This window comes from Rutidosis leptorrhynchoides, chromosome 7 (assembly GCF_046630445.1).
Source record: "Rutidosis leptorrhynchoides isolate AG116_Rl617_1_P2 chromosome 7, CSIRO_AGI_Rlap_v1, whole genome shotgun sequence".
Taxonomy (NCBI): Eukaryota; Viridiplantae; Streptophyta; class Magnoliopsida; order Asterales; family Asteraceae; genus Rutidosis; species Rutidosis leptorrhynchoides.
The window spans coordinates 359,588,459-359,660,547 of record NC_092339.1 but is presented as its reverse complement, the minus strand read 5'-3'; positions in this window follow the sequence as shown (position 1 = coordinate 359,660,547).

Below are 72,089 nucleotides of genomic sequence, written 5' to 3'. Positions count from 1 at the left end.
TGTTAACGGAAGTACTATTGTAAACTATTATTTACGGTGATTGTTTATATGTAGAAATCATCAGATGTCGAAAACCTTTAATTTAAATATTCATATATGGTGTGCCTTTTCAAAAGAATGCAATGTTTACAAAACGTATCATATAGAGGTCAAATACCTCGCAATGAAATCAATGAATGACGTGTTCGTCCATATGGATTTGGAGCGATCGTTACACAAAGGCACCTTTCTCCGGTTCCGGAGAAAGAGCAAATGATCTTTTGGGACTTATACATTCCGATGGTGCGGTCATTTTAGAACTATGTCAAGAAATGGTGAAAGATACTTCATTACATTTACTGATGATTTTAGTAGATTTGGTTATGTTTACTTATTGAAACATAAACATGAGGCATATGAAACGTTCAAAGTGTTTCAAAATGAGGTTCAAAATCAGCTCGGCAAAACGATAAAGGTCCTTCGATCAGATCGAGGAGGTGAGTACTTGTATCAAGAGTTTGACGATCATCTAAAGAATTGTGGAATTATTTTACAACGCACTTGAAAGGACCCGTCCTAATCCATCTGGACGAAGTCACCAACAACTGATTCCATTGCGATGATCGACTCCAAATACTGTCTTTAAAATGAGCAAATGCACAGCGGAAGATTCTTTTATACCTGAGAATAAACATGCTTTAAAGTGTCAACCAAAAGGTTGGTGAGTTCATTAGTTTATCATAAATAATCATTTCATAAATTTAATAGACCACAAGATTTCATACTTCCATTTCTCATAAACATACGTCCCATGCATAGAGACAAAAATCATTCATATGGATTGAACACCTGGTAACCGACATTCACAATATACAATTAAGAATATCCCCATCATTCCGGGATCCTCCTTCGGACATGATATAAATTTCGAAGTACTAAAGCATCCGGTACTTTGGATGGGGCTTGTTGGGCCCGATAGATCTATCTTTAGAGTTCGCATCAATTAGGGTTTCTGTTCCCTAATTCTTAGATTACCAGACTTAATAAAAAGGGCATATTCAGTTTAATAATCCAACCATAGAATGTAGTTTCAAGTACTCGTGTCTATTTCGTAAAACATTTATAAAAATTGCGCATGTATTCTCAGTCCCAAAAATATAAAGAGTAAAAGGGAGCAAATGAAATTCACCTAATGTATTTTGTAGTAAAAATACATATGACTAAATTGAACAACTGAACAATGTAGGGTTGGCCTCGGATTCACGAACCTATATCATTTGTGTATTTATTAATACATATAATCGTAACCGAACAAATTTAGGTATTATTATAAATTGTTATTTTAGTAACTTATATGTTTCATTAATAACTAAATTAACTATTATTATGTTATATACTTTAGATAAATAATTAGTATTTATTATCTAGATTATAAATGTTGTTATGTGATACATATTAAATATATTCTTATATAGTTATTTATTTGATAAAGTAATATTGATAATAGTAAATAAAAATTTGTATCTTTTATGATAATAATAATAATAATAATAATTAGATTTAGTAATGATACTGATATTACTAGTTTTGATAATAATACTAATAATAATAATAACTATAATAATTTTTAATATTAATGATAATGGTTTTAATCCTAAGGATACTACTAATAATAACCTAATTGATAATACTAATAATATTACTTATAATAATAATAGTAATAATAATAATAATAATAATGATATTTAAAGACTACCTCAAAGGAAGGGTTTCCCAAAAAAAAATCAGCCCATGCCCGGACTCGAACCCGTGATCTCTCGTTCAACCACACAACACCCTAACCATCCCTTCTGTTTCTACTTTTCTGTTATAATTTGTAACCCGTATTTATTTAACCGATTATCCGTCTCGCCCCAATTTAATCATGGCCCAACATCTAATCAGTCCATTAATTGATTTAGTGACTTGGCCTTCATTTACACCGTTCAACAGATAGCTAGAGCCCAACACAAACGTACGGCCCCAAAACGAATAACAAAAACTCGATGGCCCAAAACAAAAATAGATATCCCGTATCATATTCAATTTACGAGTGGGGTCTTCATTACCCACTTGTGTCCACCATGTTTAATAAAGCTGGCCACTATAATAATAATTTATGTTTGCTTGTTCTCTTCTGCTCGAACATAAAAAGGGAAGAAATATATATATATATATATATATATATATATATATATATATATATATATATATATATATATATATATATATATATATATATATTTACAACGGTTATTAAATAATAGGAAAAGAAAATAGGTGAAGTGATTATTAACTAATAGAAGTAGTTGCAGCAGCCGCCGTTTGATTGAATATATAACAAGGAACAAACAGAAAGTTGCAGCTGTGAATAATGGTGTTTGTCGATAGTGGGTTTTGGTGGTTCTTAATGGTTTTCGAAGGTGGTTTTCTTCGTTGACAGGAAACAGAAGCAGCTGTTTATTCAACAGTTTGCAGTCCTGTGTTAATTGGACTAAAGTGGTGTTCTAGACCAAAGTAGAAATATAACGGTAACCAGAGGTGGAAAGACAGTAACATCGTAGCAGGTATATACGAAGTAGAAGAGAGGAGAAAAAAAAATTATACTGGAAGAGAGAGAGAAGAGAGAGAGTAGGGAGGTGGTGACGGCAGTAGCATCTAGATAGCATTTTATAGAGGTGTTTCATGTTGGCGATGGTTATGGGTTTAATGAAGATGGTGTTTGGTGACGGTTTAAAGGTTATGGTGGTGATCATATAAACAGTCGACGATGGTATTATATAAGATGGTGATTGTTCACATCATAAATAGAAATCGAATGTGGTGCTCGTGGGTTGATGTAGCCGGTGGTTGGTGATCATGAAAAGTAATTGAGAGTGGTGGTGGTGTTTAAATGGTGATGGTTATTCACGTAGATGGAAATGGTGATCGATGGTGATCAATGAACCGGAGGGTGTTAATGGTTTATGCAGGGATGTATATGTACATATATAGAAAGTAGATAGAGAAGAAAACAAAAACCAAAGGAGTTGGTGTGAGTGTGAGTGTGTGCTGTCAAATATCAACATCAATATAAATTAGTGCAATTGCAATGTATTCGGTTAATAAAAACAGAATGATAAATGTCAAAGGTTTAACATCCACTTGTAAGAAAATATATAAAGTATATGGGAAGATATGATATGTCTAGCAAGAGTTAAGAATATATATTCTCACTTGATCCCACTTGTTTAAAGAGAAAGAATTGTTTGTTGGTAAAAGGTGGTGGTAAGTAAGAAACAATTGATTGTAGACACTAACTAATCTGAACTGGATCACAAGTTGTCGATTTAGTTAGCTGCAAGTGTCCTACGAAAAATAGCAATACCATCGATGCCACCATGAAGAACCATTGTGTGATGTACGAGCACTAATTTGACATGATTGGAAGATTAGTATATTACTTATTATTAGTGTTAGTATTTAATATTAATCAATGGGATTATAAGTCGTGACCTCAATTTATATAGTGATGCTAAAGAGGAGAAGGTTTTGTTTGGTGGCATGGTTCTTTCCTGAATTAAAAAAAAATGAGTTTTAAAACTAAAGTGCATGGACCATGTCATGGTCGATATTAATGTTTACGCCACTTGCATTTAAATTATTCCAGTTGTTAAAGTTAGCTTTATGGGTTTTAACTTATTGAGATTAATGGACAAAAATTAATGTTACATTATATATTATACATATAAATATGAATACATTATTAATTTTTAAATTTTCTCACTAATTTACATGATAGTTCATTAATGTATTTATTTTATAATATACTTATTTACATATATGTATATGTATATATATATATACATTTCCATTTACGATCAAAGGTTCGTGAATCGTCGGAACTGGTCGAAGGTCAAATGCATTCATGAAAAATAGTTCCAACATTTTGAGACTCGGTTTAATAGACTTTGCTTATCGTGTCAGAGTCATTTACAAATTAAGTTTAAATTTGGTCGGAAATTCCCGGGTCGTCACAGCACTCCACCCGGAACACCACAACATAATAGTGTTTCTGAGAGGAGGAACCGAACCTTACTTGATATGGTTCGATCTATGATGAATCATACTACACTTCCTCCATCCTTCTGGACCTATGCCTTATTATCTGCTGCTCGCATATTAAATATGGTACCAACCAAAAAGGTGAATAAGACACCATACGAGTTATGGCATGGAAAAGTTCTAAATTTATCTTATTTGAAAGTTTGGGGTTGCGAAGCTCACGTTCGACAAGAAACTTCCAACAAACTTGATCCCAGATCTATCAAATGCATTTTTGTGGGATACCCAAAGGATTCTATGGGATATTATTTCTACAACCTACCGAGAACAAAGTGTTTGTTTCTAGACACGCTATTTTTCTAGAAAAAGAGTTTCTATTAAATAAAACAAGTGGGAGTAATATAGAACTTGAAGAAATTCAAGAATCACAAAATATCACACCTGAGGTTGGCACTAGCTATCAACAAACTATTGAAAAACCTGAACATTTGGTTGCTCAGAAACCTGAAGTAACATAAAACATTCGTAGATCTAGTAGACCTCGTCATAGTCCCGAAAGATATGATGAAATTTTCTTGGTGGATGAAAGTGAGCCCACTAACTACAAAGATGCTACATTAGATCCTGAATCTAAGAAATGGCATGAAGCTATGAATGACGAGATGCAGTCTATGTATGACAACGAAGTATGAGACTTAGTTGATCTACCTCCTGACAGCAAGGCTGTTGGGAGCAAATGGATTTTCAAGAAGAAAACCGATATGGACGAAAATGTACATACATTTAAGGCAAGACTAGTGGCGAAAGGTTTCACTCAAACTCATGGTATTGACTATGATGAAACTTTCTCTCCAGTATCCATGCTAAAATCAATTAGAATACTCATTGCCATAGCCGCATATTATGAATATGAGATATGGCAAATGGATGTCAAAACCGCATTCCTTAATGGACACTTAAGTGAAGATGTCTATATGGAACAACCAGAAGGTTTTGTAAATCCTAAGTATCCTAATAAAGTGTGTAAGCTTAAAAGAGCCATTTACGGATTAAAGCAAGCATCTAGAAGCTGGAATCTTTGTTTTGATGAGAAAATAAAAGAGTTTGATTTTATCAAAAATGAAGATGAGCCATGTGTTTACAAAAGGGCTAGTGGGAGCATAGTAGTATTTTTAATCTTATATGTAGATGATATACTACTTATTGGAAATGACATTCCAACTTTACAAAATGTAAAGTCTTGGCTTGGGAAGTGTTTTCAAATGAAAGACCTTGGCGATGCTACTTATATTCTAGGAATAAAAATTCATAGAGATAGATCAAAGAGACTAATTGGTTTGAGCCAAAGTGCATATATTGAAAAGATTCTAAAAAGATTCAAGATGCAAGATTCCAAACGCGAATTTCTGCCAATGTCACATGGTACAATATTGAGCAAGTCTCAAAGTCCTAGCACAAATGATGAGCTTAGACGAATGAATGGAACTCCATATGCTTCTACAATTGGATCCATTATGTATACCATGTTATGCACAAGACCAGACATATCGTATGCTTTGAGCATGATGAGTAGATACCAACAAAATCCAGGTGAAAGCCACTGGATGGCTGTCAAGAACATCCTAAAGTACTTAAGAAGGACTAAAGATATGTTCTTGATTTATGGTGGTGTGGAAGAAGATCTTACTGTAAAGTGCTACACAGATGCTAGATTCCAAACTGATAGAGATGATTCACGATCACAATCTGGATATGTCTTTATCTTGAATGGAGGAGCTATAACTTGGAAAAGTTCTAAGCAAATAGTAGTTGCACAACCTACTACAGAAGCTGAATACATTGCTGCATCGGAGGCAGCACAAGAGGCTGCGTGGATGAAAAAGTTCATTACTGATTTAGGGGTGATGCCAAGCATAGAAGACCTCATAGAAATATTTTGCGACAACAATGGTGCTATTGCTCAAGGAAAAGAACCTAGATCGCATCATAGCACCAAACATATCCTTAGGAGATTCCACTACATACGTCACATAGTGGAAAACGGAGATGTTTGTATTCGCAAAGTTCACACGGATCAAAACCTTGCTGATCCTTTTACAAAGGCTTTGGCATAATCAAAACACAAGGGTCATGCTCGGTGCATAGTGAAATGTCCCGTTCTTATTGATTAAAAACGTTCCATATTAATTGATTTTGTTGCGAGGTTTTGACCTCTATATGAGACGTTTTTCAAAGACTGCATTCATTTTTAAAACAAACCATAACCTTTATTTCATAAATAAAGGTTTAAAAAGCTTTACGTAGATTATCAAATAATGATAATCTAAAATATCCTGTTTACACACGACCATTACATAATGGTTTACAATACAAATATGTTACATCGAAATCAGTTTCTTGAATGCAGTTTTTACATAATATCATACAAACATGGACTCCAAATCTTGTCCTTATTTTAATATGCAACAGCGGAAGCTCTTAGTATTCACCTGAGAATAAACATGCTTTAAACGTCAACAAAAATGTTGGTGAGTTATAGGTTTAACCTATATATATCAAATCGTAACAATAGACCACAAGATTTCATATTTCAATACACATCCCATACATAGAGATAAAAATCATTCATATGGTGAACACCTAGTAACTGACATTAACAAGATGCATATATAAGAATATCCCCATCATTCCGGGACACCCTTCGGATATGATATAAATTTCGAAGTACTAAAGCATCTGGTACTTTGGATGGGGTTTGTTAGGCCCAATAGATCTATCTTTAGGATTCGCGTCAATTAGGGTGTCTGTTCCCTAATTCTTAGATTACCAGACTTAATAAAAAGGGGCATATTTGATTTCGATAATTCAACCATAGAATGTAGTTTCACGTACTTGTGTCTATTTTGTAAATCATTTATAAAGCCTGCATGTATTCTCATCCCAAAAATATTAGATTTTAAAAGTGGGACTATAACTCACTTTCACAGATTTTTACTTCGTCGGGAAGTAAGACTTAGCCACAGGTTGATTCACGAACCTATAACAATATATACATATATATCAAAGTATGTTCAAAATATATTTACAACACTTTTAATATATTTTGATGTTTTAAGTTTATTAAGTCATCTGTCCTCGTTAGTAACCTACAACTAGTTGTCCACAGTTAGATGTACAGAAATAAATCGATAAATATTATCTTGAATCAATCCACGACCCAGTGTATACGTATCTCAGTATTGATCACAACTCAAACTATATATATTTTGGAATCAACCTCAACCCTGTATAGCTAACTCCAACATTCACATATAGAGTGTCTATGGTTGTTCCGAATATATAGATGTGTCAACATGATAGGTCGAAACATTGTATACGTGTCTATGGTATCTCAAGATTACATAATATACAATACAAGTTGATTAAGTTATGGTTGGAATAGATTTGTTACCAATTTTCACGTAGCTAAAATGAGAAAAATTATCCAATCTTGTTTTACCCATAACTTCTTCATTTTAAATCCGTTTTGAGTGAATCAAATTGCTATGGTTTCATATTGAACTCTATTTTATGAATCTAAACAGAAAATGTATAGGTTTATATTCGGAAAAATAAGTTACAATTCGTTTTTGTAAAGGTAGTCATTTCAGTCGAAAGAACGACGTCTAGATGACCATTTTAGAAAACATACTTCCACTTTGAGTTTAACCATAATTTTTGGATATAGTTTCATGTTCATAATAAAAATCATTTTCCCAGAATAACAACTTTTAAATCAAAGTTTATCATAGTATTTAATTAACTAACCCAAAACAGCCCGCGGTGTTACTACGACGGCGTAAATCCAGTTTTACGGTGTTTTTTTTGTTTCCAGGTTTTAAATCATTAAGTTAGCATATCATATAGATATAGAACACGTGTTTAGTTGATTTTAAAAGTCAAGTTAGAAGGATTAACTTTTATTTGCGAACAAGTTTAGAATTAACTAAACTATGTTCTAGTGATTACAAGTTTAAACCTTCGAATAAGATAGCTTTATATGTATGAATCGAATGATGTTATGAACATCATTAATACCTCAAGTTCCTTGGATAAACCTACTGGAAATGAGAAAAATAGATCTAGCTTCAAAGGATCCTTGGATGGCTTGAAAGTTCTTGAAGCAGAATCATGACACGAAAACAATTTCAAGTAAGATTTCCACTCGAAATAAGATTGTTATAGTTATAGAAATTGAATTAAAGTTTGAATATGATTTTTACCTTGTATTAGAAAGATAACCTATTGTAAGTAACAAAGGTTTCTTGATCTTGGATGATTACTTGGAATGGATTTAGAAAACTTGGAAGTAAACTTGCAATCTTGGAAGTATTCTTGATTTTATGAAACTAGAACTTTTGGAATTTATGAAGAACACTTAGAACTTGAAGATAGAACTTGAGAGAGATCAATTAGATGAAGAAAATTGAAGAATGAAAGTGTTTGTAGGTGTTTTTGGTCGTTGGTGTATGGATTAGATATAAAGGATATGTAATTTTGTTTTCATGTAAATAAGTCATGAATGATTACTCATATATTTGTAATTTTATGAGATATTTCATGCTAGTTGCCAAATGATGGTTCCCACATGTTTTAGGTGACTCACATGGGCTGCTAAGAGCTGATCATTGGAGTGTATATACCAATAGTACATACATCTAAAAGCTGTGTATTGTACGAGTACGAATACGGGTGCATACGAGTAGAATTGTTGATGAAACTAAACGAGGATGTAATTGTAAGCATTTTTGTTAAGTAGAAGTATTTTGATAAGTGTCTTGAAGTCTTTCAAAAGTGTAGGAATACATATTAAAACACTACATGTATATACATTTTAACTGAGTCGTTAAGTCATCGTTAGTCGTTACATGTAAATGTTGTTTTGAAATCTTTAGGTTAATGATCTTGTTGAATGTTGTTAACCCATTGTTTATTATAACAAATGAGATGTTAAATTGTTATATGATCATGATATTATGATATATAATATATCTTAGTATGATATATATACAGTTAAATGTCGTTACAACGATAATCGTTACATATATGTCTCGTTTCGAAATCATTAAGTTAGTAGTCTTATTTTTACATATGTATTTCATTGTTAATACACTTAATAATATATTTACTTATCATTTAACATAATTAACCAAGTGTATCAATATCTTAATATGATTCATATGTACCTAGTAAGACGTTGTTTTAACGATAATCGTTATATATATCGTTTTCGAGTTTCTTAAATTAATAGTCTCATTTTTATGTATATAACTCATTGTTAAAATACCTAATGAGATACATACTTTTAATAAAATCATGTTAACTATATATATAACCATATATATGTCATCGTATAGTTTTTACAAGTTTTAACGTTCGTGAATCACCGGTCAACTTGGGTGGTCAATTGTCTATATGAAACATATTTCAATTAATCAAGTCTTAACAAGTTTGATTGCTTAACATGTTGGAAACACTTAATTATGTAAATAACAATTTCATTTAATATATATATATAAACATGGAAAAGTTTGGGTCACTACAGTACCTACCCGTTAAATAAATTTCGTCCCGAAATTTTAAGCAGTTGGAGGTGTTGACGTATCTTCTGGAAATAAATGCGGGTATTTCTTCTTCATCTGATCTTCACGCTCCCAGGTGAACTCGGGTCCTCTATGAGCATTCCATCAAACCTTAACAATCGGTATCTTGTTTTGTTTAAGTCTCTTAACCTCACGATCCATTATTTCGACGGGTTCTTCAATGAATTGAAGTTTTTCATTGATTTGGATTTCGTCCAACGAAATAGTGAGATCTTCTTTAGCAAAACATTTCTTCAAATTTGAGACGTGGAAAATGTTATGTACAGCTGCGAGTTGTTGAGGTAGCTCCAGTTGGTAAGCTACTGGTCCGACACGATCTATAATCTTGAATGGTCCAATGTACCTTGGATTTAGTTTCCCCCGTTTACCAAATCGAACAACGCCTTTCCAAGGTGAAACCTTAAGCATGACCATTTCTCCAATTTCAAACTCTATATCTTTTCTTTTACTGTCCGCGTAGCTCTTTTGTCGACTCTGGGCGGTTTTCAATCTTTGTTGAATTTGGATGATTTTCTCGGTAGTTTCTTGTATTATCTCCGGACCCGTAATCTGTCTATCCCCCACTTCACTCCAACAAATCGGAGACCTGCACTTTCTACCATAAATTGCTTCAAACGGCGCCATCTCAATGCTTGAATGGTAGCTGTTGTTGTAGGAAAATTCTGCTAACGGTAGATGTCGATCCCAACTGTTTCCGAAATCAATAACACAAGCTCGTAGCATGTCTTCAAGCGTTTGTATCGTCCTTTCGCTCTGCCCATCAGTTTGTGGATGATAGGAAGTACTCATGTCTAGATGAGTTCCCAATGCTTGCTGTAATGTCTGCCAGAATCTTGAAATAAATCTGCCATCCCTATCAGAGATAATAGAGATTGGTATTCCATGTCTGGAGACGACTTCCTTCAAATACAGTCGTGCTAACTTCTCCATCTTGTCATCTTCTCTTATTGGCAGGAAGTGTGCTGACTTGGTGAGACGATCAACTATTACCCAAATAGTATCATAACCACTTGCAGTCCTTGGCAATTTAGTAATGAAATCCATGGTAATGTTTTCCCATTTCCATTCCGGGATTTCAGGTTGTTGTAGTAGACCTGATGGTTTCTGATGTTCAGCTTTGACCTTAGAACACGTCAAACATTCTCCTACATATTTAGCAATATCGGCTTTCATACCTGGCCACCAAAAATGTTTCTTAAGATCCTTGTACATCTTCCCCGTTCCAGGATGTATTGAGTATCTGGTTTTATGAGCTTCTCTAAGTACCATTTCTCTCATATCTCCAAATTTTGGTACCCAAATTCTTTCAGCCCTATACCGGGTTCCGTCTTCCCGAATATTAAGATGCTTCTCCGATCCTTTGGGTATTTCATCCTTTAAATTTCCCTCTTTTAAAACTCCTTGTTGCGCCTCCTTTATTTGAGTAGTAAGGTTAGTGTGAATCATTATATTCATAGATTTTACTCGAATGGGTTCTCTGTCCTTTCTGCTCAAGGCGTCGGCTACCACATTTGCCTTCCCCGGGTGGTAACGAATCTCAAAGTCGTAATCATTCAACAATTCAATCCACCTACGCTGCCTCATATTCAGTTGTTTCTGATTAAATATGTGTTGAAGACTTTTGTGGTCGGTATATATAATACTTTTGACCCCATATAAGTAGTGCCTCCAAGTCTTTAATGCAAAAACAACCGCGCCTAATTCCAAATCATGCGTCGTATAATTTTGCTCGTGAATCTTCAATTGTCTAGACGCATAAGCAATCACCTTCGTCCGTTGCATTAATACACAACCGAGACCTTGCTTTGATGCGTCACTATAAATCACAAAATCATCATTCCCTTCAGGCAATGACAATATAGGTACCGTAGTTAGCTTTTTCTTCAATAATTGAAACGCCTTCTCTTGTTCATCCTTCCATTCAAATTTCTTCCCTTTATGCGTTAATGCAGTCAAGGGTTTTGCTATTTTGGAGAAATCTTGGATGAATCTTCTGTAGTAACCAGCCAATCCTAAAAATTGACGTATATGCTTCGGAGTTTTCGGGGTTTCCCATTTTTCAACAGTTTCTATCTTTGCCGGATCCACCTTAATACCTTCTTTGTTCACTATGTGACCGAGGAATTGAACTTCTTCCAACCAAAATGCACACTTTAAAAATTTAGCGTACAATTCTTCCTTCCTCAATACTTCTAACACCTTTCTCAAATGTTCACCGTGTTCTTGGTCATTCTTTGAGTAAATAAGTATGTCATCAATGAAAACAATGACAAACTTTTCAAGGTATGGTCCACACAATCGGTTCATAAGGTCCATAAACACAGCTGGTGCATTAGTTAAACCAAACGGCATGACCATAAACTCGTAATGACCGTAACGTGTTCTGAAAGCAGTCTTTGGAAAATCATCTTCTTTCACCCGCATTTGATGATACCCGGAACGTAAGTCAATCTTTGAATAAACAGACGAGCCTTGTAGTTGATCAAATAAGTCATCGATTCTCGGTAGTGGATAACGGTTTTTGATGGTAAGTTTGTTCAACTCTCTGTAGTCAATACACAACCTAAATGTACCATCCTTCTTCTTGACAAACAAAACAGGAGCTCCCCATGCTGATGTGCTTGGTCGAATGAAACCACGTTCTAATAGTTCTTGCAGTTGGCTTTGCAGTTCTTTCATCTCGCTGGGTGCGAGTCTATAAGGAGCACGAGCTATTGGTGCAGCTCCTGGTATAAGATCTATTTGAAATTCAACAGATCGATGTGGAGGTAGTCCCGGTAATTCTTTCGGAAATACATCGGGAAATTCTTTTGCGACGGGAACATCATTGATGCTCTTTTCTTCAGTTTGTACTTTCTCGACGTGTGCTAGAATAGCATATCAACCTTTTCTTATTAGTTTTTGTGCCTTCAAATTACTAATAAGATGTAGCTTCATGTTGCCCTTTTCTCCGTACACCATTAAGGGTTCTCCTTCTTCTCGTACAATGCGAATTGCATTTTTATAACATACGATCTCTGCTTTCACCTTCTTCAGCCAGTCCATGCCAACTATTACATCAAAACTCCCTAACTCTACTGGTATCAAATCAATCTTAAATATTTCGCTACCCAGTTTAATTTCTCGATTCCGGCATATATTATCTGCTGAAATTAATTTACCGTTTGCTAATTCGAGTAAAAATTTACTATCCAACCGCGTCAATGGACAACTTAATTTAGCACAAAAATCTCTACTCATATAGCTTCTATCCGCACCCGAATCAAATAAAACGTAAGCAGATTTATTGTCAATAAGAAAGGTACCCGTAACAAGCTCCGGGTCTTCCTGTGCCTCTGCCGCATTAATATTGAAAACTCTTCCGCGGCCTTGTCCATTCGTGTCCTCCTGGTTCGGGCAATTTCTAATAATGTGGCCCGGTTTTCCACATTTATAACAAACTACATTGGCATAACTTGCTCCGACACTACTTGCTCCACCATTACTTGTTCCGACACCATTTGTTCCTTTCGTTCTGTTAACCCCTGGTCCATAGACCTCACACTTCGCCGTGCTATGACCATTTCTTTTACACTTGTTGCAAAATTTGGTGCAGAACCCCGAGTGATACTTTTCACACCTTTGGCATAGCTGCTTCTGATTGTTGTTGTTGTTGCGGTTGTTATTGTTGTTGGGATGATTGTTGTAGTTTCTGTTGTTGTTGTTGTTGTTGTTGTTGGGCCGTTTGTTGTAGTTGCGATTGATGTTGCGATTGTTGGGATAATTGTTGCGATTATTATTATAATTGCTGTTGTTGTTGTATTGGTGATTCTTATCACCGTTTTCCTCCCACTTTCTTTTGACTTGCTTCACATTGGCCTCTTCAGCCGTCTGTTCTTTAATTCTTTCCTCAATCTGGTTCACTAGTTTGTGAGACATTCTACATGCCTGTTGTATGGAGGCGGGCTCGTGTGAACTTATATCTTCTTGGATTCTTTCCGGTAATCCTTTCACAAACGCGTCGATCTTCTCTTCCTCATCTTCGAACGCTCCCGGACACAATAGGCACAATTCTGTGAATCGTCTTTCGTACGTGGTAATATCAAATCCTTGGGTTCGTAACCCTCTAAGTTCTGTCTTGAGATTATTGACCTCGGTTCTGGGACGGTACTTCTCGTTCATCAAGTGCTTGAATGCTGACCACGGTAGTGCGTACGCATCATCTTGTCCCACTTGCTCTAGATAGGTATTCCACCATGTTAACGCAGAACCTGTGAAGGTATGCGTAGCGTACTTCACTTTGTCCTCTTCAGTACACTTACTTATGGCAAACACCGATTCGACCTTCTCGGTCCACCGTTTTAATCCGATCGGTCCTTCGGTTCCATCAAATTTCAAAGGTTTGCTCTTTGTAGGTGCATCCTACATGATTTCCTGTACTGCTAGATCCAAGGTTATTGTTGGTATGTAGCGCAGCCTGTACTGCGGCTATGTTTGAAGCTAGAAAAGTACGGAATTCCTCTTCATTCATATTCACGGTGTGTCGAGTAGTCGGTGCCATTTCCTTCAAAATAGTCAAATGGAACAAGTTAATCATACAGAATATTAAGAGTAGTTAATAGTATTTCGTAGCATAATATGAACTCATTTATAAAAGCTTTTTCTTCATATTAGCGTTTTATAAGTTTAAATTCGGGTAGTACCTACCCGTTAAGTTCATACTTAGTAGCTAATATACAATTCAACTACTACAATTCTATATGAAAAACTGATTATAATAATATTTCGCGTTCAAACTTTTATACAATATTTTACAAACTTACAATACCGCTTATTTTACATAAAGCATGAAATATAGCACACAATAACTTTGATACAAGATAGTTGTGAAGATAATTCTAGCTAGTACACAAGTCGTTCAGCAAAGGCAATAAAGACACGTAATCCATACGTCCAGAAACAAGTCATGCATTCTGGTTTTACTAGGACTACTTCCCATCCTTGGTCTTGTGGAACATAACCGTTATGGCCGTTGATAAGACAGCGTGTTGTAACGTCCTCAAAGGGACGAGGGTTACGTAATGACCAACAGTCTCGTAATAACCTAAAAACCTCATTTCTTACCCCAATTACCGACTCCGTCACTTGTGGGAACGTTTTGTTTAATAGTTGTAGCCCGATATTCTTTTTCTCACTTTGGTGAGAAGCGAACATTACTAACCCGTAAGCATAGCATGCTTCTTTATGTTGCATGTTAGCCGCTTTTTCTAAATCATGAATGAAATGTCCCGTTCTTATTGATTAAAAACGTTCCATATTAATTGATTTCGTTGCGAGGTTTTGACCTCTATATGAGACGTTTTTCAAAGACTGCATTCATTTTAAAACAAACCATAACCTTTATTTCATCAATAAAGGTTTAAAAAGCTTTACGTAGATTATCAAATAATGATAATCTAAAATATCCTGTTTACACACGACCATTACATAATGGTTTACAATACAAATATGTTACAACAAAATAAGTTTCTTGAATGCAGTTTTTACACAATATCATACAAGCATGGACTCCAATTCTCGTCCTTATTTAAGTATGCGACAGCGGAAGCTCTTAATAATCACCTGAGAATAAACATGCTTAAAACGTCAACAAAAATGTTGGTGAGTTATAGGTTTAACCTATATATATCAAATCATAATAATAGACCACAAGATTTCATATTTCAATACACATCCCATACATAGAGATAAAAATCATTCATATGGTGAACACCTGGTAACCGACATTAACAAGATGCATATATAAGAATATCCCCATCATTCCGGGACACCCTTCGGATATGATATAAATTTCGAAGTACTAAAGCATCCGGTACTTTGGATGGGGCTTGTTGGGCCCGATAGATCTATCTTTAGGATTCGCGTCAATTAGGGTGTCTGTTCCCTAATTCTTAGATTACCAGACTTAATAAAAAGGGGCATATTCGATTTCGATAATTCAACCATAGAATGTAGTTTCACGTACTTGTGTCTATTTTGTAAATCATTTATAAAACCTGCATGTATTCTCATCCCAAAAATATTAGATTTTAAAAGTGGGACTATAACTCACTTTCACAGATTTTTTTACTTCGTCGGGAAGTAAGACTTGGCCACTGGTTGATTCACGAACCTATAACAATATATACATATATATCAAAGTATGTTCAAAATATATTTACAACACTTTTAATATATTTTGATGTTTTAAGTTTATTAAGTCAGCTGTCCTCGTTAGTAACCTACAACTAGTTGTCCACAGTTAGATGTACAGAAATAAATCGATAAATATTATCTTGAATCAATCCACGACCCAGTGTATACGTATCTCAGTATTGATCACAACTCAAACTATATATATTTTGGAATCAACCTCAACCCTGTATAGCTAACTCCAACATTCACATATAGAGTGTCTATGGTTGTTCCGAAATATATATAGATGTGTCGACATGATAGGTCGAAACATTGTATACGTGTCTATGGTATCTCAAGATTACATAATATATAATACAAGTTGATTAAGTTATGGTTGGAATAGATTTGTTACCAATTTTCACGTAGCTAAAATGAGAAAAATTATCCAATCTTGTTTTACCCATAACTTTTTCATTTTAAATCCGTTTTGAGTGAATCAAATTGCTATGGTTTCATATTGAACTCTATTTTATGAATCTAAACAAAAAAAGTATAGGTTTCTAGTCGGAAAAATAAGTTACAAGTCGTTTTTGTAAAGGTAGTCATTTCAGTCGAAAGAACGACGTCTAGATGACCATTTTAGAAAACATACTTCCACTTTGAGTTTAACCATAATTTTTGGATATAGTTTCATGTTCATAATAAAAATCATTTTCTCAGAATAACAAATTTTAAATCAAAGTTTATCATAGTTTTTAATTAACTAACCCAAAACAGCCCGCGGTGTTACTACGACGGCGTAAATCCGGTTTTACGGTGTTTTTCGTGTTTCCAGGTTTTAAATCATTAAGTTAGCATATCATATAGATATAGAACATGTGTTTAGTTGATTTTAAAAATCAAGTTAGAAGGATTAACTTTTGTTTGCGAACAAGTTTAGAATTAACTAAACTATGTTCTAGTGATTACAAGTTTAAACCTTCGAATAAGATAGCTTTATATGTATGAATCGAATGATGTTATGAACATCATTACTACCTTAAGTTCCTTGGATGAACCTACTGGAAAAGAGAAAAATGGATCTAGCTTCAATGGATCCTTGGATGGCTCAAAGTTCTTGAAGCAAAATCATGACACGAAAACAAGTTCAAGTAAGATCATCACTTGAAATAAGATTGTTATAGTTATAGAAATTGAACCAAAGTTTGAATATGATTATTACCTTGTATTAGAATGATAACCTACTGTAAGAAACAAAGATTTCTTGAGGTTGGATGATCACCTTACAAGATTGGAAGTGAGCTAGCAAACTTGAAAGTATTCTTGATTTTATGAAACTAGAACTTTTGGAATTTATGAAGAACACTTAGAACTTGAAGATAGAACTTGAGAGAGTTCAATTAGATGAAGAAAATTGAAGAATGAAAGTGTTTGTAGGTGTTTTTGGTCGTTGGTGTATGGATTAGATATAAAGGATATGTAATTTTGTTTTCATGTAAATAAGTCATGAATGATTACTCATATTTTTGTAATCTTATGAGATATTTCATGCTAGTTGCCAAATGATGGTTCCCACATGTGTTAGGTGACTCACATGGGCTGCTAAGAGCTGATCATTGGAGTGTATATACCAATAGTACATACATCTAAAAGCTGTGTATTGTACGAGTACGAATACGGGTGCATACGAGTAGAATTGTTGATGAAACTGAACGAGAATGTAATTGTAAGCATTTTTGTTAAGTAGAAGTATTTTGATAAGTGTATTGAAGTCTTTCAAAAGTGTATAAATACATATTAAAACACTACATGTATATACATTTTAACTGAGTCGTTAAGTCATCGTTAGTCGTTACATGTAAGTGTTGTTTTGAAACCTTTAGGTTAACGATCTTGTTAAATGTTGTTAACCCAATGTTTATAATATCAAAAGAGATTTTAAATTATTATATTATCATGATATTATGATGTACGAATATCTCTTAATATGATATATATACATTAAATGTCGTTACAACGATAAACGTTACATATATGTCTCGTTTCAAAATCATTAAGTTAGTAGTCTTGTTTTTACATATGTAGTTCATTGTTAATATAATTAATGATATGTTTACTTATCATAATATCATGTTAACTATATATATAACCATATATATGTCATCATATAGTTTTTTTACAAGTTTTAACGTTCGTGAATCACCGGTCAACTTGGGTGGTCAATTGTCTATATGAAACCTATTTCAATTAATCAAGTCTTAACAAGTTTGATTGCTTAACATGTTGGAAACATTTAATTATGTAAACATCAATCTCAATTAATATATATAATCATGGAAAAGTTCGGGTCACTACAGTACCTACCCGTTAAATAAATTTCGTCCCGAAATTTTAAGCTGTTGAAGGTGTTGACGAATCTTCTGGAAATAGATGCGGGTATTTCTTCTTCATCTGATCTTCACGCTCCCAGGTGAACTCGGGTCCTCTACGAGCATTCCATCGAACCTTAACAATTGGTATCTTGTTTTGCTTAAGTCTTTTAACCTCACGATCCATTATTTCGACGGGTTCTTCGATGAATTGGAGTTTTTCGTTGATTTGGATTTCATCTAACGGAATAGTGAGATCTTCTTTAGCAAAACATTTCTTCAAATTCGAGACGTGGAAAGTGTTATGTACAGCCGCGAGTTGTTGAGGTAACTCAAGTCGGTAAGCTACTGGTCCGACACGATCAATAATCTTGAATGGTCCAATATACCTTGGATTTAATTTCCCTCGTTTACCAAATCGAACAACGCCTTTCCAAGGTGAAACTTTAAGCATGACCATCTCTCCAATTTCAAATTCTATATCTTTTCTTTTAATGTCAGCGTAGCTCTTTTGTCGACTTTGGGCGGTTTTCAACCGTTGTTGAATTTGAATGATCTTCTCGGTAGTTTCTTGTATAATCTCCGGACCCGTAATCTGTCTATCCCCCACCTCACTCCAACAAATCGGAGACCTGCACTTTCTACCATAAAGTGCTTCAAACGGCGCCATCTCAATGCTTGAATGGTAGCTGTTGTTGTAGGAAAATTCTGCTAACGGTAGATGTCGATCCCAACTGTTTCCGAAATCAATAACACATGCTCGTAGCATGTCTTCAAGCGTTTGTATCGTCCTTTCGCTCTGCCCATCAGTTTGTGGATGATAGGCAGTACTCATGTCTAGACGAGTTCCTAATGCTTGCTGTAATGTCTGCCAGAATCTTGAAATAAATCTGCCATCCCTATCAGAGATAATAGAGATTGGTATTCCATGTCTGGAGACGACTTCCTTCAAATACAGTCGTGCTAACTTCTCCATCTTGTCATCTTCTCTTATTGGTAGGAAGTGTGCTGATTTGGTGAGACGATCAACTATTACCCAAATAGTATCAAAACCACTTGCAGTCCTTGGCAATTTAGTGATGAAATCCATGGTAATGTTTTCCCATTTCCATTCCGGGATTTCGGGTTGTTGAAGTAGACCTGATGGTTTCTGATGCTCAGCTTTGACCTTAGAACACGTCAAACATTCTCCTACGTATTTAGCAACATCGGCTTTCATACCCGGCCACCAAAAATGTTTCTTGAGATCCTTGTACATCTTCCCCGTTCCAGGATGTATTGAGTATCTGGTTTTATGAGCTTCTCTAAGTACCATTTCTCTCATATCTCCAAATTTTGGTACCCAAATCCTCTCAGCCCTATACCGGGTTCCGTCTTCCCGAATATTAAGATGCTTCTCCGATCCTTTGGGTATTTCATCCTTTAAATTTCCCTCTTTTAAAACTCCTTGTTGCGCCTCCTTTATTTGAGTAGTAATGTTATTCTGAATCATTATATTCATAGATTTTACTCGAATGGGTTCTCTATCCTTCCTGCTCAAGGCATCGGCTACCACATTTGCCTTCCCCGGGTGGTAACGAATCTCAAAATCGTAATCATTCAATAATTCAATCCACCTACGCTGCCTCATATTCAGTTGTTTCTGATTAAATATGTGTTGAAGACTTTTGTGATCGGTATATATAATACTTTTGACCCCATACAAGTAGTGCCTCCAAGTCTTTAATGCAAAAACAACCGCGCCTAATTCCAAATCATGCGTCGTATAATTTTGTTCGTGAATCTTCAATTGTCTAGACGCATAAGCAATCACCTTCGTTCGTTGCATTAATACACAACCGAGACCTTGCTTTGATGCGTCACAATAAATCACAAAATCATCATTCCCTTCAGGCAATGACAATATAGGTGCCGTAGTTAGCTTTTTCTTCAATAACTGAAACGCTTTCTCTTGTTCATCATTCCATTCAAATTTCTTCCCTTTATGCGTTAATACAGTCAAGGGTTTTGCTATTCTGGAAAAGTCTTGGATGAACCTTCTGTAGTAACCAGCTAGTCCTAAAAACTGGCGTATGTGTTTCGGAGTTTTCGGGGTTTCCCACTTTTCAACAGTTTCTATCTTTGCCGGATCCACCTTAATACCTTCTTTGTTCACTATGTGACCGAGGAATTGAACTTCTTCCAACCAAAATGCACACTTTGAAAACTTAGCGTACAATTCTTCCTTCCTCAATACTTCTAACACCTTTCTCAAATGTTCACCGTGTTCTCGGTCATTCTTTGAGTAAATAAGTATGTCATCAATGAAAACAATGACAAACTTGTCAAGGTATGGTCCACACACTCGGTTCATAAGGTCCATGAACACAGCTGGTGCATTAGTTAAACCAAACGGCATGACCATAAACTCGTAATGACCGTAACGTGTTCTGAAAGCAGTCTTTGGAATATCATCTTCTTTCACCCGCATTTGATGATACCCGGAACGTAAGTCAATCTTTGAATAAACAGACGAGCCTTGTAGTTGATCAAATAAGTCGTCGATTCTCGGTAGTGGGTAGCGATTCTTGATGGTAAGTTTGTTCAACTCTCGGTAGTCGATACACAACCTGAATGTACCATCTTTCTTCTTGACAAACAAAACAGGAGCTCCCCAAGGTGATGTGCTTGGTCGAATGAAACCACGCTCTAAAAGTTCTTGTAATTGGCTTTGCAGTTCTTTCATCTCGCTGGGTGCGAGTCTGTAAGGAGCACGAGCTATTGGTGCAGCTCCTGGTACAAGATCTATTTGAAATTCAACGGATCGATGTGGGGGTAATCCCGGTAATTCTTTCGGAAATACATCGGGAAATTCTTTTGCAATGGGAACATCATTGATGCTCTTTTCTTCAGTTTGACCTTTCTCGACGTGTGCTAGAACAGCATAGCAACCTTTTCTTATTAGTTTTTGTGCCTTCAAATTACTAATAAGATGTAGCTTCGTGTTGCCCTTTTCTCCGTACACCATTAAGGGTTTTCCTTTTTCTCGTATAATGCGAATTGCATTTTTGTAACAAACGATCTCCGCTTTCACTTCTTTCAACCAGTCCATACCGATTATCACATCAAAACTCCCTAACTCTACTGGTATCAAATCAATCTTAAATGTTTCGCTAACCAGTTTAATTTCTCGATTCCGACATATATTATCTGCTGAAATTAATTTACCATTTGCTAATTCGAGTAAAAATTTACTATCCAAAGGCGTCAATGGACAACTTAATTTAGCACAAAAATCTCTACTCATATAGCTTCTATCCGCACCCGAATCAAATAAAACGTAAGCAGATTTATTGTCAATAAGAAACGTACCCGTAACAAGCTCCGGGTCTTCCTGTGCCTCTACCGCATTAATATTGAAAACTCTTCCACGGCCTTGTCCATTCGTGTTCTCCTGGTTCGGGCAATTTCTAATAATGTGGCCTGGTTTTCCACATTTATAACAAACTACATTGGCATAACTTGCTCCGACACTACTTGCTCCGCCATTACTCGTTCCGACACCATTTGTTCCTTTCGTTCTATTAACCCCTGGTCCGTAGACCTCACACTTCGCCGCGCTATGACCATTTCTTTTACACTTGTTGCAAAATTTGGTGCAGAACCCCGAGTGATTCTTTTCACACCTTTGGCATAGTTGCTTCTGATTGTTGTTGTTGTTGCGGTTATTATTGTTGTTGGGATGATTGTTGTAGTTGATGTTGTTGTTGTTGTTGTTGTTGTTGGGCCGTTTGTTGTAGTTGCGATTGATGTTGCGATTGTTGGGATAATTGTTGCGATTATTGTTGTAATTGCTGTTGTTGTTGTATTGGTGATTCTTATCACCGTTTTCCTCCCACTTTCTTTTGACTTGCTTCACATTGGCCTCTTCAGCAGTCTGTTCTTTAATTCTTTCTTCAATCTGGTTCACTAGTTTGTGAGCCATTCTACATGCCTGTTGTATGGAGGCGGGCTCGTGTGAACTTATATCTTCTTGGATTCTTTCCGGTAATCCTTTCACAAACGCGTCGATCTTCTCTTCCTCATCTTCGAATGCTCCCGGACACAATAGGCACAATTCTGTGAATCGTCTTTCGTACGTGGTAATATCAAATCCTTGGGTTCGTAACCCTCTAAGTTCTGTCTTGAGCTTATTGACCTCGGTTCTGGGACGGTACTTCTCGTTCATCAAGTGCTTGAATGCTGACCACGGTAGTGCGTACGCATCATCTTGTCCCACTTGCTCTAGATAGGTATTCCACCATGTTAACGCAGAACCTGTGAAGGTATGCGTAGCGTACTTCACTTTGTCCTCTTCAGTACACTTACTTATGGCAAACACCGATTCAACCTTCTCGGTCCACCGTTTCAATCCGATCGGTCCTTCGGTTCCATCAAATTCCAAAGGTTTGCAGGCAGTGAATTCTTTGTAGGTGCATCCTACACGATTTCCTGTACTGCTAGATCCAAGGTTATTGTTGGTATGTAGCGCAGCCTGTACTGCGGCTATGTTTGAAGCTAGAAAAGTACGGAATTCCTCTTCATTCATATTCACGGTGTGTCGAGTAGTCGGTGCCATTTCCTTCAAAATAGTTAAATGGAACAAGTTAATCATACAGAATATTAAGAGTAGTTAATAGTATTTCGTAGCATAATATGAACTCATTTATAAAAGCTTTTTCTTCATATTAGCGTTTTATAAGTTTAAATTCGGGTAGTACCTACCCGTTAAGTTCATACTTAGTAGCTAATATACAATTCAACTACTACAATTCTATATGAAAAACTGATTATAATAATATTTCGCGTTCAAACTTTTATACAATATTTTACAAACTTACAATACCGCTTATTTTACATAAAGCATGAAATATAGCACACAATAACTTTGATACAAGATAGTTGTGAAGATAATTCTAGCTAGTACACAAGTCGTTCAGCAAAGGCAATAAAGACACGTAATTCATACGTCCAGAAACAAGTCATGCATTCTGGTTTTACTAGGATTACTTCCCATCCTTGGTCTTGTGGAACATAACCGTTATGGCCGTTGATAAGACAGCGTGTTGTAACGTCGTCAAAGGGACGAGGGTTACGTAATGTCCAACAGTCCCGTAATAATCTAAAAACCTCATTTCTTACCCCAATTACCGACTCCGTCACTTGTGGAAACGTTTTGTTTAATAGTTGTAGCCCGATGTTCTTGTTCTCACTTTGGTGAGAAGCGAACATTACTAATCCGTAAGCATAACATGCTTCTTTATGTTGCATGTTAGCCGCTTTTTCTAAATCACGAAGTCCAATATTCGGATATATTGAGTCAAAATAATTTCTTAACCCGTTGCGTAAAATAGCATTTGGGTTCCCCGCAATATATGCGTCAAAGTAAACACATCGTAACTTATGGGTTTCCCAATGTGATATCCCCCATCTTTCAAACGAAAGTCTCTTATAAACCAAGACATTCTTGGAACGTTCTTCGAATGTCTTACAAACTGATCTCGCCTTAAATAGTTGTGCCGAGGAATTCTGGCCGACTCTAGACAAGATTTCATCAATCATGTCTCCGGGTAGGTCTCTTAAAATATTGGGTTGTCTATCCATTTTGTGTTTTTAAACTGTAAAATAGACAAGAGTTAGATTCATAAAAAAAATACTTATTAATACAAGCAATTTTTACATATATCATAAAGCATAAGAACACTATATTCCATATATTACACCACACGAATACAACTATCTTATTCCGACTCGCTCGTTTCTTCTTCTTCGGTTTTGGTTCGTTTTTCCAAGTTTCTAGGGATATATGATGTTCCCCTAATACGAGCCGTCGTTGTCCACATTGGTTTAGAAAAACCTGGTGGTTTAGAGGTTCCCGGGTCATTGTTACAACTTAAGGACTTCGGGGGTTGACGATACATATAAAGTTCATCGGGGTTGGAATTAGATTTCTCTATTTTTATGCCCTTTCCCTTATTATTTTCTTTTGCCTTTTTAAATTCAGTTGGGGTAATTTCTATAACATCATCGGAATTCTCGTCGAAATCCGATTCATCGGAGAATTGGTAATCCTCCCAATATTTTGCTTCCTTGGCGGAAACACCATTGACCATAATTAACTTTGGTCGGTTGGTTGAGGATTTTCTTTTACTTAACCGTTTTATTATTTCCCCCACCGGTTCTATTTCTTCATCCGGTTCCGGTTCTGATTCTTCTTCCGGTTCCGACTCTTCTTCCGGTTCCTCTTCGGGAACTTGTGAATCAGTCCACAAATCATTCCAATTTACATTTGACTCTTCATTATTATTAGGTGAGTCAATGGGACTTGTTCTAGAGGTAGACATCTATCACATAATATCAAACACGTTAAGAGATTAATATATCACATAATATTCATATGTTAAAAATATATAGTTTCCAACAAAAATGTTAAGCAATCATTTTTAAAGAAAACACGGTCGAAGTCCAGACTCACTAATGCATCCTAACAAACTCGATAAGACACACTAATGCAAATTTTCTGGTTCTCTAAGACCAACGCTCTGATACCAACTGAAATGTCCCGTTCTTATTGATTAAAAACGTTCCATATTAATTGATTTCGTTGCGAGGTTTTGACCTCTATATGAGACGTTTTTCAAAGACTGCATTCATTTTAAAACAAACCATAACCTTTATTTCATCAATAAAGGTTTAAAAAGCTTTACGTAGATTATCAAATAATGATAATCTAAAATATCCTGTTTACACACGACCATTACATAATGGTTTACAATACAAATATGTTACAACAAAATAAGTTTCTTGAATGCAGTTTTTACACAATATCATACAAGCATGGACTCCAATTCTCGTCCTTATTTAAGTATGCGACAGCGGAAGCTCTTAATAATCACCTGAGAATAAACATGCTTAAAACGTCAACAAAAATGTTGGTGAGTTATAGGTTTAACCTATATATATCAAATCATAATAATAGACCACAAGATTTCATATTTCAATACACATCCCATACATAGAGATAAAAATCATTCATATGGTGAACACCTGGTAACCGACATTAACAAGATGCATATATAAGAATATCCCCATCATTCCGGGACACCCTTCGGATATGATATAAATTTCGAAGTACTAAAGCATCCGGTACTTTGGATGGGGCTTGTTGGGCCCGATAGATCTATCTTTAGGATTCGCGTCAATTAGGGTGTCTGTTCCCTAATTCTTAGATTACCAGACTTAATAAAAAGGGGCATATTCGATTTCGATAATTCAACCATAGAATGTAGTTTCACGTACTTGTGTCTATTTTGTAAATCATTTATAAAACCTGCATGTATTCTCATCCCAAAAATATTAGATTTTAAAAGTGGGACTATAACTCACTTTCACAGATTTTTTTACTTCGTCGGGAAGTAAGACTTGGCCACTGGTTGATTCACGAACCTATAACAATATATACATATATATCAAAGTATGTTCAAAATATATTTACAACACTTTTAATATATTTTGATGTTTTAAGTTTATTAAGTCAGCTGTCCTCGTTAGTAACCTACAACTAGTTGTCCACAGTTAGATGTACAGAAATAAATCGATAAATATTATCTTGAATCAATCCACGACCCAGTGTATACGTATCTCAGTATTGATCACAACTCAAACTATATATATTTTGGAATCAACCTCAACCCTGTATAGCTAACTCCAACATTCACATATAGAGTGTCTATGGTTGTTCCGAAATATATATAGATGTGTCGACATGATAGGTCGAAACATTGTATACGTGTCTATGGTATCTCAAGATTACATAATATATAATACAAGTTGATTAAGTTATGGTTGGAATAGATTTGTTACCAATTTTCACGTAGCTAAAATGAGAAAAATTATCCAATCTTGTTTTACCCATAACTTTTTCATTTTAAATCCGTTTTGAGTGAATCAAATTGCTATGGTTTCATATTGAACTCTATTTTATGAATCTAAACAAAAAAAGTATAGGTTTCTAGTCGGAAAAATAAGTTACAAGTCGTTTTTGTAAAGGTAGTCATTTCAGTCGAAAGAACGACGTCTAGATGACCATTTTAGAAAACATACTTCCACTTTGAGTTTAACCATAATTTTTGGATATAGTTTCATGTTCATAATAAAAATCATTTTCTCAGAATAACAAATTTTAAATCAAAGTTTATCATAGTTTTTAATTAACTAACCCAAAACAGCCCGCGGTGTTACTACGACGGCGTAAATCCGGTTTTACGGTGTTTTTCGTGTTTCCAGGTTTTAAATCATTAAGTTAGCATATCATATAGATATAGAACATGTGTTTAGTTGATTTTAAAAATCAAGTTAGAAGGATTAACTTTTGTTTGCGAACAAGTTTAGAATTAACTAAACTATGTTCTAGTGATTACAAGTTTAAACCTTCGAATAAGATAGCTTTATATGTATGAATCGAATGATGTTATGAACATCATTACTACCTTAAGTTCCTTGGATGAACCTACTGGAAAAGAGAAAAATGGATCTAGCTTCAATGGATCCTTGGATGGCTCAAAGTTCTTGAAGCAAAATCATGACACGAAAACAAGTTCAAGTAAGATCATCACTTGAAATAAGATTGTTATAGTTATAGAAATTGAACCAAAGTTTGAATATGATTATTACCTTGTATTAGAATGATAACCTACTGTAAGAAACAAAGATTTCTTGAGGTTGGATGATCACCTTACAAGATTGGAAGTGAGCTAGCAAACTTGAAAGTATTCTTGATTTTATGAAACTAGAACTTTTGGAATTTATGAAGAACACTTAGAACTTGAAGATAGAACTTGAGAGAGTTCAATTAGATGAAGAAAATTGAAGAATGAAAGTGTTTGTAGGTGTTTTTGGTCGTTGGTGTATGGATTAGATATAAAGGATATGTAATTTTGTTTTCATGTAAATAAGTCATGAATGATTACTCATATTTTTGTAATCTTATGAGATATTTCATGCTAGTTGCCAAATGATGGTTCCCACATGTGTTAGGTGACTCACATGGGCTGCTAAGAGCTGATCATTGGAGTGTATATACCAATAGTACATACATCTAAAAGCTGTGTATTGTACGAGTACGAATACGGGTGCATACGAGTAGAATTGTTGATGAAACTGAACGAGAATGTAATTGTAAGCATTTTTGTTAAGTAGAAGTATTTTGATAAGTGTATTGAAGTCTTTCAAAAGTGTATAAATACATATTAAAACACTACATGTATATACATTTTAACTGAGTCGTTAAGTCATCGTTAGTCGTTACATGTAAGTGTTGTTTTGAAACCTTTAGGTTAACGATCTTGTTAAATGTTGTTAACCCAATGTTTATAATATCAAAAGAGATTTTAAATTATTATATTATCATGATATTATGATGTACGAATATCTCTTAATATGATATATATACATTAAATGTCGTTACAACGATAAACGTTACATATATGTCTCGTTTCAAAATCATTAAGTTAGTAGTCTTGTTTTTACATATGTAGTTCATTGTTAATATAATTAATGATATGTTTACTTATCATAATATCATGTTAACTATATATATAACCATATATATGTCATCATATAGTTTTTTTACAAGTTTTAACGTTCGTGAATCACCGGTCAACTTGGGTGGTCAATTGTCTATATGAAACCTATTTCAATTAATCAAGTCTTAACAAGTTTGATTGCTTAACATGTTGGAAACATTTAATTATGTAAACATCAATCTCAATTAATATATATAATCATGGAAAAGTTCGGGTCACTACAATGAAGTCCTATATTCGGATACATTGAGTCAAAATAATTTCTTAACCCGTTGCGTAAAATAGCATTTGGGTTCCCCGCAATATATGCGTCAAAGTAAACACATCGTAACTTATGGGTTTCCCAATGTGATATCCCCCATCTTTCAAACGAAAGTCTCTTATAAACCAAGACATTCTTGGAACGTTCTTCGAATGTCTTACAAACTGAATTCGCCGTAAATAGTTGTGCCGAAGAATTCTGACCGACTCTAGACAAGATTTCATCAATCATGTCTCCGGGTAGGTCTCTAAAAATATTGGGTTGTCTATCCATTTTATGTTTTTATACTGTAAAATAGACAAGAGTTAGATTCATAAAAAAAATACTTATTAATACAAGCAATTTTTACATATATCATAAAGCATAAGCACACTATATTACATATATTACACTACACGAATACAACTATCTTATTCCGACTCGCTCGTTTCTTCTTCTTCGGTTTTGGTTCGTTTTGCCAAGTTTCTAGGGATATATGATGTTCCCCTAATACGAGCTGTCGTTTTCCACAACGGTTTAGAAAAACCTGGTGGTTTAGAGGTTCCCGGGTCATTGTTACAACTTAAGGGCTTCGGGGGTTGACGATACATATAAAGTTCATCGGGGTTGGAATTAGATTTCTCTATTTTTATGCCCTCTCCCTTATTATTTTCTTTTGCCTTTTTAAATTCAGTTGGGGTAATTTTTATAACATCATCGGAATTCTCGTCGGAATCCGATTCATCGGAGAATTGGTAATCCTCCCAATATTTTGCTTCCTTGGCGGAAACACCATTGACCATAATTAACCTTGGTTGGTTGGTTGAGGATTTTCTTTTACTTAACCGTTTTATTATTTCCCCCACCGGTTCTATTTCCTCCTCCGGTTCCTCCTCTTCCGGTTCTGATTCTTCTTCCGGTTCGGATTCTTTTTCCGGTTCTTCTTCGGGAACTTGTGAATCAGTCCAATATATATTCGACTCTTCGTTATTATTAGGTGAGTCAATGGGATTTGTGCTAGAGGTATACATCTATCACACAATATCAAACATGTTAAGAGATTAATATATCACATAATATATACATGTTAATAATATATAGTTTCCAACAAAAATGTTGAGCAATCATTTTTTAAAAAAACACGGTCGAAGTCCAGACTCACTAATGCATCCAAACAAACTCGATAAGACACACTAATGCAAATTTTCTAGTTCTCTAAGACCAACGCTCGGATACCAACTGAAATGTCCCGTTCTTATTGATTAAAAACGTTCCATATTAATTGATTTCGTTGCGAGGTTTTGACCTCTATATGAGACGTTTTTCAAAGACTGCATTCATTTTTAAAACAAACCATAACCTTTATTTCATAAATAAAGGTTTAAAAAGCTTTACGTAGATTATCAAATAATGATAATCTAAAATATCCTGTTTACACACGACCATTACATAATGGTTTACAATACAAATATGTTACATCGAAATCAGTTTCTTGAATGCAGTTTTTACACAATATCGTACAAACATGGACTCCAAATCTTGTCCTTATTTTAGTATGCAACAGCGGAAGCTCTTAGTATTCACCTGAGAATAAACATGCTTTAAACGTCAACAAAAATGTTGGTGAGTTATAGGTTTAACCTATATATATCAAATCGTAACAATAGACCACAAGATTTCATATTTCAATACACATCCCATACATAGAGATAAAAAATCATTCATATAGTGAACACCTGGTAACCGACATTAACAAGATGCATATATAAGAATATCCCCATCATTCCGGGACACCCTTCGGATATGATATAAATTTCGAAGTACTAAAGCATCCGGTACTTTGGATGGGGTTTGTTAGGCCCAATAGATCTATCTTTAGGATTCGCGTCAATTAGAGTGTCTGTTCTCTAATTCTTAGATTACCATACTTAATAAAAAGGGGCATATTCGATTTCGATAATTCAACCATAGAATGTAGTTTCACGTACTTGTGTCTATTTTGTAAATCATTTATAAAGCCTGCATGTATTCTCATCCCAAAAATATTAGATTTTAAAAGTGGGACTATAACTCACTTTCACAAATTTTTACTTCGTCGGGAAGTAAGACTTGGCCACTGGTTGATTCACGAACCTATAACAATATATACATATATATCAAAGTATGTTCAAAATATATTTACAACACTTTTAATATATTTTGATGTTTTAAGTTTATTAAGTCAGCTGTCCTCGTTAGTAACCTACAACTAGTTGTCCACAGTTAGATGTACAGAAATAAATCGATAAATATTATCTTGAATCAATCCACGACCCAGTGTATACGTATCTCAGTATTGATCACAACTCAAACTATATATATTTTGGAATCAACCTCAACCCTGTATAGCTAACTCCAACATTCACATATAGAGTGTCTATGGTTGTTCCGAAATATATATAGATGTGTCAACATGATAGGTCGAAACATTGTATACGTGTCTATGGTATCTCAAGATTACATAATATACAATACAAGTTGATTAAGTTATGGTTGGAATAGATTTGTTACCAATTTTCACGTAGCTAAAATGAGAAAAATTATCCAATTTTGTTTTACCCATAACTTCTTCATTTTAAATCCGTTTTGAGTGAATCAAATTGCTATAGTTTCATATTGAACTCTATTTTATGAATCTAAACAGAAAAAGTATAGGTTTATAGTTGGAAAAATAAGTTACAAGTCGTTTTTGTAAAGATAGTCATTTCAGTCGAAAGAACGACGTCTAGATGACCATTTTAGAAAACATACTTCCCCTTTGAGTTTAACCATAATTTTTGGATATAGTTTCATGTTCATAATAAAAATCATTTTCCCAGAATAACAACTTTTAAATCAAATTTTATCATAGTTTTTAATTAACTAACCCAAAACAGCCCGCGGTGTTACTACGACGGCGTAAATCCAGTTTTACGGTGTTTTTCGTGTTTCCAGATTTTAAATCATTAAGTTAGCATATCATATAGATATATAACATGTGTTTATTTGATTTTAAAAGTCAAGTTAGAAGGATTAACTTTTATTTGCGAACAAGTTTAGAATTAACTAAACTATGTTCTAGTGATTACAAGTTTAAACCTTCGAATAAGATAGCTTTATATGTATGAATAGAATGATGTTATGAACATCATTACTACCTCAATTTCCTTGGATAAACCTACTGAAAATGAGAAAAATAGATCTAGCTTCAAAGGATCCTTGGATGGCTTGAAAGTTCTTGAAGCAGAATCATGACACGAAAACTATTTCAAGTAAGATTTCCACTCGAAATAAGATTGTTATAGTTATAGAAATTGATTTAAAGTTTGAATATGATTATTACCTTGTATTAGAAAGATAACCTACTGTAAGTAACAAAGGTTTATTGATCTTGGATGATTACTTGGAATGGATTTAGAAAACTTGGAAGTAAACTTGCAATCTTGGAAGTATTCTTGATTTTATGAAACTAGAACTTTTGGAATTTATGAAGAACACTTAGAACTTGAAGATAGAACTTGAGAGAGATCAATTAGATGAAAAAAATTGAAGAATGAAAGTGTTTGTAGGTGTTTTTGGTCGTTGGTGTATGGATTAGATATAAAGGATATGTAATTTTGTTTTCATGTAAATAAGTCATGAATGATTACTCATATTTTTATAATTTTATGAGATATTTCATGCTAGTTGCCAAATGATGGTTCCCACATGTGTTAGGTGACTCACATGGGCTGCTAAGAGCTGATCATTGGAGTGTAAATACCAATAGTACATACATCTAAAAGCTGTGTATTGTACGAGTACGAATACGGGTGCATACGAGTAGAATTGTTGATGAAACTGAACGAGGATGTAATTGTAAGCATTTTTGTTAAGTAGAAGTATTTTGATAAGTGTCTTAAAGTCTTTCAAAAGTGTATGAATACATATTAAAACACTACATGTATATACATTTTAACTGAGTCGTTAAGTCATCGTTAGTCGTTACATGTAAATGTTGTTTTGAAATCTTTAGGTTAACGATCTTGTTGAATGTTGTTAACCCATTGTTTATTATAACAAATGAGATGTTAAATTGTTATATTATCATGATATTATGATATATAATATATCTTAGTATGATATATATACAGTTAAATGTCGTTACAACGATAATCGTTACATATATGTCTCGTTTCGAAATCATTAAGTTAGTAGTCTTATTTTTACATATGTATTTCATTGTTAATACACTTAATAATATATTTACTTATCATTTAACATAATTAACCAAGTGTATCAATATCTTAATATGATTCATATGTACCTAGTAAGACGTTGTTTTAACGATAATCGTTATATATATCGTTTTCGAGTTTTTAAATTAATAGTCTCATTTTTATGTATAACTCATTGTTAAAATACCTAATGAGATACATACTTTTAATAAAATCATGTTAACTATATATATAACCATATATATGTCATCGTATAGTTTTTACAAGTTTTAACGTTCGTGAATCACCGGTCAACTTGGGTGGTCAATTGTCTATATGAAACCTATTTCAATTAATCAAGTCTTAACAAGTTTGATTGCTTAACATGTTGGAAACACTTAATCATGTAAATAACAATTTCATTTAATATATATATATAAACATGGAAAAGTTCGGGTCACTACACATAGGGCTTCGTAATGTTAATGATTGGAATGATTTGTAATTTAGTATTATGATATTTTGGAACATTTATGCAACATTTATATTAAATTATATGATGTATTTGAAGATAATCATACTCATCAATAATTGTTGTGTTCTTTATTAGTATGTTTAAATCCTTGAATAACATTGTTATTCTAAAACGTCCATAGTCGATCACAATTATGGGAATAATTATGACTTAAGACTAATGTGAATAAGTTGGTTGACTTTCATCAAGATGAAAGTAAGGCAAGGGAGTTGCAACCAAATTCACCTATGTTTATTAGAGAATAAACATTGAACTTGACCCGCTTTCAAGATCACTTCATGGATCGATGTCATAAGTGATTCTTGAAAATGGTAATATCTTTATATCCTTAGACCGTAGATACATATTGGGTCTTAAGTGTGAGGATTGTTATACTTTTACATAGTCAAACGTTGTTCTTTAGCCAGACAATCATAACAACTATTGTTAAGTATAATATGAGACACATGAGAGACGTGTGTAGTCTAGACGGGATTTGTTCCTCTCATCTAAATGAGAGATTGACATCTATGGGCCCCTCGATGATTTGAATTGATTAAGATGCGTGGCCACGCTCAAACTATATGGATGTATTCAATGGTGTTTGTTTTATCATTTTAAATCTTGATCGAGTAACAAAATGTATGAGCAAAATATGAGATTGATTACTATCCATGTCTCATGCTCAACAAGATGTCAGTAACAAAGGGATAACTGATACCTTACCTTAATATTGATTTAAAGTCTCTTTAACTTGAGAATCAATGGATGCTCGGAATGACACATTTTATATGTTGTTAGGGGCAGTGGCATGTTGCTAGACGTTTACCACTGTCTGTGTAGACATATGTTAAAAATTGTTGTACATGTTTCCGCTGTTAAATTGTTTTAAGAAATCTTATACAAACCCCTTCACACACACACACACACACACACACACACACACACACACACACACACACATATATATATATATATATATATATATATATATAGTGCTAGGATCAAGAGGGAAGTAACCATTCGGGGGGAAGCGGGGGGAAGCAAAAACTTTTTTTTTTTTTTGTTTTTTGAAAAAACTTTGTTCACGAACATTATAGATGAGATGAAAATATGAACATTTAGTACAGACACTTTGTGATAAATGTTTTTATTTTGGCGGGAAAACGCTCGAAGAAGTAATATATAACGATTATCGTGTTTTTCGAGCGTATTTTGAGGTTTTAGCTATTGGGGTTTAGATAATAACATTCATCACGAGGTGTCTCTTCTAAATGTTCATATTTTCGTGTGATCTTGATGCCGGAAAAAAAAAATTTAAAAAAAACGAAAAAAAAAAAAAATTTTTGCTTCCCCCGCTTCCCCCGATTGGTTACTTCCCCATTGATCATGCCCATATATATATATATATATATATATATATATATATATATACTAATTGCCGTAACTTTACCCACCCTTCATTCCACTGTTCACCTCTACCTTTTTCTTTTCCCCCGCCCGCCTTCTGGTATCTTCTTCAACCCCTAAACTGAGATGGATTTGTACCCACCCTACATTCCACTGTTCACCTCTAGCTTTTTTTTTTTCCCCGGGCCTTCTGGTATCTTCTTCAACCCCTAAACTGAGATGGATTTGTAGAGCCTCCATCCCCTTCTTGCTTCACAAACCCTCTCCATAAAACACCAATATATACTAATTGCCGTAAGTTTACCCATCCTACATTCCACTGTTCACCAATATATATATATATATATATATATATATATATATATATATATGTAAGTCATATGATGTTGACTAAAATAAGTGAAAGAGAAAACAATGTAGTCCATAATGTATATTGCTCTTTTATCTATATACTCAATATTTGATTGTGTATATGAATGTATTGTATATGAGTACGTTCGAACATAGGGGTAAGACCATTTGCTCATGAGCTATCCAGATTCTGATGTATAAATATGGCTGTAAAAGTCCTTGGACTAGTCCCCGAATAGCCGGATCTTTTGGCCAATTTATTCGGTCAAAGTAGGCAAAAGTTCAAAATGGATTTTATTAATCAAAGTTAAAGTTGGTCAACGTTCGATTAGTCCCTTAGTCTCGGACTTACGACTAGTACCCGACTAGATATATTCATGATGGAAGATGACCTAAATATGTTAAAGGTACTCTTCAAATGTTGATGATGGCAAGTGAAAACTACCAAATTTATAAGATCTGTATTGATTGAATAATGAATACAATAGTTTACATAAGTATAAATAGATGTACAGATCGAGATCGTATACAACAACTATCACTGAAAAGTAGCTAGAAATTAGGATTTGGAAGTGGCTGACTTTGACCATGAATAGTTGGTTACAATAGTTGACTGTATCATGTGCCATACGTATATGATCTAATAAAAACTTGTCCATAGGATTTGCTGAAATTTGTGGGCAGAGATATTTGGACGACGCTAACACCTTAATACGCGTTTTATGCTATAAAAAGGATAAAGAAGCTTCCAATTTTTTAAAAACACACTATTACTTGCTTGCATCTTCAGGTACTTATTTTGTTTTATTTGAACCTTAAAACTCTGATATATAATATAAAACTGGCTAACGACATTTCCTTCTTCTACATCGTATGTATTCAGATTATGTCAACACCCCATCATACGAGTACTCCGAATCGCCCATTTGAGCAAAGTTTTGAGAAATGTATCAGTCCGATGGGGCGAGAAACGTAATTGTAGCTTTAGATTATTAAATAAGAGGTTCATTTAGATGGAGCTAGATGCCTAGTTGGATGTTCTTATATTTTCATACATCTAACAGCCCAGTGCATAAATATATTTTTATACGTGCTCTATCATTAGCATGCACCACAAGAAAAATTGACTTTAGTGACGAGAACTTTTTGATCACTAATCATACAAAAATGGTCACTAAGTCAATTTAGTGACCAAAATTAATTGATCACTCTTCGTCACTATAGGTCCGTCACAAAATTATTTAGTGACCAAAATATCAAATTGGTCACTATAGTGACTAGTCTATAGTGGTCACTTTTTATGGTCACTATTATTAGTGACCAAATAATGGTCACTTACATTGACCGCTTGTGACTAAAAAGTGGTCACTAACATTGATATTGATCATAGTTACCAAAAAGTGGTCACTCACATTAATCGTTTGTGACCGAAAAATGGTCACTCATATTGCCCGTTTGTGACCGAAAAGTGGTCACTCACATTGACCGTGTTTGTGACCAAAAAGTGATCACTCACGCTGACCGATTATGACCAAAAAGTGGTCATTCACGCTCACCGTTTATGACTAAAAAGTGGTCACATTTTTCATTTAAACACTAAAATATGGTCACTCTTTTGCCCAAACATATTCACAATTGCTAAAATTAGCTACCTCTATGACAATTACGTTCATTGGTAATCAAACATATTCTCAAGCATCGAACATAAGCTTTCGTCTTCATTAAAAAGCACCGACAAATGGTATTTTTAGCTTTCAACTGTAAAATCCGAATACATTAAGTCACAAAAGAAAGCATTAATAAAACACTGTTTAAATATCTTCTTGGTTAAGCTGAAAATTTCACCAACCCACATGTGATCTCTCAAGTATGCCACTTCTCTTTTAGCTTCCTAAAATGTCTGCAAAAAGAAAATCATCGGATTATGTCACCTGCAAAGGAACATCAAATTTGCAGATTACTTTATTACAATGCATGATATTGAAAGAAACAAAGTTAAAGTTAAGAACGTTGACTCACCTAAAATATCCATGACCTTAACTGGCCCCAAATTCAACTCATTTGCAAGCCACATAATCAACAATGTTTGCACCACAACTAACCACAAGAAGAACACTTACATCAAAATAACAAAAATACAGTCAGACATGCTAGAAATTCTTTTACTTGCACTGTGGCATTTCAACCAATGATCATTACCATTACTATCATTCACTTAAGGTGTAATCAAATCCATATTTGGTTTGTGGCTTATATGAATATCTGAAGTGTGCAAGATGAACAACGATATCACCAAAAGAAACAAACTGACCCATATAACAAGAAAGCAGCGCTTTCGCTTGGCACCTTCAATTCAACACACCTGAATCAAAACTAATTTATTAGTATTTGATAATAATCTGTTAGCACAAAGATTCCATACCAATGTACATACACATACACATATACATACGTAATTAGCCATATAAGGCATGGCTTGTTGCATATTTATAAAACTGCCTAATAAGAGAAGTAGCAATGAACTAACTTGCTGCCCAAGTTCACTCAAGAACCGATACTAAACACACACATAATTCTGGATGAATAACCCTAGCTGACTATCACTGATATGTATAGCTTTTCCATTGGGGTTTAGACTTGGGTTGTTCCATATCACTATTGGGTTGGGCTTGGCCTTAGCTTGTTCTCGATCAGACTCTTATAACTAGTTCACTACATAGAAGTTCTATACATGTATGCACACAGTTCAGTTGTCTTTGCTCAAACACTAACTACTTTTATATGTAAATAATTTTACCCTTCTGGGCAAATTAATATAGTATGGAACAATAACCTTTGAGGGAATAACTGTCCGCAACCATTATCCAATCCTTCTGGAAGTAAACTTATATCTAAACAAAAGCAATTTAGATTACTCTCGATTGCTAAAATGTTACCTCCACACCGCGACTCATCTCTTGTATAGTCAAAAGCTCTGAGAAATCATCCAGAAGTTGAAGACAATAGGTCCTTGAGCAACAGGGCTTGTAGCATTCTGTAACAAAAAAAAAAAAAAAAAAAAAAAAAGTTTAGAAAAATAAGCAACATGGCTTGAGAAATCATCCAGAAATCATCCCTTTAGTTATTTCAAGTAAGCAACTTCTAATGATGATTGAAGTAAGGTATTCAAGCAGAACTCATGTTCTCCAACTGATTCAACGGTTGCTTGAAAGCTTTTCCACAAATGCCGTTGGTGTTGATCACTAACATATCTAATATCTATCGGTGCAACTTCAGACCTAACTTTTCGAGCCAAATAAGTAGCAGTTTTCAACAAGGATAATGTGAAAACCAAATGGTGAACAATTGAAGCCAATATCAACTGCTTGTTTCTGAAAGCAGAACACAAGAAAATTTAGTAATTATAAAGCGAATAGCATATAAAAGATACAAATAGAAAAATAAAGTACCTGGACCCTCTACAAAGCAGGCCATATCAGATAAAACAATCAACCCTAACCTACAAGGAGGAATCCATTGTCGGTTAGAATTAAAATTGACAAACATTGGGTCTAACATTCTACGCATAGTGTAAACTTATGACACATCATTTCCAACACCAACAAGAAAATGTGTTATCAAATTTACATAGATACCCAGGAGTTTGCAAGCCACCAACAAATTCCTACGTATAGAATTCACACGTTGTAGAAGCCTTCATATGCCATAAAACAACCAAATGATACACCAAGCCAATAATATGTAAAACAAGTGATAATGAACCTAACAATTATTACCTGTCATAGAAAAGTAGAGTCAAATAGTGAATATATATCGACCCTCGGAATTACTACTTAATGATGAAATGGATATATGTCGTCAATTGATGACCTTTTAGCTAAAGGATAACCTAACAATAATAATAATAATCACAAATCTAGGCACACATAATTAAGACTTGTATAAAGGTCTAGTCAAAGAAGTAATGGTTGTAGGTCAGAACTATACCTGGGGCATAACTTTTGCTTTAGTACCGCAAACAAGATCTGATATAGACTTAATGCAATACAGTTGAGCCTTTGACGGTTACCAGTCCATCGTATCACCATTTTATTGGCAGCTTAGTGCCTGAAAATCATTAAAATAACTCAAATTGAGAACATAAGAGCTAACTGATGAACAATTTATTGGCAAACTATAAGCGCTTGGTATAAATCAACAACGTTGGACATGATATACATTGGTTAAATAGATGAGCAACTGAACAAGCTTCATGTATAAGATGATGAGTGCATGACGAATCACCTCCTAATACTAATGTTTCATCAATTAAGACATCCACAAAAGCTACAAATAGAATAGTTTATAAGAAGATTACAAAGTCTTAACCTAGTTACATCATTAATGAGAGTACAAGACTACTTAATTACTCACCAGGTATACAAGTGATTCGTAGGATGAACTGAAAACCTAATAAGAGTACAAGAGTAACAAGACTACTTGAGTACTTGACTAAAGGAGTGGTTGAACTAGCAATTCAGTTACACGAAGATGAAATCATCAGTTATAGATGGATAGAATGGAAATTACCACATAATTGAAGAAACACCTGTATGTATGAGTAAATCAAGTTCGCCATGCTTCAGAACAAACAACTAGAGAATTTAGATCGCGATAAGCAGAGTAATAATGAAGAACGATTGGTGTTTAATATATTGTACGAGCGATTAGCGTGAAAGAAAGCGTGAGCTCATCGTAACATTAGAGTATGATTGATAGAAATCGCCTAATTAGGTCCTCTTATCACGTACGTGGATATATGTTCGATTTAGGGTTTAATATATCGAATATGCCGAATTAGGGCTGGATTGATGAATCTCGTCGATTTAGGGACTGAAGTACCTCGATCTTTTATATAGAATTCATACGTCGAATTAAGATTTCGTTCATAGAATTTGTTGAGGACTTGAGGTAGGTCTTCGTTTGGCTCATTCTCCCATCCTCCTTTTCTCTAATTCCCATGGAAGCGTAGACTTTTATTTACCTTCAAATTTTTAATATATGTGTTTCTTCAACCCAGTGAAAATTGGATCTGCAGGCTAGTAGACTAAACTAGAGTGAGGCCCGCGCGCTTCGCTGCTAGCGTTTGAAAAAATGTTAACGGTTATAGGGAAAAGAGCTGCCAATATCTGCCATATTTAAAACAAAACGACCTAATACATCAACATCAAGATAAAATGTATTGCAAAGATAGTAAGTAATAAGCAGATTAAATTAAAAAGCTAATAAATGGATAGAATGCTCAACAATACCTTCAGACACAGGTGTTGGGTAGAAGCATATAATTGTGCAATTTGATGGTAAGAACTATTTGCAAATATATGACTCAAGTCACATGCATATGCATGGATGACTGCAAAAAATAAATAAAGCGAAAATTAAAGAACGAAACATAATACTTAGAACCATACAAAAAATAATGATAAATCAGTGATTGAACAGGGTCTATAAGTTTAAGTAAATCTAACCTACTATACTGATCCCACGTTGAGAAGATGATGTATTAGGATCACATACCATAGGCACATCAGTAGTAGGAACATTCCTAAAGAAAATACATGGGCCAGCCCTCTGTTTATTCGATATTTGCATGATAATCAAGAACTTGAAACCGAAGTCGAAGGAACAACAAAATTGTTCTCTTTAATAAGTAAAACTATCATGGTAAAAAACAAAAGTTATGTAAAAGTAAGCATAAAATAGAACAGAGTTGGAAGCAATTACCTGAAAATTATAAGAACCGTACCACTGAAGGCGTAAAGGTTGTCAAGGCGGGCTCTTCGTCATTAATTACAAACACTAATTTCACCAACATCAGTGATTTACACTTTAATCACACAATATAGTTAAACAATATATCTCCGATGTGTCGTTGATTCTCATAATTCATGTTAGAAAAGTCTAGAGAATATTTAAAAAACAAAGATAAAAAAAGAAAGTTACAGCAAATCAAGGATGTTATAGAGGGACAAAAAAGACCTCATGAGCCATTATAAGTACTTGTCAATATTAACAAAGTTTGCACGGAGACGGTTTACAGTTTTCTCAAACAAATCAAGTGTTTTTAGACCAACTTGTGGTTGTTCAACCTGCAAAAAATATGCAAAATGTAGACAGATTGTACATATCCAAAAGCACGTTGTATTCATCAAAATCTCAGTTTATTCAATATAGCATTCAGAAATAGTAAGATGACAACTAACTCACATGTTCAGTAACCATGGTAGAAATAGGTGAATAGAACAAAAACAATTTTAGTAAACGCAAGTTAATATATCATCCCAATAATCTCAGCCATTTGCGTACGATGTCCAACATATTAGACTAAATTTGACACTCTTAATGACCTCAGAAATAGGCTGTACAAAAAAAAAAAAAAAAAAAAAGACAAATTAAGTTTTATAATTTATAACAGTAGCTAAAAAATCAAACAAACAGTATCTGATGCAAAGAAAAAATAAACAAACCGATGGAAATTTTAACCTGCTATCGTGTGATACAGATTAAAAAAGTACTATTAAAAAAGTAAGTGATATACATAACAAAAAGTGGAACGATTTAATGTCGCAAAACCTCAGTCAATTTCGCTACCTTCCATTTACACATGCATTTTTTGGTGCCGGAATTCCAACAATAAACAACAAAAAAGTCGCTAAATACACTAAATTCAACGAAAAACCCTAACAATAATACGATCTAATTTATGAAATTATAACCTACAAGCCATAAAACATTAAATCCATATATGAAGGTGAGAATAATTGTTACCTCGTCGATTGTAGAGAGAAATGAAGAACCAGGAGCCGATCAAAAGAGTCGGTGAAAGAAGACGTTAGTGCCGTCGGTGGTAGCAGCTGCGTCGATAGTGGAGGAGGAGATGGTAGCAGCGGCGGTGTTGGTAGCAACAGAAGCGACGGAGGTGGTTTTAGCGACGGCAATAGTTTTGGTAGCAGGGGTGGAGCTGGTGGTGTCCGGGTGATTTTTGGGTAGCAGCGATGGATGTTTGATGGAGATCAATATTGTTTGTTGATCTGCGTATTGTTTTTGAGGATGGAGATAAAAGGTATAGAATAAGCTAGAAGTCACATGTGGGGCTTAATCAGATTGTGAACACGACATGTGGGGTGTTGGTAATTTAAAAAAAAAAAAAAAAAAAAAAACCTACTATTCATACTGATATACTTATTGGAAATAACTAGTTTTCGAACCCTCGCTTCACGTCGGGGTTCGGTTTTCAATGTATTTTATTTCGTTTAGTTTGTAAAATTATTTTGTGGTTAACGATGATGTCGTTGAAGCGCAAGTCAAGTCGAACTAAAAAGTATAACCCGTGAAAGATTTAAATGTTATTTTAAATTAACAATATATGTGCATCTCCGCGTTTCGCTATAAAATTGTCGACTTTTAAAAATTTAACGCAAAATCAACGTGTATGAAAAGTACCCCAAATATTTAGCATTTTTTAAAAAGCGTCCGTTTTGCGTATAGTTAGTGACATTGTGTTCCTAAAATTATTTCGAGTTTAACGATGGTGTCGGAAAAAATTTAACTCGTTGCGAGCAAGAAGATATGACCTGTTGAACATTTGGGTGGAATTTACTTAAGATTTTTTATGAAAATGGTTATTTGACACTTTACCCTCTATTTGGGAGGTCGATTTGAATTTGTGGAAAAAGTGTGGGGTACTTTGTTGGTGTAATGAAATTTAGCTAAAAGTAAAAAAAAAAAAAAAAAAAAGGTGAAAGGATGAAAATACCCCTAATTAATATTCATAAGTTTTGTCTATTAGATGATAACTAGTTATTGAACCCTCGCTTCGCGACGGGGGTTCGATTTTTAATGTATTTTATTGCGTTTAGTAAAATTATTTTGTGGTTAATGATGATGTCGTTGAAGCGCAACTCGAGTCGAACTAAAAGTTATAACACGTGAGAGATTTAAATGTTATTTTAAATTAACAATATATGTGCATCTCCGCGTTTCGCTATGGAATTGTCGACTTTTAAAAATTTAACGCAAAATCAACGTGTATGAAAAGTACCCCAAATATTTGGCGTTTTTTAAAAAGCGTCCGTTTTGCGTATAGCTAGTGACACTGTGTTCCTAAAATTATTTCGAGTTTAACGATGGTGTCGGAAAAATTTAACTCGTTGCGAGCGAGAAAATATGACTCGCTGAATATTTGGGTAGAGTTTATTTAAGATTTTTTATGAAAATGGTTATTTGACACTTTACCCCCTGGTTGGGGGTCGATTTGAATTTTTCAAAAAAGTGTGGGGGCTAAAATGAAATTTAGTTTAAATTAAAATAAAAATAAAAAAGTGAAAAGTCGAAAATAGCCTTAGTACTATTCATAACTTTTGTCTGTTAGTTAATATGTTAATAATTGTCACGTGAGCACTTCACACTAAAAAGTACTATGAAGATTTAAAATTTTTACCATGTACTGTAGTAAGTATTGCGTATTGATAGTGCTCCAAATGAACATATATTTAGTAGCAATATCGTTCCAATATGTAAAGTTTTTAAATGTAATTTCCTTATTTTTAGTTGTAATAGTTAAATAAATAAGTGCGAAGACGAAAGACGCAAATCGCTCGAAAATGAAGATTTAAAGACAAAAACGAAGATTTGAAAGACCAAAATGTCCAAAATGGTCAAACGTACAAGTTACACTCCAAGTGGTTCAATATATTGATGAGAAACGTCTCAAAATTACAAAAGTACAAGCCGCAAAATGCAAAGTACAAGATATTAAATTATACGAAAAGGCGTTAGAAAATCCGGAACCGAGACATGAACCAACTTTCAACGCTCGACGCAACGGAGCTAAAATTACAAGTTAACTATGCTCAAGAATATAATATAATATAATATTTAAATAATTCATAATAAGAATAATAATAAATAATAAAAAGTTGTTAATTGAGCATAGTTAAGGGGTCATAAGTGAAAATTTTAAATCACCAATTGCCTATAAAATGGAATTCACGGAGTAATGAAAAAATACACCTTTCTTCATATTTCTTTCTCTCTTCTGTAATATGTAATATATATTTATATTATAATTTTAATATAAGTTAATTTTAATAATAAAGTTATGGTTTAGTTGGGTTATTGTAAGAAATGTTTTACGGGTTTTAAGTCGAAATTCTGTCTGTGCAACGCTACGCGATTAATCATCACTGTAAGCTATGTTCTTCCTTTTTAATTTAATGTCTCGTAACTAAGTTATTATTATGCTTATTTGAGCCGAAGTAATCGTGATGTTTGACTAAATATTAAGACGGGGTTATTGGATTTTGTACCATAATTAAGGTTTGGGCAAAAGACCGACACTTGTGGAAATTGGACTATTGACTATTAATAGATGGGGGGTATTGTCTAATTGAGTGACAACTCATTGGAGTCTGTCGAACATATCTTCAAATTAATTATCCTAATAATTAATAATGATTATGGTTGTCCTATTTAGTGACGTTCATATGGAATCTATTATAATCATTTAATTAATTATTCGGGTTGGGTAATTGATTATTCAAACTGATCAAGTGGGTAAATTAATATTCATATCTAATCAAAACAGGGGTAGATTACATACAGTGATAACTGGTGTAATTGTTGACAGAAGTGATAACTGCGTCACAGTTTAAATCCTTAATTAGTTGGAATATTTGACTTCGGGTATAAGGGTAATTTGACGAGGACACTCGCACTTTATATTTATGACCGATGGACTATTATGGATAAAAATCAGATAGGTATCAAATAAACCATGACAAAGGACAATTAACCCGAGTAACAATTAATTAAAATCAAAACGTTAAACATCATGATTACGGAAGTTTAAATAAGCATAATCCTTTTATTTCATATTCTATCGCAATTTTATTTATTGTTATTTTATTTATCGTCATTTATATATTTTACGCACTTTAATTATTGTCATTTATCTTTACGGTTAAAAATATAAAATCGACAAACCGGTCATTAAACGGTAAAAAAACCCCTTTTATAATAATATTACTACTTATATATATATATATATATATATATATATATATATATATATATATATATATATATATATATATATATATATATATATATATATATATATATATATATATATATATATATTTATATAAATATAGTTTTATAAAAATATAGTACGTAATCACTAGCTCCCTGTGGAACGAACCGGACTTACTAAAAACTACACTACTCTACGATTAGGTACACTGCCTATAGTGTTGTAGCAAGGTTTAGGTATATCCCATCCGTAAATTAATAAAACTTGTGTCATATTTTGTAGTATTTTGTATTAAAATTAAAAATAATACTATTTCGTACCCTCAAGCTACATCATCAAGTTTTTGGCGCCGCTGCCGGGGAGCGCTAAAACGCTATATTTTTAATTTATATCTGTAAAAATATAGTTATAAAAAAAAGTAATTTCGGGGACACTTTTTGTGTTTTCACGGGGTATTTAAGTTTTTTTTTTAGTTTTTGATTGATTAAAGATATATTAATTTAAATATAATAATTTAATAAATATAATAATATAATAATATTGAAATAAAATATAATAATATAATAATATTTTAGAATCGATACGTAAAAGTTTTAAAAGTTTTAAAAAGTCGTATTTATTAAATATTTCAGGGGTATATTATGTAAGTTATAATTAATAATTTCTACAATGTCGCTTTTATGTGAATAGTAAATTAATTAATTTCTTTCCTTTACTATTTTGAATCGTAAAGTTTTAAAAAGTCGTATTTATTAAATATTTCAGGGGTATATTATGTAACTTGCAATTAATAATTTCTATCATGTCGCTTTCATGTTAATAGTAAATTAATTAATTTCTTTTCATTTACTATTCATGAATAGTAAATGAGTTAAAAAAAAAAGTTTTGAAAAAAAAATAATAATAATAAAAAAATTATTAATTCCTTTAAAAAAAATTGGGTAAAAAAAATCGTTTTTTTTTTTAAAAAAAATTTCGTTTTAAAAAAAAAAATTTGTGTAAAAAAAAATCGTTTTTTAAAGAAAAAAAATCGTTTTTTTTTTTTAAATTAGTTTTAAAAAAAATTGTAAAAAAATAGTTTTTTTTAAGAAAAATTTAAAAAAAAAAAAGTTTTAAAAAAATATATATATAAAAAAAATTTAAAAAAAAAAAAATTTAAAATCCTTAAAAAACGAAATATAAAAAAAAATTAAAAAAAAAAGTTTTTTTTATTACCTTTAGATTTTTAGACTCTAGTTACAATTTTTAGTATTAAGTTTAGTTTTGCCATAGTTATTTTTATTTCTAGAATTTTTAGGTTTACCGTAAAATCCTTTAAGTGCTTATTCCTTAGACTAAGATTTATGTGCTTTAGAATTTTGCGACGCCGTTTTTCGCGCTGCTTTCTTATTTTTATTTTTCGACGCCTATTTTTCGACCTTCTATTTTTCGACTTTTTTCGACGCGTTTTTTTTTTCTTTCTTATTTCTCGCTATTCTAGTTTTAGGATAAGATTTTTATTCTACCTCTTATCTAAATTTCTTAAAATTACGAAAATTTATTTTAAGTGGTTAAATTGATAGACATCAAAATTTTCTGGTTCGTAGTAATAGTTGGATTTGTACGTGGACCGGGTTATTGGAGCCAAACAGTACTCAATTATATTGAGACCAAACGAATTCTGCCCCTCTGCTGCATCTTTTGGCTATTCGAAACGTGGGCAAAATCAGAAAAGTCTATTAATTGGATAACTTATATAATTTTTCTTTCCTTTTAAAAACTAATAGGATATTCAGTGAATGCACCGAGTAAAACGTTCACCACCTTTCATACGTTCACCACCTATAACTCGATCAAGACATCTAGCCAATATTGTCGCCATTGATTTTTCTTTAGAATCATCATCTAGTCGACCAAGAACTCCAACTCAAATTTCCGATAATCCATCTTTTGAACCCGACCTCACAATTGAGAATCCGGAGAATATTCAGGGACAATTCCAAGATCCAGAACCACTAATCATTCCTCCTGAACCACAAACCATTAAATCAGAATCTTCTAGTGATTCGTATTCAACAAATTCAATTATGGAAAATCTGGAACCTCTAAGTATGGAAGACCGAATGAGAGCCACACGCACGGGCCAAGGTCACGCCATTATTAAGCCAGACATTAATGCGCCAGATTATGAAATCAAAGGACAAATCCTACACATGGTAACTAATCAGTGCCAATATAGTGGTGCGCCGAAGGAAGATCCAAACGAACATCTTCGTACGTTTAATAGGATCTGTACACTATTCAAAATCCGAGAAGTTGAGGATGAACAGATCTATCTCATGTTGTTTCCCTGGACTTTAAAGGGAGAAGCTAAAGATTGGTTAGAATCGTTACCTGAAGGGGCGATTGACACATGGGATGTTTTAGTTGAGAAATTTCTTAAAAGATTCTTTCCGGCATCTAAAGCCGTGAGACTTCAAGGAGAAATTGTTACGTTCACACAAAAGTCAAATGAAACTCTATATGAGGCGTGGACAAGATTTGGAAAGTTGTTGAGAGGATGTCCTCAACACGGTTTAGACACTTATCAAATAGTACAAATATTCTACCAAGGTGTTAACGTTGCTACACGAAAAGACATCGACATAACAGCTGGTGGTTCCATTATGAAGAAAACCGCAACTGAAGCTTACAAAATTATTGATAACACAGCCTCCCACTCTCATGAGTGGCACCAAGAGAAAGATATATATCGTTCATCTAAAGCGGCTAGAGCCGATTCTAGCCATAACTTTGATTCCGTTTCCGCAAAAATAGATGCTTTCGAGAGACGAATGGAAAAGATGAATAAAGATATTCACGCAATACGAATCAGTTGTGAGCAATGCGGTGGACCACACTTAATGAAAGACTGTCACATTGAACAAACGATGGAACAACGTGAGAATGTTGTCTACATGAACCAAAGGCTGGAAAATAGTTATCAGAATAATTATCAACCGCCAAGGCCAAACTTCAATCGAAATCAAAACATTCTTTACAATCCAAAAGGACCCGACAATAACTCGTATAACCAACAAGGTCCGAATAACCAACCAACTCAAAACAACACTTTCAATCAACAAAGACCTGACTTGTATAAACCACCACAACAAACCGAAGAGAAAAAGTCAAATCTGGAAGAAGTGGTATTTAAGCTAGTTGAATCTCAAACACAATTTATTGAAACTCAAACTCAAACGAATGAGAGGTTTGATCAGTCATTTAGAACTCAACAAGCTTCTATTTTGAATCTAGAAAAACAAGTAGGTACTCTTGTTAGATTGATGAGTGAAAGGAAACAAGGAAAGCTACCGAGTAATATTGAAGTAAATCCTCGGAATGAAAATGTTAATATGGTTTCAACAAATTCTGAAAAACCAGCATCAGAAGATGGGGAGGTTTTAGATGTAAGTAACAATGAAGAAGTTACACCACCACCACCACCCGAGTATGTAAAGCCAGTGGTGGCACCATACAGACCACCCATCCCGTTTCCAAGAAAAGGAGTTGAGTATGAGCAAGTAATAGGTAATAAAGTTTGTGATACCTCTGGAAAGAAGAAGAAGAAGAATAAAAAAATGCAAGAAACAAAAACAGTAGAAGTAAACCCGGTGAAGACAGTTCCACCAAATCCTCCACCTAGGGTAGGTGATCCGGGTGAATTTATTATTCCTTGTCTACTTAGTGACTGTGTCATGTATGATGCACTAGCAGATTTAGGTTCAAGTGTGAGTGTTATGCCTCTTTCATTATATAAGAGATTAGGTGTAGGTGAGTTAACTCCAACGGATATGAGTGTTCGACTCCTTGATCAAACCATTAAGCACCCAGTTGGAATTGCTGACAACCTACCCGTTCAAGTAGGTAATTTAACCTTTCTAGTCGAATTCATTGTCATTGACATAGAAGAGGACTCAAACGTTCCTCTAATTTTAGGTCGACCATTCTTAGCGTCCACCGGGGCGTTATTTGATGTAAGAAGGGGTAGAATGACACTTAGTAATGATGAGAAATCGATCACCTTTATGATTCGAAAGTCTAAATATCCACAAACCAAAACCGTTGAACCGACAAAAACGATTGGTAAGAACCATGTTGTTTTACCAAATCCAACGGTAATGCTTAACAATAATAGAACACCTAAGTGTGGGGAAAATGAAGTAACACCTAATGATGACTTGATAATAAAGAACCCCATAGTTAATACGAAATTAAATGACCCCGTTATTAACAGTTCAATGAAGAAACTTTTTAAACGGGTTATTGATGCTAAAAGTAAGGGAAACTTTAAGTTATATAACCGGTTAGTATCCAATCTGTCGCCTAAAGAAAAGGCGAAGCTAGTTGAATTTGTGGATATTACGGAAAAAGCTGGTCACTGGCTTAAAGCAAAAGTCACAGATATGCAAGTTGATTATGGTCCAAGAGAAATTGACGATGAATTTAATCACAATTTCGACACCACATCTACCTAAGTGTGAGGAGATTCAAATATTCTAAAAAGAAAATGCTGTTTGGAGTTAGTTGTTCTGTTCTCGTGTAGTTCCGAGAATGGAATCCGATTGGTCTTTTCCACTAGCAGACACTAAAAAACTAGTTTTCTCCCCCCATCCTGAATTTTTTTTGTTTTTTAGGTTTTATATGAAATTAATATGTTTTCTTTTTAAGTTTTGTGTGAATTTAAAAACAAAAATTTACTTTATTTCATTAAGTTGAAAAAAAATGATTTCTAAAATTCGTCGTGAGTTGAAGACTAGGTCGTTGAGCCGAAATTACTTTACCCGAGGGCGGGGCGAAAAATTTTGTGATCATTATTTTTAATTTTATTGATTTAAAGTATGCAAAAAAAAATATTTGATTTTATAAATTTTTGAACGTGGGGTAATATACCCAACTTTAAAAATATGTATATATGTTTGTATTTTATCATGTAAACAACAGGGTAAAACAACGCACTTTCAAAGACTAACATTAAGTTCAGCAAAAGCTACTGATTTTGACGACAAGATGCAAAACAACAAATGTGATATAATAAATGAAGGAATGAACGATGAGGCGCGCCATCTATCATTCAACGAGCTTTGTAATTACAAACTGGGTATTTTTAATCACTTTCCTACACTAATCACCCTCATGAATTTATAATTATAGTCTGATTTCATGCAAATGAGGGCATTGCATGATCTCAAGTGTGGGGAAGGGTTATAAATTCTCTCGGGTTTATACTTGGCTTATTTTCTAAATATTATGAAAATTTTAAAATTTTTTAACTAAATGAATTCAAAATCATGTTTATACATATTTATGAACGATAAAACTAGGTGTTAATGCCGAAATTATTGTTACCTCGGAAAGGACATAAATTGAGAAACAACTAAAACGCTTGAATTTATTTATTAAGATATAAAAAGACGCATGAAAAAAGCCAAGTGTGGGGAGAATGTACCAAGTTATTCAATTAAAAACTATCTATCACATGTTTTTGTAAAGTTATTGCAGGTGCTTTTACTTTGGACTAAATTAACTGGTTTACCCGATTTACTGTAAGAAAGATGGATCTACACGATGAATCAATTCCATCATTAAAAGGAAGTAAAGTCTTCCGAAAAAGAAACGCGCTTCTTGATTTAGGTCATGAAGTTGTCGTTCAGACCAGCTGTAGGTTGACGAAAAATCTAGAAAAGTCATCTCTAAAATCAGCAGAAAATCCACGGACCTCAGCATCAAACAGGGTCGCCATGTGGTCAGATTTATCCTAACCATGAGAAGGATTTATCTCGCATAATGGGGGGGGCACCGTGCAAATTAGCTTGATAAGACTAATGAATCAAATCCCTAGAAAGGATAATCTCCTTAAAGATCAAAAATCAGCTTTTAAGACTAATATTACTCAATCCTAGAGATTGACCTTAAAGATTGAGAATTACAAACTCATGGAATTCAATGATATCTAAACTCGAGCTTGAACGAGAAAATATTTTGATCAAAAATAAAACCGATTTGTTTTCTGAAAACCTATTTTCAATGCGTTCATTACCATTGAACGTAAAATCCTGAGAATTCATCAGAATTCATTAGGTCACCTGAACCAAATCGGGTGTCAACCGTAAGAAACGGTGGTTGCATAGCATGGTCGGAGACAGGACCTTGTGCCAGACCGAAAAATCATAGGATGATCTTTACTATTGCTCCTACAAAGGATAGTACTAGCATCCGACACGTTTTAAGACCATAATCATATGCATGTCATTAGACATTGCCTTAACAGTTTCTTGTTCATCGCTTTCCTTTACAACAGGACGGTAGTTTACCGAAAGGTAATATACGGAACAAGTAAACTGGACGTGTTGCTTTCCCAATACAAGGTTAGCAAGTGGATAACACAAAACCACAAGTGTTGAGCTAAAATTTTCAAATCTGAAACCCACACAACCCACAAAAAAATATTTTGCAAACACCGGTGAAGGTTATTCCGGAAAACTTATCTAGGGTAAAAGCTAGATTAAATTTTCAAAAAGATCAAATGTTTTCATAAAGATCCAATTTCCTTAAGGATCTACATTTTCATAGTCATGTGGGACTGTAAACCACCTTTCAAATGTGCACTTTGCTTTGGAAACCGAAAGTAAATCGGCTATTTGATTGCAAGTGTCGTTGACCTAAACCCGAGGCAACTGTGGATGACACACCCACCTTTAACCATCGTTACTGTCATTGTTTATACCGCTATATCAAAATCACTGATATACAAAGTGTGAAGGATAAAGAAGTGACTCGTGTGATGTATTATATTGTTTCAAGACTGTATTGCTTGAGGACAAGCAACGTTCAAGTGTGGGGATATTTGATAGTGCTCCAAATGAACATATATTTAGTAGCAATATCGTTCCAATATGTAAAGTTTTTAAATGTAATTTCCTTATTTTTAGTTGTAATAGTTAAATAAATAAGTGCGAAGACGAAAGACGCAAATCGCTCGAAAATGAAGATTTAAAGACAAAAACGAAGATTTGAAAGACCAAAATGTCCAAAATGGTCAAACGTACAAGTTACACTCCAAGTGGTTCAATATATTGATGAGAAACGTCTCAAAATTACAAAAGTACAAGCCGCAAAATGCAAAGTACAAGATATTAAATTATACGAAAAGGCGTTAGAAAATCCGGAACCGAGACATGAACCAACTTTCAACGCTCGACGCAACGGAGCTAAAATTACAAGTTAACTATGCTCAAGAATATAATATAATATTTAAATAATTCATAATAAGAATAATAATAAATAATAAAAAGTTGTTAATTGAGCATAGTTAAGGGGTCATAAGTGAAAATTTCAAATCACCAATTGCCTATAAAATGGAATTCACGGAGTAATGAAAAAATACACCTTTCTTCATATTTCTTTCTCTCTTCTGTAATATGTAATATATATTTATATTATAATTTTAATATAAGTTAATTTTAATAATAAAGTTATGGTTTAGTTGGGTTATTGTAAGAAATGTTTTACGGGTTTTAAGTCGAAATTCTGTCTGTGCAACGCTACGCGATTAATCATCACTGTAAGCTATGTTCTTCCTTTTTAATTTAATGTCTCGTAACTAAGTTATTATTATGCTTATTTGAGCCGAAGTAATCGTGATGTTTGACTAAATATTAAGACGGGGTTATTGGATTTTGTACCATAATTAAGGTTTGGGCAAAAGACCGACACTTGTGGAAATTGGACTATTGACTATTAATAGATGGGGGGTATTGTCTAATTGAGTGACAACTCATTGGAGTCTGTCGAACCTATCTTCAAATTAATTATCCTAATAATTAATAATGATTATGGTTGTCCTATTTAGTGACGTTCATATGGAATCTATTATAATCATTTAATTAATTATTCGGGTTGGGTAATTGATTATTCAAACTGATCAAGTGGGTAAATTAATATTCATATCTAATCAAAACAGGGGTAGATTACATACAGTGATAACTGGTGTAATTGTTGACAGAAGTGATAACTGCGTCACAGTTTAAATCCTTAATTAGTTGGAATATTTGACTTCGGGTATAAGGGTAATTTGACGAGGACACTCGCACTTTATATTTATGACCGATGGACTATTATGGATAAAAATCAGATAGGTATCAAATAAACCATGACAAAGGACAATTAATCCGAGTAACAATTAATTAAAATCAAAACGTTAAACATCATGATTACGGAAGTTTAAATAAGCATAATCCTTTTATTTCATATTCTATCGCAATTTTATTTATTGTTATTTTATTTATCGTCATTTATATATTTTACGCACTTTAATTATTGTCATTTATCTTTACGCTTAAAAATATAAAATCGACAAACCGGTCATTAAACGGTAAAAAACCCCCTTTTATAATAATATTACTACTTATATATATATATTTATATAAATATAGTTTTATAAAAATATAGTACGTAATCACTAGCTCCCTGTGGAACGAACCGGACTTACTAAAAACTACACTACTCTACGATTAGGTACACTGCCTATAGTGTTGTAGCAAGGTTTAGGTATATCCCATCCGTAAATTAATAAAATTTGTGTCATATTTTGTAGTATTTTGTATTAAAAATAATACTATTTCGTACCCTCACGCTACATCATCACGTATATAAGATAACTACACGTTTAAATATAATAAAACATTTTTTACTGCCGGAAAAAAAAATTCGTGAATTATTAACGATTTTGTTGTTATTGTGCCTTTCTTTATAACTAGTCCGGATCCGGCCCGCGCGATGCGGCGGGGGCTTTCGGTCTGTGTGTTCATATTTAACGTAGCGTTGTGTATTTAAAGAGGGAAAAAAGGCTCATGTCTTAAGAGCCGTTTTAGATGTCGTTGTCTTAAGTGTTTTTTTAAAAAGTGTCCGTTTTGAACGTTGATAGTGCTCCAAATGAACATATATTTAGGCACAATATCCTTCCAATATGTAAAGCTTTTAGTTGTAATTGTTCTATTTTTATGTAATATTCATTTAAATAAATAAGTGCGAAGACAAAAGAAGAAAACGACGATTTGAAGTCGTAAATGACCAAAAAGCTCAAATGTACAATATATAATTCAAGTGGTTCAATTTATTGATGAGAAACGTCTAAAAATGACAAGTGTACAAGTCGCGAAACGCAAAGTACAAGATATCTCCGCGTACGAAAGAACGTCCGAAAATCCGGAACCGGGACATGAACCAACTATCAACGCGCGACGCAGCGGAGCTAAAATTACAAGTCAACTATGCACATAAATATAATATAATATATAAATAATTCTTAAAATTATATATATATATATATATATATATATATATATATATATATATATATATATATATATATATATATATTTATATATATATATATATATTATATAATAAAACGTCGGAAAAACTAGAAAACAAAAGTAAGTGGCCTGATCTAGCTGGCCATGCGATCACATGGCCAGAAAGACCATTATTCATGCGATCGCATGAAGCCAGATTCCTGGCCAGGTCCTATAAATTCAGCATTTTTCGACGAGTAAACATACCTTTTTCTTTTCCTTTCTATGTAACGTAAATATATATATATTTATAATATAATTTTAATTTTAAGTTAATAATAATAAGGTTATTTTAAGAATGTTTTACGGGTTTTAAGTCAAAATTCTGTCCGTGCAACGCTACGCGATTAATCACCACTGTAAGCTATGTTCTTCCTTTTTAAATTAATGTATCGTAACTAAGTTATTATTATGCTTATTTGAGCCGAAGTAATCGTGATGTTAGACTAAATATTAAGATGGGGTTATTAGATTTTGTACCATAATTAAAGTTTGGACAAAAGACCGACACTTGTGGACATTGGACTATTGACTATTAATAGATAGGGGGTATTGTCTAATCGAATGACAACTCATTAGAATCTGTCGAACCTATCATCAAATTAGTTAATCTAATAATTATTAAAATGATTATGTATGTCCTATTTAGTGACGTTTATACGACATCTTTTACGATCATTTAATTAATTATTCGGGTTGGGTGATTGATTATTCATTCTGATCAAGTGGGTAAATTAATATTCATATCTCATTAAAACATGAGTGGATTACATACAAGGATAATTGGTGTAATTGTTAACAAAGTATTAAAACCTTGGATTACACGCAGTCGATAACCTGGTGTAATTATTAACAAAGTATTAAAACCTTGTTACAGTTCGAATCCCTAATTAGTTGGAATATTTGACTTCGGGAATAAGGTTAATTTGGCGAGCATTTTATAATTATGACCGATGGACTATTATGGACAAAAACTAAATAGGTATCAAATAAACCAGGACAAAGGACAATTAACCCGGGTAACAATTAATTAAAATCAAAACGTCAAACATCATGATTACGAAAGTTTAAATAAGCATAATACTTTTATTTCATATTTCATCGTACCTTTCTTTACTGTCATTTTAATTACTGCAATTTATTTTATCGCAATTTAAATTCTGTCATTTATATTATCGTCATTTATCTTTACGCTTTATTTAAAATCGACAAACCGGTCATTAAACGGTAAAAACCCCTTTTTATAATAATAATAATACTACTATATTACTAATACATATATATATACAAATATAATTGTTTAAAAATATAGTGTACGCAATAAGTCGTCTCCCTGTGGAACGAATCGGACTTACTAAAAACTACACTACTCTACGATTAGGTACACTGCCTATAAGTGTTGTAGCAAGGTTTATGTATATTTCATCCGTAAATTAATTAAAACTTGTGTAATTTGTATCGTATTTTGTAATAAAAATAATACTATTTCGTACTACACCTCGCACACATCAGGTTTTTGGCGCCGCTGCCGGGGACTCTTAAAACGCCGAAGGCGAAACGCTATAAAAAAAAGGATTTTTATTAAGTTTTAATTTTTTTTAAATACATTTTAAATATTAAAAATACAAAAATATAAAAATAAAAACAAAATATATATATTTTTAAGAGTTGTTCAAAATATATAAAATTATAAAGTATTTTTATTTATAGTTTAGTTTTTAAATATAAGTTTTATTTAATTTATATAAATATTTTATATAAATATAAAAACAGAAAAAAAAATTATAAAAAGTATTCGAGCTACACTGTAGCAGCCCAATTTGTGATCCGAAATTCAGGCCCATGCGATCGCATGAACCGAAAGCTTCAAATCCATGCGACCGCGTGGTAATGTCTGACACGTCTGAAACCTAGGACATCCGAATTAGGGTTAAATTAATTAATTATTATTATTATTAATTACCTAATTAGGGTTTATTTTAATAATAATTTAGTTTAGTTGTTATTTAATTTGTATTTTTAAGTTATAATTAGTTTTATTAATATAATAAATTAATACTTTTCTAAAATAATAATATAAAAATAATATTTTTATAAAAATTGTATTTTTACAACTTTAAGTTTTATATTTTATATCTTTTTATTCGTAATATTTGTATTTTTTATCGTTCGTAATTAGTTTTAAGATTAGTTTTAGCTTTAGTTATTTTTATTTCTAGATTTTTAGGCTTTGCCGTAAAATCCCTTAAGTGCTTTTTCTTTAGATTAAGATTTAGGTGCTTTAGAATTTTACGACGTCGCTCATCGCTTTAATATTTAATAGATTTTAGTGACTTTTAAGTTATTACCGTTTTGGATATAGAATTCCTTTAAGCTTTAATACCTTTAGACGTAACTTTTAATATTTAGTTTTTAGAATACTAAGTTTCGACGCTTATTTTCTTATTATTATTTTTCGACCTTTTATTGTTCGACGTTTTTCCACGCGCTCTTTTTCTTTCTTATTTCTCGGCGCTCTAGTTTTTAGGACATAGAATTTTCTATTTCTTCTCTAAAATTTCAAAACTAAAAATTATTTTAAGCAGTTATATTGATAGACATCCAAAATTTTCTGGTTCGTAGTAATAGTTGGATTTGTTAGTGGCGAGTTGTGGGCTTCCGATTTAAAGGGTCCTGGCTACCTGCTGTCTATTGGCTATTCAAAACGTGGGCAAAATCAGAAAAGTTTATTAATTTGATAACTTATATAATTTTTATCTTTTATAACTAATAGGATATTCAGTGAATGCACCGAGCAAAACGTTCACCACCTTTCATACGTTCACCACCTGTAACTCGATCAAGACATCTAGCCAACATTATCGTCGTTGATTTTTCTTTAGAATCGTCATCTAGTCAACCAAGTACTGCAATTCAAATTTTCGATAATCCATTTTTTGAACCCAACCTCACAATTGAGAATTCGGAGGATATTCAGGGACAATTCATAGATCCTAAAACACTAATCATTCCTCCTGAACTACAAACTGTTAAATCAGAATCCTCTAGTGATTCGTATTCAACAAATTCAATTATGGAAGTAACGGAACCTCTAAGTATGGAAGATCGAATGAGAGCTACACGCACTGGCCAAGGACACGCCATTATTAAACCAGACATTAATGCGCCAGATTATGAAATCAAAGGACAAATCCTACAAATGGTAACTAATCAATGCCAATATAGTGGTACGCCAAAAGAAGATCCAAACGAACATCTTCGAACCTTTAATAGGATCTGTACTCTATTCAAAATCAGAGAAGTTTAGGATGAACAGATTTATCTCATGTTATTTCCCTGGACTTTAAAGGAAGAAGCCAAAGATTGGTTAGAATTGTTACCTGAAGGGGCGATTGATACATGGGATGTGTTAGTTGAAAAATTTCTTAAACAATTCTTTCCGACATCTAAAGCCGTGAGACTTCAAGGAGAAATAGTTACGTTCACGTAAAAGCCAAATGAAACTCTATATGAGGCGTGGACAAGATTTGGAAAGTTGTTGAGAGGATGTCCGCAACATGGTTTAGACACTTATCAAATATTTCAAATATTCTACCAAGGATGCGACGTTGCTACACGAAAAGACATCGACATAACAGCTGGTGGTTCCATTATGAAGAAAACTGTAACTGAAGCTTACAAAATCATTGATAACACAGCCTCCCACTCGCATGAATGGCACCAGGAAAAAGATATCTTTCGTTCATCTAAAGCGGCTAGAGCCGATTCTAGCCATGACTTTGATTCCGTTTCCGCAAAAATAGATGCTTTCGAGAGACGAATGGAAAAGATGACTAAAGATATTCACGCAATACGAATCAGTTGTGAGCAATGCGGTGGACCACACTTAACAAAAGATTGTCACATTCAGCCAACGATGGAACCACATGAGAATGTTTCCTACATAAACCAAAGGTCGGGAAATAATTATCAACCGCCAAGGCCAAACTTTAATCGAAATCAAAACATTCTTTACAATCCAAATGGACCCAACAATAACTTATACAACCAACAAGGTCTGAATAACCAACCAACTCAAAATAACACTTTCAATCAACAAAGACCTGGCTTGTATAAACCATCACAACAAATCGAAGAGAAAAATCCAAATCTGGAAGAAATGATGGCAAAGCTAGTGGAATCTCAAAGACAATTTATTACATCTCAAACTCAAACAAATGAGAGGTTTGATCAGTCATTAAGAACTCAACAAGCTTTCATTTTGAATCTAGAAAAACACGTAGGTACTCTTGCTAGCATGATGAGTGAGAGGAAACAAGGAAAGCTACCGAGTGATACTGAAGTAAATTCTCGGAATGAGAATGTTAATATGGCGTCAATAAATTCTGAAAAACCATCATCAGAAGATGGGAAGGTTTTCGATGTGAGTAACAATGAAGAAGTTACACCACCACCACCACCCAAGTATGTAAAGACAGTGGTGGCACCATACAGACCACCCATCCCGTTTCCAATAAAAGGAGTTGAGTATGAGCAAGTGATAGGTAATAAAGTTTGTGATACCTCTGGAAAGAAGAAGAAGAATAAGAAAGTGCAAGAAACAAAAATCGTAAAGATAAACCCGGTGAAGACAGTTCCACCAAAACCTCCACCCAAGTTGGGTGATCCGGGTGAATTTATTGTTCCTTGTCTACTTAGTGATTGTGTCATGTATGATGCACTAGCAGATTTAGGTGCGAGTGTGAGTGTTATGCCTCTTTCATTATATAAGAGATTAGGAGTAGGTGATTTAAGTCCAACAGAGATGAGTGTCTGACTCTTTGATCAAAACATTAGGCACCCAGTTGGAATTGCTGACAACCTACCCGTTCAAGTGGGTAATTTAACTTTTCTAGTCAAATTCATTGTCATTGACATAGAAGAGGACTCAAACATTCCTTTAATTTTAGGTTGACCATTCTTAGCGTCCACCGGGACGTTATTTTAATGTAAGAGAGGGTAAAATGACACTTAGCGATGGTGAAAAATCGATCACCTTTGTGATTCGAAAGACTAAATCTCCACCAACCAAAACCGTTGAACCAACAAAAACGATTGGTAAGAATCATGTTGTTTTACCAACTCCAACGGTAGTGCTTAACAATAATAAAACGCCTAAGTGTGGGGAAGATGAAGTAACACCTAATGATGACTTGATAACAAAGAACCCCGTTGTTGATACGAAATTAAACGATCCCGTTATTAATAGTTCAATGAAGAAACTTATTAAACGGATTCGCGATGCTAGAACCAAGGAGAACCTTAAGTTATGTAACCAGTTAGTATCTAATCTATCGCCTAAAGAAAAGGCGAAACTAGTTGAATTTGTAGATATTACACAGGAATCCGACCAATGGCTTAAAGCAAAAGTCACAGATATGCAAGTTGATTATGGTCCAAAAGAAATTGACAATGAAGTTAATCACAATTTCGACACCACAACTACCTAAGTGTGGGGAGATTCAAATGTTCTAAAAAGAAAATACTGTCTAGAGTTAGTTGTTTTGTTCTCGTGCAGTTCCGAGAATGGAATCTGATTGTTCTTTTCCTCTAGCAGACACTAAAGAACTAGTTTTCTCCCCCCATTCTAAATTTTTTGTTTTATAGGTTTAATATTAAATTTATATGCATTTTTAAATTTAAGTTTTGTGTGATTTTAAAAACAAAATTTACTTTATTTCATTAAGTTTAAAAAATGATTTCTAAAATTCATCGTAAGTTGAAGACTAGGTCATGGAACCGAAATTGCTTTACCCGAGGACGGGGCGACAAATTTTGTTATCATTATTTTTAATTTTATTGATCTAAAGTATACCAAAAAAATTAAAAAACCCAAAAAAAATCTTTGCTTTTAAAACAATCGCTTTAAAAACGATAAATTTTAAATTTTGTCGAGGGACGGACTAGGTAAACATACCGAAACTACCTAAAGTAAAAGGAAACAAAATTTTAAAAAATTATTCATTTAAATTGTTTTAATATATAAAGGTTTTATAAATGTATGTATATATATATATATATATATATATATATATATATATATATATATATATATATATATATATATATATATATATATATATATATGTTTGTAGTTTATCTTATGTACAAAACAGGATAAAACAGCGCATTTTCAAAGACTGACATTAAAGTTCAGCAAAAGCTACTAATTTTGACGATAAGACGTAAAACATATGTGAAATTACAACAAAAGGAATGAACGATGAGGCGTGCCATCTATCATTCGACGACCTTAGTAATTACAAACTGGGTATTTTTAATCACTTTTCTACACTAATCACCCTCATGAATTTATAATTATAGTCTGATTTCATGCAAATGAGGGCATTGCATGATCTCAAGTGTGGGGAAGGGTTATAAATTCTCTCAGGTTTACACTTAGTTTAATTGCCAAATTTTGTGAAAATTTGAAAAAATTTCAACTAAATGAATTCAAAATCATGTTTATACATATTTATGAACGATAAAACTAGGTGTTAATGCCGAAATTATTGTTAACTCAGAGAGAACATAAATGGAGAAACAACCCAAAACGTTAGAATTCATTTGAAATGGAATAAAGGAGAATAAAAATGCAAAGAAAAAAATAAATAAAAGCTAAGTGTGGGAAGAATTTACCAAGTTATTTAAAACACATATCACATATGTTTGTAAAAGATTATTACATGTACTTTTGTTTTGGACGATTTTAATCAGTTTTACCTAATTTACTGTAATATATTTGAAAGAAAGATGGATCTGCACGATGAATCAATTCCATCATTAAAAAGGAAGTAAAGTCTTCCGAAAAAGACACGCGCTTCTTGATTTAGGTCAGGAAGTTGACGTCCAGACCAGCTGTAGGTTGACGAAAAATCTAGAAAAGTCATCTCTAAAATCAGCAGGAAATCCACGGACCTCAGCATCAAACAGGGTCGCCAAGTGGTCAGACTAATCCTAACCATGAGAGGATCTGTCTCGTAAAATGGGGAGGGCGCCGTGCAAATTAGCTTGACAAGACTAATGAATCAGACCCCCAGAAAGGATAATCTCCTTAAAGATTAAAAATCAGCTTTTAAGCCTGATATTACTCAATCCTTGTGATTGACTTTAAAGATTGAGAATTACAAACTCATGGAATTCGATGATATCTAAACTTGAGCTTGAACGAGAAAATATTTTGATCAAAATAAAACCGATTTGTTTTCTGAAAACCTATTTTCATTAAGTTCATTACCATTGAACGTAAAATCATGAGAATTCACTAGAATTCATTAGGTCACCTGAACCAAATCAGGTGTCAACCGTAAGAACGGTGGTTGCATAGCATGGTCGAAGAAAGGACCTTGTGCCAGATCGAAAAACTATAGGGTAATCTTTACTATTGCTCATATAAAGGATAGTAATTGCATCCGACACGTTATAGACCATAATCAAAAGCATGTCATGGGACATTGCCTTAACAGTTGCTTGTTCATCGCTTTCCTTTACAACCGGACGGTAGTTTACCGAAAGGTAATATACGGAACAAGTATACTGGACGTGTGCTTTCCTAATACAAGGTCAGCAAGTGGGTGACACAAAAACACAATTTTTGAACTAAAATTTTAAAATCTGAAGCCCACACAACCCACAAAAACATTTTTGCAAACACCGGTGAAGGGTTATTCCGTAAAACTTATCTAGGGTAAAAGCTTGAATGAATTTTTAAAAAATCAAATGTTTTCATAAAGATCCAATTTCCTTAAAGGATCTAAATTTTCATAGTCATGTGGGACTGTAAACCACATCGTTACTATCATTGTTTATACCGCCGTATCAACATCATGGATGTATAAAGTGTGAGAATAAAAAAAAGTGATTCGAGTGAAGTGTGATTTAATTTCAAATTCTGTATTGCTTGAGGACAAGCAACGCTCAAGTGTGGGGATATTTGATAGTGCTCCAAATGAACATATATTTAGGCACAATATCCTTCCAATATGTAAAGCTTTTAGTTATAATTGTTCTATTTTTATGTAATATTCATTTAAATAAATAAGTGCGAAGACAAAAGAAGAAAACAACGATTTGAAGACGTAAATGACCAAAAAGCTCAAATGTACAAGATATAATTCAAGTGGTTCAATTTATTGATGAGAAACGTCTAAAAATGACAAGAGTACAAGTCGCGAAACTCAAAGTACAAGATATCTCCGCGTACGAAAGAACGTCTGAAAATCCAGAACTGGGACATGAACCAACTATCAACGCGCGACGCAACGGAGCTAAAATTACAAATCCACTATGCACATAAATATAATATAATATAATATATAAATAATTCTTAAAATTATATATATATATATATATATATATATATATATTATATAATAAAACGTCGGTAAAACTAGAATACAAAAGTAGGTGGCCTGATCCAGCTGGCAATGCGATCGCATGGCCAGGAAGACCATTATTCATGCGATCGCATGAAGCCATATTCCTGGCCAGGTCCTATAAATTCAACATTTTTAGACGAGTAAACATACCTTTTTCTTTTCCTTTCTATGTAACTTAAATATATATATATATATATATATATATATATATATATATATATATATATATATATATATATATATATATATATATATATATATATATATATATATATTTATAATATAATTTTAATTTTAAGTTAATAATAATAAGGTTATTTTAAGAATGTTTCACGGGTTTTAAGTCGAGATTCTGTCCGTGCAACGCTACGCGATTAATCACCACTGTAAGCTATGTTCTTCCTTTTTAAATTAATGTATCGTAACTAAGTTATTATTATTCTTATTTGAGCCAAAGTAATCGTGATGTTAGACTAAATATTAAGATGGAGTTATTAGATTTTGTACCATAATTAAGGTTTGGACAAAAGACCGACAATTGTGGACATTGGACTATTTACTATTAATAGATATGGGTTATTGTCTAATCGAATGACAACTCATTAGAATCTGTCGAACCTATCTTCAAATTAGTTAATCTAATAATTATTAAAATGATTATGTATGTCCTATTTAGTGACGTTTATACGATATCTTTTTACGATCATTTAATTAATTATTCGGGTTGGGTAATTGATTATTCATTCTGATCAAGTGGGTAAATTAATATTCATATCTCATTAAAACAGGGGTGGATTACATACAAGGATAATTGGTGTAATTGTTAACAAAGTATTAAAATCTTGGATTACACGCAGTCGATAACCTGGTGTAATTATTAACAAAGTATTAAAACCTTGTTACAGTTCGAATTCCTAATTAGTTGGAATATTTGACTTCGGGAATAAGGTTAATTTGACGAGCATTTTATAATTATGACCGTTGGACTATTATGGACAAAAACCAAATAGGTATCAAATAAACCAGGACAAAGGACAATTAATCCGGGTAACAATTAATTAAAATCAAAACGTCAAACATCATGATTACGGAAGTTTAAATAAGCATAATACTTTTATTTCATATTTCATCGTACCTTTATTTACTGTCATTTTAATTACTGCAATTTATTTTATCGCAATTTAAATTCTGTCATTTATATTATCGTCATTTATCTGTACGCTTTATTTAAAATCGACAAACCGGTCATTAAACGGTAAAAACCCCTTTTTATAATAATAATAATACTACTATATTACTAATACATATATATATATATATATATATATATATATATATACAAATATAATTATTTAAAAATATAGTGTACGCAATAAGCCGTCTCCCTGTGGAACGAACCGGACTTACTAAAAACTACACTACTCTATGATTAGGTACACTGCCTATAAGTGTTGTAGCAAGGTTTAGGTATATTCCATCCGTAAATTAATTAAAACTTGTGTAATTTTTATCGTATTTTGTAATAAAAATAATACTATATCGTACTACACCTCGCACACATCAAGTTTTTGGCGCCGCTGCCGGGGACTCTTAAAACGCCGAAAGCGAAACGCTATAAAAAAGGATTTTTATTAAGTTTTAATTTTTTTTTAAAATACGTTTTAAATATTAAAAATACAAAAATATAAAAATAAAAACAAAAAATATATATTTTTAAGAGTTGTTCAAAATATATAAAATTATAAAGTATTTTTATTTCTATTTTAGTTTTTAAATATTAGTTTTATTTAATTTATATAAATATTTTATATAAATATAAAAACAGAAAAAAAATAATAATATAAAAAGTATTCGGGCTACACTGTAGTAGCCCAATTTGTGATCCGAAATTCAGGCCCATGCGATCGCATGAACCGAAAGCTTCAAATCTATGCGACCGCATGGTAATGTCTGACACGTCTGAAACCTAGGACAGCCGAATTATGGTTAAATTAATTAATTATTATTATTATTAATTACCTAATTGGGGTTTATTTTAATAATTCTTTAGTTTAGTTGTTATTTAATTTGTATTTTTAAGTTATAATTAGTTTTATTAATATAATAAATTAATACTTTTATAAAATAATATTTTTATAAAATTTGTATTTTTACAACTTTAAGTTTTATATTTTATATCTTTTTATTCGTAATATTTGTATTTTTATCATTCGTAATTAGTTTTAAGATTAGTTTTAGCCTTAGTTATTTTTATTTCTAGATTTTTAGGCTTTGCCGTAAAATCCCTTAAGTGTTTTTTCTTTAGATTAAGATTTAGGTGCTTTAGAATTTTACGACGTCGCTCATCGCTTTAATATTTAATAGATTTTAGTGACTTTTAAGTTATTACCGTTTTGGATATAGAATTCCTTTAAGCTTTAATACCTTTATACGTAACTTTTAATATTTAGTTTTTAGAATACTAAGTTTCGACGCTTATTTTCTTATTATTATTTTTCGACCTTTTATTGTTCGACGTTTTTCGACGCGCTCTTTTTCTTTCTTATTTCTCGACGCTCTAGTTTTTAGGACATAGAATTTTCTATTTCTTCTCTAAAATTTCAAAACGAAAAATTATTTTAAGCAGTTAAATTGTTAGACATCCAAAATTTTCTGGTTCGTAGTAATAATTGGATTTGTTAGTGGCAAGTTGTGGGCTTCCGATTTAAAGGGTCCTGGCTACCTGTTGTCTATTGGCTATTCAAAACGTGGGCAAAATCAGAAAAGTTTATTAATTTGATAACTTATATAATTTTTATCTTTTATTACTAATAGGATATTCAGTGAATGCACCAAGCAAAACGTTCACCACCTTTCAAACGTTCACCACGTGTAACTCGATCAAGACATCTAGCCAACATTATCGCCGTTGATTTTTCTTTAGAATCGTCATCTAGTCGACCAAGTACTGCAATTCAAATTTCCGATAATCCATTTTTTGAACCCAACCTCACAATTGAGAATTCGGAGGATATTCAGGGACAATTCATAGATCCTGAAACACTAATCATTCCTCCTGAACTACAAACTGTTAAATCAAAATCCTCTAGTGATTCGTATTCAACAAATTCAATTATGGAAGTAACGGAACCTCTAAGTATGGAAGATCGAATGAGAGCTACACGCATGGCAAAGGACACGCCATTATTAAACCAGACATAAATGCGCCAGATTATGAAATCAAAGGACAAATCCTACACATGGTAAATAATCAATGCCAATATAGTGGTACACCAAAAGAAGATCCAAACGAACATCTTCGAACCTTTAATAGGATCTGTACTCTATTCAAAATCAGAGAAGTTGAGGATGAACAGATCTATCTCATTTTATTTCCCTGGACTTTAAAGGAAGAAGCCAAAGATTGGTTAGAATCGTTACCTGAAGGGGCGATTGATACATGGGATGTGTTAGTTGAAAATTTTCTTAAACAATTCTTTCCGGCATCTAAAGCCGTGAGACTTCAAGGAGAAATAGTTACGTTCACGCAAAAGCCAAATGAAACTCTATATGAGGCGTGGACAAGATTTGGAAAGTTGTTGAGAGGATGTCCGCAACATGGTTTAGACACTTATCAAATAGTTCAAATATTCTACCAAGGATGCGACGTTGCTACACGAAAAGACATCGACATAACAGCTGGTGGTTCCATTATGAAGAAAACCGTAACTGAAGCTTATAAAATCATTGATAACACAGCCTCCCACTCGCATAAATGGCACCAGGAAAAAGATATCTTTCGTTCATCTAAAGCGGCTAGAGCCGATTCTAGCCATGACTTTGATTCCGTTTTCGCAAAAATAGATGCTTTCGAGAGACGAATGGCAAAGATGACTAAAGATATTCACGCAATACGAATCAGTTGTGAGCAATGCGGTGGACCACACTTAACGAAATATTGTCACATTGAGCCAACGATGGAACAACGTGAGAATGTTTCCTACATAAACCAAAGGTCGGGAAATAATTATCAAAATAATTATCAACCGCCAAGGCCAAACTTTAATCGAAATCAAAACATTCTTTACAATCCAAATGGACCCAACAATAACTTGTACAACCAACAAGGTCTGAATAACCAACTAACTCAAAATAACACTTTCAATCAACAAAGACCTGGCTTGTATAAACCATCACAACAAATCGAAGAGAAAAAGCCAAATCTGGAAGAAATTATGGCAAAGCTAATGGAATCTCAAACACAATTTATTACATCTCGAACTCAAACAAATAAGAGGTTTGATAAGTCATTAAGAACTCAACAAGCTTCCATTTTGAAACTAGAAAAACACGTAGGTACTCTTGCTAGCATGATGAGTGAGAGGGAACAAGGAAAGCTATCGAGTGATACTGAAGTAAATCCTCGGAATGAGAATGTTAATATGGTGTCAACAAATTCTGAAAAACCATCATCAGAAGATGGGAAGGTTTTCGATGTGAGTAACAATGAAGAAGTTACACCACCACCACCACCCAAGTATGTAAAGACAGTGGTGGCACCATACAGACCACCCATCCCGTTTCCAAGAAAAGGAGTTGAGTATGAGCAAGTGATAGGTAATAAAGTTTGTGATACCTCTGGAAAGAAGAAGAAGAATAAGAAAGTGCAAGAAACAAAAACCGTAAAGATAAATCCGGTGAAGACAGTTCCACCAAAACCTTCACCCAAGTTGGGTGATCCGGGTGAATTTATTGTTCCTTGTCTACTTAGTGATTGTGTCATGTATGATGCACTAGCAGATTTAGGTGCGAGTGTGAGTGTTATGCCTCTTTCATTATATAAGAGATTAGGAATAGGTGAGTTAAGTCCAACAGAGATGAGTGTCCGACTCTTTGATCAAACCATTAGGCACCCAGTTGAAATTGCTGACAACCTACCCGTTCAAATGGGTAATTTAACTTTTCTAGTCGAATTCATTGTCATTGACATAGAAGAGGACTCAAACATTCCTTTAATTTTAGGTCGACCATTCTTAGCGTCCACCGGGGCGTTATTTGATGTAAGAGAGGGTAAAATGACACTTAGTGATGATGAAAAATTGATCACCTTTGTGATTCGAAAGACTAAATCTCCACCAACCAAAACCGTTGAACCAACAAAAACGATTGGTAAGAATCACGTTGTTTTACCAACTCCAACGGTAGTGCTTAACAATAATAAAACACTTAAGTGTGGGGAAGATGAAGTAACACCTAATGATGACTTGATAACAAAGAACCCCGTTGTTGATACCAAATTAAACGATCCCGTTATTAATAGTTCAATAAAGAAACTTATTAAACGGATTCGCGATGCTAGAACCAAGGGGAACCTTAAGTTATGTAACCGGTTAGTATCTAATCTATCACCTAAAGAAAAGGCGAAACTAGTTGAATTTGTAGATATTACACAGGAATCCGACCAATGGCTTAAAGCAAAAGTCACAGATATGCAAGTTGATTATGGTCCAAAAGAAATTGACAATGAAGTTAATCACAATTTCGACACCACAACTACCAAAGTGTGGGGAGATTCAAATGTTCTAAAAAGAAAATACTGTCTAGAGTTAGTTGTTTTGTTCTCGTGTAGTTCCGAGAATGGAATTTGATTGGTCTTTTTCGCTAGCAGACACTAAAAAACTAGTTTTCTCCCCCCATTCTAAATTTTTTGTTTTATAGGTTTAATATTAAATTTATATGCATTTTTAAATTTAAGTTTTGTGTGATTTTAAAAACAAAATTTACTTTATTTCATTAAGTTTAAAAAATGATTTCTAAAATTCATCGTAAGTTGAAGACTAGGTCATGGAACCGAAATTGCTTTACCCGAGGACGGGGCGACAAATTTTGTTATCATTATTTTTAATTTTATTGATCTAAAGTATACCAAAAAAATTAAAAAACCCAAAAAAAATCTTTGATTTTAAAACAATCGCTTTAAAAATGATAAATTTTAAATTTTATCGAGGGACGGACTAGGTAAACATACCGAAACTACCTAAAGTAAAAGGAAACAAAATTTTAAAAAATTATTCATTTAAATTGTTTTAGTATATAAAGGTTTTATAAAATATATATATATATATATATGTTTGTAGTTTATCTTATGTACAAAACAGGGTAAAACGGCGCATTTGTGAAGACCCGTCCTAATCCATCCGGACGAAGTCCATATCGATTATAAACGATTCACAACAGTTGATTACATCGCGAGGTACTTGACCTCTATATGATACAATTTACAAACATTGCATTCGTTTTGAAAAGACAATCTTTCATTACATCTAAAGTTGACAGACAAGCATACCATTTCATAATTTATCCTATAATTGACTTTATAATGATCTTGATAAACTCAATGACTCGAATGCAACGTCTTTTGAAATATGTCATGAATGACTCCAAGTAATATGTTTAAAATGATCAAATGCACAGCGGAAGATTTCTTTCATACCTGAGAATAAACATGCTTTCAAGTGTCAACCAAAAGGGTTGGTGAGTTCATTAGTTTAACATAAATAATCATTTCATAATTTTAATAGACCACAAGATTTCATATTTCTATTTCTCATAAACATATGTCCCATGCATAGAGACAAAAATATCATTCATATGGATTGAACACCTGGTAACCGACATTCACAATATGCATATAAGAATATCCCCATCATTCCGGGATCCTCCTTCGGACATGATATAAATTTCGAAGTACTAAAGCATCCTATACTTTGGATGGGGCTTGTTGGGCCCGATAGATCTATCTTTAGAGTTCGCGTCAATTAGGGTGTCTGTTCCCTAATTCTTAGATTACCAGACTTAATAAAAAGGGGCATATTCGATTTCGATCATTCAACCATATAATGTCATTTTAATTATTTGTGTCTATTTTGTAAAACAGTTATAAAAGTTGTGCATGTATTCTCAGTCCCAAAAATGTAAAGAGTAAAAAGGGAGCAAATGAAACTCACTCTACTGTATTTTGTAGTAAAAATACATATGACGATATTGAACAACTGAACAATGTAGGGTTGGCCTCGGATTCACGAACCTATATCATTAAAGTATATTAACACATATATTTGTAATCGAACAACTTTATATATAGTATATCTTAGTTTATATGTTATATGTATTTAATTTGTATATATTTAAAATGATTAATATTTATGTATGTAGATATCTTAATATGTATATTAGTATTTTATCAATAATTCGTTATTTGTAATACTTAAAAAAAATAATGTTAATATGTTTGGTATATAATTATATGTAATATAAGTATAATATTTATTTGTTATAAAAATAATAATAAAAATAATGATAGTGATAATGATAATAATAATAACAAAAATAATAAATGTGCTACCTTAATGAAACAAGCTCCAAAAAGGAAAAAATAACTGCCCATGCCCGGGCTCGAACCCGCGACCTCCCGCTCCTTCAAAACACCCCTAAACCATCCATCTATCTTGGTTTTTCTAATAATTTACTAAGTCAATATGTATTTAGTTCGTATAATACAGCTTTCAGTTTATCACCAAATCCATATCTACGGCCCAACAGAAAACGGAACTCAGCCCAACCACACAATAGAAGCATGGCCCAATAGATTATTATTATTATTAATAAAAAAATTAATGTTGTGTCCTAGTTTCGAACCTAGGACCTCTCACTCAGTCAACACACTCCAAACCAATACGCCATCTCTGCCTTTGTGAAATAATCACCATCCTAAATTCTTTTAACCTTTAAATGTGTGTTCTTCTCCTTCTTCTTAACTCAATTCCGTAATACCCACCATGGACACAACCATCTATCATCGTCATATTATTTATTATTTCAACATAAAATCACAATCTAACATTGTCATCGACATACGTTTATCTTCATATTTATATTATATCCGTATCATTATTTTCCATCATCATCTTCACGAGTCACCATCATAAATCCCCACCATTCTCCTTTTTGTTCATAAAAGTGACCACACATTAAACAACTACTTTATTCCCTCCATTCTTGTCATATTTCGATTATAATAACAGCTATATTTTGATATAAGAGAATTAGAAACAGAAACTATTCGCAGTCTTGTTAGTTAAAGTGGTGAGGTAGGGTATTAGTTTTGGGATGTTATAAAAACCGGACATTAGTAACTCAACTAGGATACGTATTATTTCCCAATAAAATAGCGAATAGTAATATGATCAGAATGGGCTACAAGTTATGGTGTTTGTCACATGAAAATATATGTTTAGCAACAACAGTAAAATATAAGAGTGTTGATGGTGGCTTTTGGGTGTTTCGTTCGAACAGTAAGAAGAAGCAACGAAGCAAGGAGTATAGCAATAATAACGGTGGTTGTTTGTGACGTTTAAAAAAAAGAACCGTAGCAGTATATATATATATATATATATATATATATATATATATATATATATATATATATATATATATATATATATATATATATCACGAAGTAGAAAAAGAAAATGCAGCGGTTATTAAACATAAAAGAGGAGTGAGAGAGAGAATGAGAGGGTGAGGGAGGCGGTTGTGTTGTGGTGATTTACGGCTATTGTGGGTCTCGATCACAAACATAAGAGTGCCACACCCAAATGGGTTTAATGTGTTTTTTTTTCTGGTTATGGTGAAGGTGTGTCTATAAGGTGGTGGCAGTGTAGGTGATTGAGGTGGTGGATGAAGGTGGTGAAGTGGTGATGGATGTTTGATGGTTCTCGAAGATGAAAAAGGAAACAAGGTGGTGTTGGAAACAATAAAAGAGAAATAGGTGTGTTGTCCAATCACAAAAACATGAACAAGTTAGTATGCAGAAAAGAAGATGTGGTAGTGATTGATAGAGTACCATGGATATATAGGTATATGTTAGTATATCTTTATATAGAATGAGATAAACAAAAAGAGAAACGAGATGAATTTGGTTGGTTGGTGATATTTGTAGAGTGAAGTGGTACTCATTATAATTGCATCTGTATGCACATATAGATGGATAATAGATTGATAGATAAAAATAGAAAATGATTCATATGATAGGTGATAGATAACATAAAAGTAAAAGTAGACTAATAAACAAATAGTAATATCACTTATTCAATTCTCAATCATAATCTGTAGAATTCCCGTGTTTGTTTTGATTGAACAAGGACAACTAATAGAATAAAATATAATAATAATAATAATAATTAAATCAAAAGAAGAAAACGTGTTCTAAATTTCTTAGCAGCCATAATAATTGATATTTAGTACAGACAAGTTTCTCACGGAGAATATATCGTGGTACGTTGTTATTCTGTGACGGATAAAAGTCTTTGGAAAAAAAAAATCTCAACTTTTAAGATTAGTTATATTTATTTATTTTGGTCATTATGGTATAAAATTTGGTCCTTAATTTTTGTTAAATAAAAATTACATCAACTGTCCCTCTCGGATAAAATATAAAAAGTGTTAAAACTTAACAAATAGTTCCTAAATACATTTTTAATAAGCCTAAAATTTATAAAACTCATTTTCGGATCACCGTTTATTTTAAAATTACATAAGTTTGAATTTAACCTGCTTAATATCAATCGAACATCAAACGAGTATTACAATCATTTAATATTTATTTATAATATACTTTATTTATA